Source organism: Rhipicephalus microplus, chromosome 3 (genome assembly GCF_043290135.1).
Source record: "Rhipicephalus microplus isolate Deutch F79 chromosome 3, USDA_Rmic, whole genome shotgun sequence".
NCBI lineage: Eukaryota > Metazoa > Arthropoda > Arachnida > Ixodida > Ixodidae > Rhipicephalus > Rhipicephalus microplus.
In genome coordinates, this window is record NC_134702.1 from 175869655 (window position 1) to 175941743 (window position 72089).

The window sequence follows — 72089 nt, forward strand, 5'->3', positions numbered from 1 at the left end:
CTCAGCATCACAGATAACAAAACTTGTCTACCTCTTGTCAATTTCGGCTACATGAATCATGTGCTTCCACAAGGCATTTCTGTGGCCCACCTGTGTCCGTTGCTCGATTCACAAATTGAAGTGCTTGCCTTAGACACACTTGCTTCACCGCAGCGCACATCACTCGCAACACATTCGGGCAGCCGTCAAATTGTAGACATGATCGCCACAGATCTTCCGCCTCCGCAAGTTGAAGCCCTACAACATCTTCTCGAGGCCTACCAGGATATTTTCGATTTTGGTGACCGACCTCTTGGACAGACGTCCTTTGTCCAGCATCGCATACACACAGGTGATGCCAACCCTGTTCACCGCCGTCCCTACAGAGTGTCTGCTTTTGAGCGGAGCATAATTCAGAAGGAGGTGAACAAGATGCTAGCGAAGGACATTATTGAACCATCCTCCAGTCCCTGGGCATCCCCGGTGGTATTAGTTAAAAAGAAGGACGGATCGTGGCGATTTTGTGTGGACTATCGCCACCTTAACAACATCACCAAGAAAGACGCATACCCTCTGCCCCGCATTGATGACGCCCTTGATTGCCTCCATGGTGCCGCCTACTTTTCTTCCATCGATCTTCGTTCTGGTTATTGGCAGATTGCCGTGGACCCCATGGACCGAGAGAAGACGGCTTTTGTAACACCCGATGGCCTCTATCAATTCAAAGTCATGCCTTTCGGCTTATGTAATGCCCCCGCCACCTTTGAACGAATGATGGACTCCCTGCTCCATGGATTCAAGTGGTCTACGTGTCTTTGTTATCTGGATGACGTGATTGTGTTTGCTCCCACTTTTGAAGCGCACCTTGAGAGACTGTCAAAAATTCTTGATGTATTCCGTCTCGCCGGCCTTCAGCTGAATTCATCTAAGTGCCGGTTTGGTCGCCGTCGCATTACAATACTTGGACATATTGTTGACGCTTACGGTGTACAGCCTGACTCAGAAAAAGTTCGAGCTGTGAAGGACTTTCCTGTGCCGAAAACCGCCAAAGATGTCCGCAGCTTTGTGGGGCTCTGCTCCTATTTTCGGCGGTTCATCAAGAACTTCGCGGAAATCGCTCGGCCCCTAACAGATTTACTCAAACCGGATGAGACGTTTACCTGGGGTCCCTCGCAAGCAGCAGCATTTTCCGACCTGACCACTTGGCTCACTTCTTCTCCTGTGCTGGCTCACTTCGACCATACGGCACCGACGGAAGTGCGCACCGATGCCAGCGGTTACGGAATAGGCGCTGTGTTGGCTCAGCGACAACGTGGGCAGCATCGCGTGATAGCTTATGCCAGCAGGCTGCTGTCCACCTCGGAGCGTAATTATTCCATCACAGAGCGCGAATGCCTAGCGCTGGTGTGGGCAGTCGCGAAATTTCGCCCTTACTTATACGGCCGACCATTTATAGTTCTTACCGACCACCACGCTCTCTGCTGGCTCGCCTCCCTCAAAGATCCCACAGGTCGTCTCGCCCGCTGGGCACTCCGCCTCCAGGAGTATTCTTACACCGTAGTGTACAAATCAGGAAAACTGCACAAAGATGTGGATTGTCTGTCACGCTACCCTGTGGCCGACTGCGATCCTACGAGCACTGATTCTGTGGGCTGCGTCCTTTCCACCTCCCAGCTGCTTCATCTCGGGGACGAGCAGCGTCGCGATCCGGATATCAGCCGCCTAATACAACAGCTCGAATCTTCACCGCAAGACGCTTCCGTTCGCATGTTTACCTTAAAGGACGACACCTTATATCGGCGTAATTTATCGCCCCATGGTCACGACCTACTTTTGGTCATACCAAAGCACCTGCGTTCTACAGTCCTACGCGAGCTCCATGACGCGCCAACCGCGGGTCACCTTGGTGTCTCTCGCACATATGACCGTGTACGCCGCCGCTTCTACTGGCCTGGCCTTTCACGTTCTGTACGTCGCTATGTCAACGCTTGTGAAATTTGCCAGCGTCGCAAAAAGCCGTCGAGACTACCTTCCGGATACCTTCAGCCCATCGACATCCCATCGGAGCCATTCTTCCGTGTTGGTTTGGACCTTCTCGGTCCCTTCCCAACATCCGCCTCCGGAAACAAGTGGGTCGCGGTGGCTACGGATTACGCGACCCGTTATGCAGTTACGCGAGCCATGCCAACAAGCTGCGCTACAGACGTCGCTGATTTTCTACTACGCGATCTCATTTTAGTGTATGGAGCCCCTCGTCAACTGCTGACAGACCAAGGCCGTACGTTCCTTTCGAAAGTGGTTGACGATATCCTGCGTTCCTGCTCTACCCAACATAAGCTCACGACATCGTACCACCCCCAGACAAACGGGCTTACAGAACGTTTAAACCGCACCTTGACAGACATGCTATCGAAACACGTCTCGGCCGACCATCGTGATTGGGACCTTGCACTACCCTACGTGACGTTCGCATACAATTCCTCCCGGCATGACACTGCCGGGTACTCGCCATTTTACCTTCTGTTTGGACGCGAACCAACATTGCCGTTGGATACCTTCCTGCCAGCCGCTGCGCAGTATACTTCTGAATATGCACGCGACGCTATTACCCGAGCTGACCATGCTCGTCAGCTTGCCCGCAGCAGATTAATGGCGTCCCAAGACTCGCAGAAGCATCGTTACGACGAGCGGCATCGCGACGAACACTTTCCAACAGGCTCCCTCGTTCTTCTTTGGTCCCCTACGCGACATGCAGGCCTGTCAGAAAAACTTCTCTCTCGTTTCACGGGCCCATACCGCGTGCTTAGACGAGTGACCGACACTACATATGAAATTGTCCCTGATAGTCCATCAACCTCTTCCGCTCTGCTGTCAAGGGACATCGTCCACGTATCAAGGCTCAAGCGTTACCACACTGCTCCTGCTGTGGCCCCGTAAACTCGCCGGGTCGGCGCTTTTGCCGCCGGGGGTCGTGTTACGTGATTTCGTCTGACTGAAAGAGGGCATAGTGGGGCATACCCAAGAAAGGTGCCTCGGACTGAGAGTAAAGAAGTGGACGTTGTGAGTGAGCTGCGTTGTGTCTGCGGACCGACAACTGTTATTTTCCACGTAACAATATATAGCTGTGTCAAGTCCATTCTGCATGCTCGAGGCCTGTGACAATGAGCACAACAAACATAGATCTTCAACAGCATGTCGACTACGAAATGTTTCCAGAGGCCGAGAATGGGAAATTATTCAGAGCTCAAAGGCAAATTGCTAACTAGCTTGAACAACTCTATGCACATCCAACTCATCTAGCCTTAGATATGCATGCAATTGATGAGTATTCAGATGTGATTTTAAAGCAGAGAAAACTGCACCCAGTATGAAACCTCGCTTCTTCGAAAAATGACGAAGAATGGCACAGTGAATGCCTGCCTACTACACAATTATTAATGGCGTAGTGGGTACCCTGCAAGTGCGCTTGCAGCGGCCACCCTAAGAGTGTCGAAAAAAGTCTCTTAAAGGCCACTATTCTAGCTTTCGCTGTGACAGTGCTGCGCGTTCAGTGCAGGCCTGGCGTTTTTTTTTCTTCCTGATCTTTGAAATAGGGGCACGCCAGTTTTATATTAAAAAGCTGGTACTTTTCATTCATATTGGCACATTTTTATTAGAACCTGAGAGTACTGAGTATGCATTAGATTTATTTAAGTTTTTTTTTTGTTTCTGACTATACTACGTAAGCATACAATGTGAGATTGGTGTTGAATTGCTGAACATTATTGAGGTTTTTGATACATCATTTCTATGAGAACTTCTCTGGGATGGAACTGATTTGTCATAAAATGTGGGCTGTCGCACAACTTGCAGCATTCAACTCGAGGTTCCCCAATAAGAGGTTCCCCAAGGCATCAAGAACACGTGCTTACGAATGCACCCCTGCAGGAACGGCGTCAGTGGTGTTCGCGATGTGCTGCAGACAACTAGGAATGATCGGCCTCATGTTGAAGCAAATGCTACCTGTCGCTAGAGATATTTGCGCATTTTCTGAGTGTACACACGCATCACAGGGGGCCGGACAAATATTTATCTCTTCTGCCAGACCCTTTACGTTCTGCGTCATCGTTCCCACACGTTCCATGCAAGAAAGCCACAATTCATTCCGCGCTTTTCTGGCATAGGCAGCACTCTTCATGTGACGCCAATTTGCAAATTTTTATTTTATTTATTTATTTAGTACATACTGCAGACCACGTCGTGATTCTTGCAGGACGGGCGTACATAATTGTAAACAAAACTAAAAACATACAAATATATATCTATATACATACATATATACACACACATACACACACATATACATTATATATACACATATATACATACATACATATATATACACATACATATATACATACAATATACACACACATATATATACACACTAATATATAAATGCCTGTACAAACATATTCAAAAGAACTTAACTAAATTGTGACTGAATGCACATAAAAAAAGGTACAGAATTGAACATGTCACCCATCGTCACAAGTTCTACGGTGTGGGCAGAGAATTCCATTCTGAAATGGTTCGTGGAAAAAAGGAAAACTTATACGTGTCTGTCTTAGCATAGATAAGTGTTAATGCATCAGAGCGATGGTGCCGTGTTTGCCTTGTGGAAAGAGGGCTTACATAAAGCGAAGAGTTAAGGGTGAATTTGTGGTCAATTATATTATGTAAAAAATCCAAGCGGTACTTCTGTCTTCTTGATTCAAGAGAAGGAACCTCATTAGCTAACATTAGCTGTGACGGTGAGTCCGAACGTTTGTATTTAGAATAAATAAAACGAACCGACTTTCTTTGTATTCTCTCAAGTTTGTTGATATTGAGCTTAGTATACGGGTCTCATGCTACGCAGGCATATTGTAGTTTTGGGCGGATATAGGTTAGGTAGGCGAGTAACTTAACGTTTGAAGGAGAATTTCTTAGTTTGTGTCGCAGGTAAGCTAGTTTGCGGAATGCAGCAGAGCATGTGTTCTTAACATGAAGTTTCCAAGATAAATTGGCAGTGAAGGTTACGCCAAGGTATTTATAGCCATCAACTTGTTTTAATGGGACAGACCCCATTTTGTACACGTGATCGAGAGGATTCTTTTTATGCGTTATGCGAAGAGAGACTGTTTTGTCGGTATTTGCAGCCATGCCCCATTTTTCGCACCACAAGGATATGTTATTCAAGCTGAAATCTAGTGCCTTCTGATCATCCACAGATTTAATTGTACGAAACACAACACAGTCGTCTGCAAATAGTCTTATTTGTGTTCTAGGTGTGACGACGGTGATGATGTCATTAATATATAAAAGAAAGAGTATTGGACCCAAGACACTACCCTGGGGTACACCTGAATTAACTGGTAGACAGCCCGAGTTGTGTCCATCAGCTGAAACATACTTTTTACGGTTATTCAGATAGTCTGCGATCCAGGAAATTAAGATATCAGGAAGCTTAATGTTTCTTAGCTTTAGAAATAATTTTTCAAGAATGACCCTATCGAAAGCTTTACTAAAATCTAAAAATACAGCATCGATTTGACCGTTAGCATCCAAAGCTTTAGCAAATGAATCGATTACTATAACTAATTGTGTGATAGTCGAGCAGCCTTTTCTAAAGCCATGTTGACAAGTGGTTAGTATCGACTTTTCTTCTAAGAATTCATTATTGCGACTTGCAATTATGTACTCGAAAATTTTGCAGCATTATTACGTCAGTGATATGGGGCTGTAATTCTGTATTAACGATCGATCGCCTTTCTTAAAGACTGGGACAACTCGAGCCATTCTCCAATCACTAGGTACTTTTGCACATAGCAAAGATTCTCTGAATAACACAACCAAGAATTTAGCAATAGTTTTGGCGTATCGCCTAAGGAACACATTTGGGATGTCGTCAGGGCCAGGAGTTGTTTTGATTTTTAAGTTTAACAACATAGACACAATTCCTTTGTATGAGATGAAGTTCGCCGCGTTTAAACACTACAGAGTCTAAAGATAACCCTGAACTACCACTTGTAAATACGCTATGAAAATAATCGTTAAAATGTTGTGCGATAACATTCAAGTTGTTAATAATGGTTCCACTAATTGCGATTTCCGTGACAGACCTCTTGCTTTCGCTTAGGTATTCCCAAAGCTTATCCGGCGCGTTCTTTATAAAGTTCGGCAATGTTGCAGTGAAATATAGGTCTTTCGAATCACGTACAGCGCATGCTAGCTTGTCTTGTAGTTCACTGATAACATTTGTACGCGCACTAATAATCCCCGTACGCGTATGTTTCTTCTTTATTCGTTTGATTTTGGGCTTCAATTGAACTATGCCACGCGTCATCCATGGCATACTTTTATTGACTTTTTTAGATTTCGTAGGTATGAATGTATCTATGTAATGCTTGCACATTGTAGTAAAGGTTTCGCACAGAGCACTCACTTCACCGCCACTATCAGCAAACCCATAAGACAGGCTTCCATGTAGTCAATGACGCCGGCGTCATCAGCTCTCGAATAATTTTCAATAGATATGGTTTTGGGAATTTGGCGAACAGCAATCTTGACAATGGGTACAGAAACTGCAACAAGGAAATGATCTGACAAACCATCCTCAATTCACACAATATGCTCAGTAAATGCACGGATTAAAAATAAACATCTAATACAGAACAGAATGACCCTTGCACACGCGTGGGTTCAATAACCACTTGGATTAGATCATGTGTCAGCATAATCTCGAAAATAATGTTAGCGTTTTCATCACTCTTATTGTTTGCTTGGAGGAGCTCCCAATTGACACCAGGCAGGTTAAGATCACCAATCAATAAAATTTTCTTATTCTGATAAGAAGACGTGTGCCCTTGAAGTTTAATCAAATAATCTGGAGTAGCGTTAGGTGGCCTGTAGCATGCGTACAACATGAAGCAATGGCCCCAGCATGATAACTTGACGCAAAAGCACTCCAGGTCGGGAGTGTCACCGATAAGCGTCGCATCTATCTGATCTTTCACTAGCACGGCCACACCCCCACGTCTGTGCATTCTATCTTTGCAAAACACTTTGCAATTGGGTGGAAAGACTAGTTCATTTGTAATATCACTATGTAGCCAAGTTTGCGTTATGATTGAAATGTGTGGATCATGCCGTAGCAGTTGAATTTCAAGTATATCTGTCTTGTTTACTACGCTACGAGCGTTAAAATTGACGATACGCAGGTGTTTTTCTTTGGCTGAAATTGAATTTCTGTAGGATAAACGGTTGATTTCTAAAAACGGAATCCTTAAAGCATTGCCTCTGCAGTTGGCGAAACTAGCGTCTACCTTAGCTTTTGCGCGTGACGACGGGTCATTAGCCGGCGTGAATTTTCTTCGTCGTTTTTTTGAGTAGCAACTCTATCATTTATTTCCTCATTCCAAACATAGGCCACTTTACTGATGTACAATCTGCCAAAAGCTAAGGAAGTTTTGTCCCGTCTCTCTTGGTTTTCCTTCGCACTTGCCCAAAGCTTCCGCCTAACTTCACGAACTTTCTGCGAATAGTCCTCACTTATTGATATAGGAGTGTTCTTCAGTTTGTGGCATTGTTTAAAAATTAATGTTTTATCTCTCATATCGAGCAGTCTCAAGATGACCGGTCGTTTCTTATTCGGAGACGGACGACCGAATCTGTGAATGCGTTCTATCGCTACTGGTTCCAGCTCGTGAAGGTCTTCATAGATACCTTTATTTACGGCTGTTTCCAGGGATCCACCGTTTTCCCCCTCTGGTTCTGGTAGCCCAAAAATAACCAAATTAGGTCTTCTACTGTGGTTCTCTAAATCGTCTGTCTTCCTTTGAAGCGTCAGAACAACTTGGTTCATATGGGTTAGCCGGTCCTAACATGAAGTGACTTTTTTTTCAAGGTTTGACAAAGCGTCCACCTTTTTTTAAATTTCTACCAGGCGGTTGTTCTTTATATCTTTAATATCAGCTGCGATTTCCCTAAGCTGCTTTAATATTAGTGCAGCGTCGGGACCGGGATTAGTTTCAATGTCCTCACCTAAAAGCAGTAATTTCCTGAGGCAGATAACAGCAATATCAAGCAAGCAACAGAGCCATGGGCACGGCAGCATTAGCAGAAAAGGATCGCTTGAACGGTAACACTTGCCGTAACATTTCCTCACCTGCACAGCAAAAAGCAAAAGATTGTCAGCGAACCGCATTATTTTGGTGCCGCCGTGCCCAGTGGTAGCGCATTCCAAAGGATGACCCTTTATACTGGTTCCACATGGTGTCGCTCCATGCGAAGGTTGCATGCTGGCTTCTGCACTTGGTGACGTAGAATGAAGTGGTGGTCTGATGGGCGGTGTCAAACGCTGATCCCCAGCGTCATGACAGTAGAAATCTCTGAACTGATGCCTAGCTGCCTCGACAACGGTATGCTCATTGCAGCACGCAGTGCGCAGGAGGCCGAGGAACTTCACAGCAAAAAGCAAAAGATTGTCAGCGAACCGCATTCTTTCGGTGCCACCGTGCCCAGTGGTAGCGCATTACAAAGGATGACCCTTTATACTGATTCCGCATGGCGTCGCTCCATGCGAAGGTTGCGTGCCGGCTTCTGCGCTTGGTGACGTAGAATGAAGTGTTGGTCTGATGGGCGGTGTCAAACGCTGATCCCCAGCGTCATGACAGTAGAAATCCCTGAATTAATGCCTAGCCGCCTCGACAACGGTATGCTCATTGCAGTACGCAGTGCGCAGGAGGCCGAGGAACTGCACAGCAAAAAAACAAAAGATTGTCAGCGAACCGCACTCTTTCGGTGCCACCGTGCCCAGTGGTAGCGCATTTCAAAGGATGACCCTTTATACTGGTTCCGCATGGTGTCGCTCCATGCGAAGGTTGCGTGCCGGCTTCTGCGCTTGGTGACGTAGAATGAAGTGGTGGTCTGATGGGCGGTGTCAAACGCTGATCCCCAACGTCATGACAGTAGAAATCCCTGAACTGATGCCTGGCCGCCTCAACAATGGTATGCTCATTGCAGTACGCAGTGCGCAGGTGGCCGAGGAACTGCACAGCAAAAAGCAAAGAATTGTCAGCGATCCGCATTCTTTCGGCGCTGCCGTGCATGAATGGCAGCAGGTCCTGAATGTATTTACGGGAGCCTGATAACCAAAATACTTGATAAGTGTACTGTGGGAGGCATTTTAGCTATTTCAGGTGTGGCTGTGGCGATCCGATTACCCTAGCAAAAGAAAATAATCACAGCATATCCACTGAGTGAAGATGATGAGTGGAGTGAAGCTTCGAAGGGCTTTATCGGCAAACCGTGAATCATCCGCTGGTCGCGTCAGTCTGTCGGTTTGTCCGTTTGTCTGTCTGTCTGTCTGTCTGTCTGTATGTATGTCCGTCCGCCTGTCTATCTATTCAGCTGTCCATCAGTCTCTATGTCCGTCCCTCGTTGAACACTCTAGGTACTACCACCTCGCCTCTTTTTATGATATATTCATCATATGCAAGTACAACCATCCAGCGGACATTCCAAGGTCTAAAACGAGAGGTGGCTACTCACACAGCAGACGTGCGACCCTCGGCTTAAGGCGCTTCGCCCCTAAAAGGAGTGAATCTTCGGACAATTTTGCGATCCCTAGGAAGTCCGAAAGATTGGGCATTAACTGCATCCCAACTATTCCAACAGTGTCATTTGGCCCAGTTTGGCTTGGCTCAGTGCCGTTTGCATCTTATGCACGTACACCGCCATGTCAGTTTCAATGGGGGACACTCAAGTAGTTTCATTTTGAAAGTCTGAGCACACCTCTTGGCACAGGTTAGGTGCAAACTCGCCAAAGTTTGAGGAAATGTAGCAGGTTGCAGTAGCCAGGGCGATTTGGCACAGTTTAGGCCTGCGGTAGATGTAGCGTATTCCTTTGTTATGACGTCAATCAGGGAAAGCACAGTTCGATAGAGTACACTGGATTAATTTTACAATATTTACAGGCACGAAAGCACTTCCGAACATAACAAGGAAAACATCTGAGCAACCATACATGCGTCTTTTCTTGACCACTCTTTCTTTAACACTGCTGCTCCGCCGCCTCCTGTCCCCCTCTCCCACATAAGTGCCTCTCTCTCCCCAAGTGGGCTGACTGGAGTGGCATACTTAACACAGGCAATGGCTTTCTCGCGGGGTCCTCCACCACGAAACGGGAAACACATGTGCCGTTCACAACAAGCATCACCGTTTAGATGGCCTGGGCATGACGCAGATGCATGCGTCTTATCATGTCAGCCAAGATCTGTGCATACTATCACAGACTAAAAATAAAGTAGTTTCAGGAACTGAGTCGGTGCAGTTACTTCGCCGTCCTGCAGCTCTTCAGCATAGTTCGGCGGGGCATGGCGGCGGATACCAAAACTTCAGCGTAGACATAGGCTAATTATAAGGTAACATATCGCTATTCTGGCGAAAATACCCTTTCGCATGAGTCGTGATAAGTTGAACTAGACTAAAATGTGCCTCGAAGTTGAGGCTTCTCAAGGAAACCTGGAACACAAAGGCACAAATCGAGCACTATTTGTCCCAACAAATTACCTGTATTAAAATTGTTTCTCGCAACAGCTAATATGGCGGGTTCCCAGATTCACTTTTGAGGCATATACTCCACTTCACCAATTTCCCAATTCTCCTTGATTCGCCTAAGACGACTGGCAGGTGAAATGAATTTATATTTGTATACATTGAAATACAATGGTTCAGCTGACGCTTTATTCAAGCAACAGCAAAATGGCGCCGATGAAGAAGAGGAACGGGCCGAAGACTGATAATGGTTATTGACAGATGAGGAAGACGGCGTCCAATGAATTCTTACACTAATTTTCCCCGTCGACAGAAGCAGCCAGCCTCGCCGCGAATTACACTGGGGAACGCATACGATAGGGCTTGAGACGCGAAACGTGCACAATCTCTGTCCCGCGGCAGCGTTGGTAAGTGGGGACATGAACAGGTGTGACAAGGTAGTTCACCGGAGAGGTCTGTTCGACAACTTTGTAGAAGCCAAGATAGCGTGACTCAAGCTTCTCGCATAAGCCAGGCGTTCGCGCAGGAGTCCACAAAAGTACATCGTCGCCAGGGCAGTAGAGAACGACGCGGTGAGTGGCATCGTAACGATGTTTGCGATCTTCTTGGCTAGCTTTGGTGTTTACACGGGCAAGACGACGGCATCGCGCAACACGGGAAAGAAACTGGTCGCAAACGAATAGTGAAGAGTTGACGGAGGCAGAAAAGAATGAAACGTCGAGCGGTGATGTCGGTTGGCGTCCGTATACTAGGAAAAATAGAGAATAGCCTGTGGTTTGTTGAATTGACGTATTATATGCATACGTGACAAAGGGAAGTATGGCATCCCAATTGCGATGGTCCGGTCAGATATACATGGACAGCATGTCACACAGCGTGCGATGAAATCTTTCCGTTAAGCCATTGGTTTGCGGGTGATAGCTAGATGTTGTTTTGTGAACAGTTTTTGATGCTTGAAGAACTTCACTGAGTGTGCTTGAAAGAAATGCCTTGCCCCGGTCGCTCAAAAGAACCCGAGGGGCTTCGCGACGTAGGTAAATAGCATTCAAGAAGAAAGTTGCTACTTCCGCAGCAGCTCCTAAAGTGATCGAGGCCGTCTCAGCGTACCGGGTCAAGTGATCAACGGCGGTGACGATCCATCTCTTGCCGTCTGATGTAGATGGGAGGGGCCCAAAGAGGTCAATTCCGACGACAAAGAACGGCTCTGATGGACAAGGAAGTGGTTGTAGGGTCCCGACTGGAGCAGTAGTGGGCCACTTGCCGTGTTGGGAAAGTGCGCACGAGGCAATATATTTAGCTACCGTCGTGGAAAGACCTGACCAGAAGAATCGACTGCGGATGCGCTCGTATGTTTTGTAGTAACGCAAGTGTCCTGACGTCGGGTCGTCGTGGGAAGCGCACAAAACTTCAGTGCGTAGTGCACGTGGTACGACGGGAACCCATCGGTGGCCTTCCGGGTGGAAAATGTATCGATATAGCACATCGTCTTCCAACTTGAATAGTCGGAGTTGTTTCCGGAGCCTGGCATTAGGGGAAGATGAAGCGCCTGTAAGCCGACCGATGATGTCAGTGCAATAAGAATCGGCTCGCTGGTGAGTAGTAAGTACTGACGGGCCCAGCACCTCCACAACTTGAAATACAACGCTTCAGCTGACGCTTTATTCAAGCAACAGCAAGATGGCGCCAATGAAGAAGAGGAACGGGCTGAAGACTGATGATGGTTATTGACAGATGAGGAAGATGACGTCCAATGAATTCTTACAATATACTTTTTGTCACTCAATTTGCCCTATACGAGGACACGCTCAGGTAACATGCGGTAACTCGTCATTACGATGCACAGAGCTTCGTCTACATGCCATGAATCACTTCATGGAGATACATGCATTTTAATGTTACATTTCTATGGCACAGTTCTATACAGAGAAGCACAACAATCCTAACTAAATACTTGAGATCTGAAAATTCATGCAAAGAGACATTTTACAAATTACAAAATAACAAAACTCCCTTTTTAATTCAGCCTGATCAGGCATGTAAAAACATGCTTTTTGCGCTAGCACCATGACAATGCATGTCTCATGAGTTGAGAGAACTGCAAGTGAACTTCAACTTCATTAGCTCCTTATCCTCCCCTGCATTCACTTTAAATAACCCAGAGAGCGATAAGAATTCAGAAAATCTCTTCTACACAGGGAGGCAAAAAGTATAATTCTCACTGGCTAAGGACACTTACCAGCTCTTGTGAAGGAGAGTTATGCCATCTTGGAACTTATTAGCACCAATACCAAGTAGCAGTGGTTTCGAATTGCAGTAAGACTTTGATCTAGGCGAGTTGATTCATAGCAATGGGAAAGCACAGCGCAATGGAGGCAATAGACAAATAACACATAATGAGCGCTTCTGTGTGTTGCATGTTCTTCAACCATTCTCTTGGTCGTTTGTGCCTTGGCACATACAACGTATATCTTCAACCAACAAGAGAGCATGGCTTAGCGTCCCAGACAAAATAGAAAACTGGTGTGAAAGAAGTTATGCGAAAAGAGCCACCTGCTCAGCAAATGAATACCCACGTTACTGAGTGCTAGGCTTCGTTACTTTCCCTACTCAATAAACAAAACTAGTGGGCACTTAGCAGTGCGGGTAATGAAACCAGAACCCTTGAAAAAGCTGGCCTTTGGTTTCCACTCATATACATTGCTCCTCTTCCCTACCATGCTTATAAGCATTCTCGCTAACGAGTAGCAAAAATTAAGCATCTATCCTCATCTTAAATCTAACTCACTGCCTCTATCAACCAACAAACTTTCATCTCTGCTAGACCAGCAATTCTTTAAGGGGTAGCATTTAGGCCCTAAACATATATGGCTTCTCCTTTCCTTGATGAAGAGGCATGTGGCCTCTGAGGTTGTATTTTCCCGAGAAAGATGCATTGCAGTGCACACAAGAGTATGGACGCTCTCCTGTGCGAGTACCATACATGCATGAGAAGACCATCTTCCCGCGAAAAGGATGCACTACAGTGAACACAGGACTGCTCTCATGCGTGAGTGCGCATGTGCTGAACGAGGTAGCGTTCGATCACAAACAATGCATTTCAGTGGACACATGTAAACAGATGCTTTTTTGAGTGAGTACGCATATGTCTTACGAGGTTGATTTTCCGGGCAAAGGACGCACCACACTGAAGACAGGAAAAAGGACGCTCAACAGTGTGAGTGCGCACATGGTCAACAAGGTGGGCTTTCAGCCTAAATGATACATTGCACTGCAAGCAAGAAAAGGGACGCTCACCAGTGTGCATACGAATGTGTCTCATAAGGTGGCTTTTCTGCAAAAACGATGCTTCGCAATGGGCACAGGAAAATGGACGCTTTCCCGTGTGAATGCGCATGTGGTCATTAAGAGAATCGTTACGCGAAAAGTGTGCATTGCAGTGGCCACAAGAAAAGGGACGCTCTCCTGAGTGGGTGCGCATGTGGCTGTTGAGGTTAGTTTTCCAAAAAAAGGATGCATTGCAATGCACACAAGAAAAGGGACGCTCACCTGTGTGCACAGGAATGTGTCCCATAAGGTGGGTTTTCTGCAAAAACGATGCATCGCTATGGGCACAGGAAAATGGACGCTTTCCCGTGTGAATGCGCATGTGGAGATTGAGAGAATCTTTACGTGAAAAGTGTGCATTGCAGTGGAAACAGGAAAAGGGGCGCTCCCCAGTGTGATTGCGCATGTGGTCTTTGAGTTTGCCTTTCCGTGAAAATGACGCATTACACTGAGCACAAGAGAAGGGGCGCTCCCCAGTGTGATTGCGCATGTGGTCTTTGAGTTTGTCTTTCCGTGAAAATGACGCATTGCACTGAGCACAAGAGAAGGGGCGCTCCCCAGTGTGATTGCGCATGTGGTCTTTGAGTTTGTCTTTTCGTGAAAATGACGCATTGCACTGAGCACAAGAGAAGGGACTCTCCCCTGCGTGAGTGCACATGTGGTCATAGAGGGAGTCTTTTTGAGAAAAGGATGCATGGCAGTGGAGACAAGAAAAAGGATGTTCTCCTGTGTGAGTGCGCATATGCTCCAGGGACGTGACAGAAGAAAACTGCTCCATGGACGTGACAGACAGGAAACCTGCAAAGCCAATGAAGAAAACACAAGTGTAATGCAAATTACGTACCATACACAACGTAGAATGGATTGCAGCAGCAGACAATACACACTGGTTGCTCCACATGTAAGTGAATGAATGATCACCTGGTCTCACCCAAACCAAAGCTAGTCTAATGGAACAGTGCAATGAGCCAATCAATTTCATGAAAACTATCTTTTCATGAAATAAAAGTAAAATGTCGCATTATGTGCCACAATAAACACTAAGTCATTGAACAATTTACTGCATTTTTCACATAACTATTGATAAAACATTGCATTGCACCAATTTACGGTCTAACATGTGAACCACGTAAAACAAACAAGCCCTGAAAGAAATTATAATGAGGCCAGATAGATAATAACAAACGAAAGAAAAAAAGACATTTGCAAGGATTGCAGTGACATAATTTTGGTGGTCAGAAATACAAGTATATTGTTGTGAATGACACAAACAATTTGCTTTTATATTACCATCGCACTTCACAGCTTTCTCCCCAATGTCTCTATACTGCATCACTGAAAGCACCATGATAACAGGGAATAAAGAGTCATTAATTCAGCTTACACATCATAATTGACATCTTGTAGTGTAAAATTAAAGTGCCTCTACTCATTATTGTGGTGACTTCTTTACAGAATTGTTTCTGTCAGCACAGATATAGTATACTTAAAAACAAAGCTACGCAGCAATAAACAGCTGATGTGAGACAAGCACAGTTTTTTCACTTGGGTGATGGAAATTTGAACATCATACTTGCCAACCTGGCAACAAAGAAATTCCTAAAACCCCGAACGGGGAAGGGGGGCACCACATTAATTTCGGGAGAGACACCCTTTTAAAATGACTATTTTTTTGCTCAGTGGTGTAGCCAGGATGTGCCGCCAACCCCTGGCCACACCCCTGTGAGGAGGGGGGGAGGGGGTGTTACCGACTTTTTCAAAAATTTTTAGCTGTGATATGTTAGCCTTTAGCGACAAGCATAATAATGTTTTGCCGCCACAAGTCAAATCAACGTGCTAAATTATTTTTCCCCATTCTTGGCACCAAACAAAAAAAATTGCAAAAACAAAACGAAGGAGGGGAGGGGGGTGGGCTTAAACGCAAGCGCAAACATCGGCGTTGCGGTCTCATAATGGCTTAGACTGGTCGAACACACAAGGGTATGGTTTCCCACTAAAGTGAGAGTTTCAAAGTGGGAGTGCGAATGCTCCCGAAATTTCCCGTCTATAAAATAACTAGCAAAAAAATTGATTTCCGCCAAAACAACTCGTGCATGTCTTCACATGTGAACGAACGGGACGGCGTAGCTAGCTGCTGCGAAAGCGTGGGTCATGGCTTTGGCTTTGATCGCTACTAGATTTTTTTAACATGAAAGCCAAAACACTTCCAGCTTTTTTTTATGTCTTTGCTGTCTTTAGTTAACCGTTTTGTCAGCCACGCATTCTCGGAGCTTGTAGATCGCTATTTCATTGCTGCGGTTTTGAGCGCGGAGGTCGCGGCAAACCGTAGTTTTGTTTTCAATCCACGTGCCTTCAAACTAAGTTGTTTTATGCTATCTATGATCGCAACTGTGGTGGTTTTGTCCCCAAAAATTGCTGAAAGCAGCTTTGCTTTGATTGGTCGAGCGTTGGCCGCGTGCTCACTTGCGGAGTTTTGTCAGCAACACCGTCGCATACATGATCACGTCGATGACCGCGGTTTCGTCCACAGTGGTTGTAGCAACGACAACCACAGGCACTGTAGAAGACAGTGCGTGCGCTGGTCACACACCTACTTCCGAGGCTTTCAGCACACTACTCTCGATCGGCCTTTGTTTGACGGTTTCAGTACTGAAGTTCATATCACAAGCTGCGATCAGAAAAAATGTTCTGAACATTCGAATTTTGGCTCAATGGACACATGAATTTGACTGGGGAATTGAACGAATCCTTATCTTCTGCAATTTTGCATCACTGAGATTTTACTGTATAGGTGAACACCTCTCAAATTCGTTTATTATAAAATGGGATGGGCTCACAAAATGCCTAGAATGGAATGACCTGCATTTTTGTCAATGCGGCCCGATCTAGCATACGAATTTGGATTTCTGAAAGATTTCATGGCAACCGTGCAAACGGAAGAAACGGTCGATATCTGGAAGTCTCCCAGACAATGCGGGCAGGTATGTGATATCAACACCAATACATATTGTTCTCTCCGGGTGGCGAAATATAACACAGCACCGATTTAGTGGCCTTCGCGACTAGCTACTGCAATGCGCCGTAACCAATCGCGAAGGCCACGCTAATTTACTCATTTTATTTTTTTAATCCAAAATGAAATATTTTTTTTTGTAAAATTTCAGGTAAGATTTGTAAATTGTAAGCGGGTCAAAATTCGCACATTTTACGAGAAAATCGGAAGAGTTGGCAGGTATGAAATCTTGTAGTGCAATCCATGATTCTCTTCCCAATTTTAAACACAAAACTGCAGAAAGCGAATGGGTTATTTAATATTTTCAGTATAATCAATCCGAAGAAGAAGTGCAGACCTGGTCACAACATCGTCACAATCTCATAATGGATTAGGTTGCCAAGTGTAAAACGACAAATGATGTTCAATAAAATAATGACTGTGGCAACGACCCTTCTGCTAACATCAAAAGCATGCAATTTTTTGGCTACGATTCGGAGCGATGGAAGCAACTGCGAGGGCGCACTGACCATTGTTAAAAGGACCCTGAAACACTTTTTCATGTAATCATGGATTCACTAAGAGAGCTTATTGCCTCACGAACTCAACGCTGCGAAAATTTCAAGAACTCATACAGTACGAGCGGAGTTACAAACAATTGTCGCATTCAATCATGTTCTTTCTTCTTTCGTCTTGGCGAAAACGCAAGAGGCTATACAGGGAGGATGCAAGGGGCAAATAAAATACGTCACGCGCCCCTAGTCACCTTGAGCCCTTTTTATTTAATTATTTTATCGACTACACACTTTTTTTTCCGTGTAATCACACGTGCACGCGTGGACAAGTCACGGCCTTTCATGGCAATCCTTGTAAAGCCCATGCACGCCTTGTTCAAATCAGCCAATGGCTGATATATGACATTCTACAGGTGATTTTCGAGCGTCTTCTGTCATTTCTCGAGAGAAGAGAAAGCAATTTTTAGATGACTGATAAACTATTGTGAACTCCAGGCCGCGTGCTGCGCTATAATATTTGGCTCGCGTGTTCTCGAAAGCCTCCAAGACGGATCGGCAGCGTTTTCTGACCAAGCTCAAAAAACGTTGCAGGGCCCTTTTAAATGAACAAAAGCAACAGAGTGCCCTCAAACATACTGTTATTTTATTTTTTATTTATTACATACTGCAGACTTTAAGTCCAAGCAGGTGGGCAGTTATAAGGGGACATAGTTGAAACAATAGGTGGCATTAAGATTGTTTGGGGTAAGGGTTTCATACACTCATAGTGAACACAAGCAACAACATAGCACATTATTTCATAATATTGCATGTACCGGACAAAAGAAGAAAAAACAAGACACCACAAATTCGTCCTTCATATGTTGCGCAATTAAAGTAAAAATAAATACACACTAAATACAAAACAATGAACACAATAATTTTCACCGGTCAAGCCAAGAACGTAATGAATACACAAGTATACAATAAGTTCAGCACATACATGATGAAAAAAAAACGAAAAGAAAAATGCTGTAATAAAAGATCGGAAACCTGAATTTTCAGGACAATGCTATTTAGAGCGAAGGAGAAATAGATTCTATGAGGATGCCCGAGTTGTTTCGTTCCAATCTGAGACCGTGCGTGGAAAATATGAGTACTTATAAGCGTCTGCCCTGCAGAAATAGGGTGTTAGAAATTTGGCGTGATGATGTCTTATGGGTCTGGTTGATAACGATCTCAGGTACGGCGATAGGTCAATTGCAAGTTTGGGATTCAGAAGAAGAGCAAGAAGGTCATTTTTTATCTGTTTTTGACGTGTGCTAGGAAGGGAAATGCCATTGGCCTTCATTATTTCAGAAGGAGAGTCGAATGGTGAGAAGTTGTTAAAAATGAACCGGACAGCTTTCCTTTGTATTCTTTCGAGGCACTTGATGTTAGTTTGAGTGTATGGGTCCCATACTACACTCGCTTATTCTAATTTAGGTCTTATTAAAGAATAATAGGCCTGTAATTTAACATTGCTAGGGGCATTATGAAGCTTATGTTTTACAATGCAAAGCTTTCTGAATGCAGAGGAGGAAGTATTATTTATATGTTTATTCCACGATAAGGTAGTTGTTATAGTAACACCCAAGTATTTATAGCTATCGACTTGCCTAAGTGGCGAAGAGCCAAGCTGATAAGTAAAAGACAGGGGTGCTTTTTTACGCGTTATAGGGAGCAGTACGGTTTTATTGGCATTCAAAACCATTCCCCGTTTTTCGCACCACTGCAATACGTCACTTAAATTGCTATTTAACTCAACTTGATCTTCAAGGTGGAAAATTACTTGGAATAATACACATTCATCTGCGAAAAATTGAATTTGAACACCTTGGCTTACTACGCTAACAATATCATTAATATAAACCAAGAAAAGCAGGGGGCCTAGGACACTGCCTTGTGGCACCCCTGAAATGACTGCCAAACTTTCAGATTGTTTGCCTTTAATGTCAATATATTGCTTCCTGTTAGTCAGGTAAGCAGAAATTCATCTGATGAAGTGTTGAGGGACGCCAAGAATTCTAAGCTTTATGATTAGTTTAATGTGCGAAACTTTGTCGAAAGCTTTGCTAAAATCAAGAAATATTACATCTATTTGGCCATTAGAATCAAGAGACGAAGCGAACGAGTGAAGTACTGTTATTAGTTGGGTTATCGTTGAATACCCTTTTCAAAAGCCATTCTGACGTTCTGTTTGTGCAGCACTATTATTTAGAAATTCACGAACACAGTTGGCTATAATATGTTCCACAAGTTTGCAGCATTGGAATGTCAGTGGAATAGGACGATAATTTTGTATAAGTGTCCAGTCACCTTTCTTGAACAAACGAACGATCCGGGCTCTCTTCCAGTAATAGGCAGTTGTGCAGTAATGACTAAGACACGGAACAAAATTACAAGGAAGCTTGCAAGAAGCTTAGCGTATCGCTCGAGAAATATGTTAGGGATTTCATCAGGACGAGAAGAACTCTTAGTTTTCAAGTAAAGAAGCATAATAAATACCCCAGCATACGATACGAAACTCGTATCGAATAGTTTGAAGAATCTGCCGTCACACGCACATACAGTTGCACTGGAGAATACACTTTGAAAGTAGTTGTTGAAGTGTTGAGCAATGTCACACTTATCTGTCACCGGCTTCCCGTCAACTGATATTTGAGTAACTGGTTTCTTGCTATCTTTTATGTTTATAAAATTGAAATTGCTCCAGCCACAGTTCAAATAGAGTCCGACGTTTCGAGACTGACTCGGTCCCTTCCTCAGGGGGTGACTGTCTTGGTCATTTAAGTGTCGTCGCGTCGTGTTCTCTCACCACGGCTCCGGCTTTCCCTTTCCACCACGTTTCGGAGACCGTGAACGTACACCGAAGGCATTGATCCCAGCGAGCGGTTCACGTTGGCAGGCGTATGCTGAATGTGCCAAGACTCGAGCAAGAGCCTCTTTCCCAAATTCCTTTTCTAAACCTTTCTACCCAGCCAGACAGATTGCTGTCAAAATGTTTACATCTTTTATGTTGTGTCATAATTTATCCGACTGATTTTTTATGAAGTTAGGAAGCGATATCTTGAAATAAAAATCTTTTGCTGTGCGAAGTGTACGAGTGAGGTCATCTTGCATCTGCCTTATTTTGTCATTCTGCACATGTTTCTTTTTATATTTCTTTATCCTGCGTTTTAGTTGAATAATTTTCCGATTCATCGAAGGCGTTTCCTTTTTAATTTTCTTTAGATTATAAGGGACGAAATTATCCAGGCAATAGTGACACGTATCTTTGAAGTTGTTCCAAAGTAATTGAGCATTGTTGCCCTCAAAATCAATCAAATAGTTTTGCAAGTAATCGATAATGCTTGGGTCATTGGCATGAGAAAAGTGCTTAAAAGAACGTGCACAGACGTGCTTATACTTTTTAAGTGGTTGAAGCCGTAATGATATGCTTACAAGATGGTGATTATAGAGCCCTGGCTCCACTTCTACAGTGCAATCAGAAAAATCGCGACTGATGAACGCCAGGTCCAACACAGAGCTAAGCGAATTCTGTACACGAGTTGGTTCATGGACTACCTGCATTAAATTATACCTTAACATATTATCGAACATAGTGCTAACTAGTTTATTATATGAGCTACTGGCAACAATGCCTTGCAAATCTACTCCCGGCAGGTTAAAATCATTGAGAAGAACAATTTTCTTATTTTCGTGCATTGACATTTCATTATTCAGCATCTCTAATACATCCATTGTGGCACCTGGAGGTCTATAAAGTGTGTACAACATGAAACTCTGGCCCCTTCTAGAGATTTTAACACGCACGCTTTTGATACCTACTACCTCATCTAATAAAACCGCCTGAACACTATCTTTAAATAAGATAGCCACGCCTCCGCCCCTAGCCTGCCTATCTTTACGAAATACTGTGTAAGAAGGGGGGAATATGTCATTGTAACATATCTCTTCATTCAGCCACGTTTCTGTAAAGACAGCTACATGAGGATCATACAGTAGCAACAAAATTTCTAAGGATTAAGTTTTGTTTTTCACACTGCGGGCGTTTACATTCAATATTCAAACTTGTTTAGGGCTTTTAAAGGCATCATGTCAGTCGCAAGATAATGTCGATGTATTATCGCGCTAACCTTTTACGTGCGTGTAATGTGCGGTTTTTGTTGCTTTAATCCATTTGTTCAGCGTTTCATTCCAATAAAAGTCTGTCGTGAATAAGCGAGACCTTCTTCCCGAGTTGCTTTTCACTTTTAGCACTTCCCCAGAGCAGTTTTCGTTTTCTTAATGTTAATGCGGAGTAGTCATTCTGGACGAGTATTAGGCTGCTTTTTATCTTTTTTACACTAGCAAAGATTTACTTTTTTTCGTTGAAATCTTGGAGGTATATGATCACTGGGCGCTTGCCTTTGTGATGTCCAAGTCGATGAATGCGACCAATGAATCTACATTTCACGCCAAGTTTAACTTCGAAGAGGTCTTTCACAACCTTATCCTTAAGCGACGTTTCTGTTTCATCGGATGATTCGGGTATTCCATGAAATATCAAATTAGATCATCTGCATCGGTCCTCCAGATCTGTAAGTTTTTTGGCCTGAAAGTTTATGACATGCTCCACTGACTGTAGCACTGCCTGTACTTTATCAGCTTGTCCTGAAGGAAGGAAGGGTTCAGAACTACTTTCGAATACTTTATCGGTAAGTCTTTTTATCGTGTTTTTTATGTCTGCTATTTCTGTCTTCATTTCATTTAGGCCTCATTGCAAGGCCTTCTAGCCCTGAAGCAGCTCTTCAACAATTTCTTTTTGTGTAGGTCCAGGATTCACTTCCACGTCACCGCACAACAGCAACTTCAGCATAAACACACATTTATAAGCAATGCTATAGCACCGTTTTGGGCACGGCAGGACCACTAGGCCAGGACAGTCACTTCGAAACGTACAGTAATGAGAATTAACCTGCAGTACGAAGAACAGTTTCCTGCTTAGCGTCATGGCATTGCTGGGTCCGCTGTGCCCAATGAAGTAGTAGTCGTGAAGCATCTGCTTTACATCCTCCGCTGTTGATGACGTCACACCTCGTTGGTTGATAGGTGTCGCCAGAAGTTGCACACTATCATGCGATGGCGCTAGTTGATTTGATGACGAGATCGAAATTGAAAAGCTGGTATACATCGTTGGCTTGGCACACCTCATGGCACACCTGACAAGTCATTGGTAAACCGGGGGCGATTCCCAGCAAATCCTACAGTATGAAAAACAGTTTCCTGTTTAGCGTCATGGCATTGCCGGGTCCGCTGTGCCCAATGACTCCTCCATCTCCTTAACTTCTCAATCATGCTGCAATGTTGGGAAGTCCTTCATCAATTACATTATCTATTGTTGTCACTGAGAGGCTATTTCTTGAGTAATCAATTTGACAAAATTAATGTTTTTAGACCAACTCTATCCATACACAAGGCAGTCGAAACAGTGGTATTTCATTTGACAAGAGCTATATATGTAATTTACACCCTTGCAGTGGTACTTTGATGCAGCATGTGGGATATAAGTGTCCAGCCAATAAAGCCAATGTGTTTAGTACTTTTGTACTCACTTGAGCACACCATATGTCGGAACACTGCAGTACAATCTTGAAGCTATGAATCTTGTGCGTTCACAAAAACATTCGTGTCAGAAGAAATTCAGGTCGCCAAAACATGTAGAACTACAGGTTTTCCCGCTCACTTTAATCCAAGTGCCAGCTTAAGTAACCTGCACACCATTAAAATATTCTGAGCACCAACCTATTTAATCTATGACCCCAAACATTTAATCCAAGCGCAAACATACTTAATCCAAGTGCTAACTCAATCAGGCCGCGTGCACATAAAATTTAATCCAAGTACCACTATGTTTAATCTAATTGCCAACAGCTTTTATTCAGGCGTCAGTCATTTTATTGTCACCTTATTGCGCACTGCTTAAAAGACGAATAAAGGACTAGACGGATACAAGAATAAAGTTTCAACTGAGTTGATTGGACAGACACATGATGTTTTTATGCAATCGCATTTCATGGTTAAAAAAGATTTGCAAAAATGAATAACAATAAATTTCACACACAGCACAATAGAAATGACCAGTCATGCCGAGGTCACACACACCTATCACACATCTTGCATTGCGGGTGAAGATGCATCATTTCTTTCTGCGTCAGTGCCGAAAAGCCATACTGATGCAGTCATCTTCCAGGTAGATAATGTCGGATGCGTCAATTATTTCTCGCGTCATCTGATCAATGTGCCTAACTATCACCTTAGTTTTGCAGAAATCCCACACTTTTGCACTACAGCATTAATAATAATAATTTCTGAGTAGTAGGCTAGCATTCGCTATGCTATCCTTGATCATCCTTCTGAGAAGCGTGGTATCCACGGAACACTTGCAAAGAATTCAGTGCCAATTGTTCATGCAGACACTGACGACAATGAGGAATTCTGCCTGAAATGAGTATGCGCTACAGTTAAAACGTGATCAAGAACAAGCTTTTGTAGTGAGTTGGAGCATTGGGCGACCCGCTCATTACGCCCTTCGCATTGTGCGACAGCTGGTTGTTTTTTTGTTGTTCTAAATTGCTTTATAAGTCGTATTAACACGACAGCTTTCCCGACATAAAACCTGACTAAGGCAAGTTTGCCAACAAGTCCCAAGCGCCGACGTGGCTCAATAGTAGAATACTGGGCTGGCACACAGCGGACCCAAGTTAGAGCCCCACTTTGTCATTGGTATTAGGTTTTTCTGATGATTTCCCGCAACGTGATTACCGAAAAGGTGGCGACAGACAACTACGGCGCTGCGCGAGACCCAAGTTGTGATCTCATAACAGCTGTCACAGTAAAATTATTTTAGAGCTTTCTGTAGGTGACGCCGATTCTGTCTCTACAACCCAATAGAAAGCACATGAATGGTGGTTATTTCACAATTTTTTAACAGTTTTTGAAGTTCTCCAGGTTCCCTTTGATGTTGCTGTTCATTGCTGCCAACTCTTTGCAATATCCAACTTATTCGGTAACCTTCGCTCCTTCAAACACGAATGTTTAACATGAGCATGCACAGCTGAAGGCTTCTCAATTCGTTTCTCATGCACCATCGCTGCTGAAACAAAGAGCCCTGTGGACTAGAAATCGCTCAGCGGCATTTGCAGTCCCTGCAACACCAAGCACACCTAGAGCACATCACCTGAGACTGCCGCTTGACTCCGACTACAAACAATGGGCCATTGCCTCAATCGCTTCAATCATGAGCGTCTGCTTTCCAGGACTGGTTACTGCTTAGCACACCATTGCCATGGCCACTGGTGATCTGATTGATTCGTAGGGTTTAACGCCCCCAAACCACCATATGAGTATGAGAGACGCTGTATAAGAGGGCTCCGGAAATTTCTACCACCTGCGGTTCTTTAACGTGGATCTAAATCTGAGTACATGGGCCTACAACATTTCCGCCTCCATTGGAAATGCAGCCGCCATAGCCAAGATTTGATCCCGCGACCTAAGGGTCAGCAGCCGAGTACCTTAGCCACTAGACCATCTTGGCAGGGCAGCCACTACTGATCTACAAAAATCACTGCAGAAATACCCGAACGACCACCAAGGCTTCAGCCACTAGCATGAGGCTTCATATTGGGTGCGATGACCAGAGCAAATGTTGGTAAAAGGTTATCCTGTCTCCCAATTTTACTGTGCACCCTCCCCCCTCTTTTTTCTCTCCCATCCCCCTCTTGATCTTTTACAGCAGTTTTTTGAGAGCAAAGACATGACTAAAGACAAGCCAACAACTTCCCCTTGTGCAAATATTTTGCAGAGTGATGCCAAATCCAATACTAAAAAAAGTTGGCTGCTAGGTTGATAAAAGCACTTGCTTGGGTGAGTTGGTAGCAATTCATTGTTGCGTTATTGCGCAGTGCTTAAATGACGAATATTTCAGATGAAGGACTAGACAGACACAAGTGTAATGCGCTTATGTTTGTCTAATCCTTCTTCTGAAGCGTTCGTCTTTTAAGCAGTGCTCAATAACGAAACAATGCTAAGTTAACTTGGCATACCATTTCAATTCGTACCTGTAGCATTCACTGCTTTAACCATAATGTGAAACGGACTCTTTTTCATTTATGAAACGGCAAATGCAGAGACATACCTGGAGAAGCACCTTGTGGCTCTGTTTGTGTAGCAATCGTTGACAAAAGCTTCTTTTCATCTGCTTCTGATGCTTCTTCACAATGGGTCGGTAGCCGCACTTGAATGGATATACCGATGATATGGCCCAGCTCACATGCTGGCTCTGTTGATGTTGCTACGGGTTTCCCCGACTCAGGAGCCAGATTCGATGCTTCATGATGTACAGGCTCTGTTTCAACGTCGTGCTGAAATAAATTGACCAGTGTTGTTACGAGTGAACAAGCCATCGATTATTGCCAAGTAAAGTAATGAAAGCCATATCCTCCACTATCTGTTTCCAAACAATGACTTGGTCTTAATGTGTGCCCGATGCTTGTGTTTACAGATAGCAACTGTTCAGGAAGCTGCGACGGTGCATAAAAATATAAATTACGAATACATAAACGACCAAACTGGAAGTTAAGATAATTACTAAAATAAACATTTTTCACTAATGTTTAAACAATTTAGTGAAACCACCTATACCATTGTAGAAGTGCATGGTTAACATGTTTCAGAAGCTTTGTCTTTTGTAAATGCCGTCAATTCTGCACAGTCAAGCTAATACCAAAGGCGTCTGTGCCAAAAACCAAAGGCGTCTCTGCATCAAAGCTAATAAGGTACGAAACAAGCCTAATGATTTTGAACCTCAACACGTGTGTAGCATCCCAGAAAAAACAAAAAAAAACACACCTTCCTACTTGCCAAAAACATATGCAACAGTCCCTGCAGCCCCTGTCAGGGACTGTTGCGTATGTTTTCGGCAAGTAGAAAGGTGTGTTTTTTTTTCTGGGTTGTTACACACGTGTTGATGTTCAATATCATTAGGCTTGTTTCGTGCCTTATTTGCTTTGATGCACAGATGCCTTTGGTTTTCCACGTGACCGGGACGAATGCTTGATATATGTGCGTGTATTTTCCAATAAAGGTTAGTTGCGAGTTCAGCGTGGCGTCGTCTCTTTTTCTGTCCTTGTCTATATTTGTGCGCTGTTTTTACTTCCCAAGTATGAAGAACCAACTACCCCAACTTTCACTATTATTGCTCTATTCTTTCTTGCTCCTTTTTCTGACGTCAAGCCTTTGTCTAGTGTTTCAAGCTGTTGCGTTCATTTCCTTACATATGCACATTTCTGTCGCTGGTTTTATGTCAAAAACTTGCAACGTCTGGTTGCTCTGCTCGATCAGGCCCAGCGAGTCGCAAAGGCCAGAGGGGCTCTGGACTAGGGGAACCACCCACCTTCTTCCTAATTCCCTCTAGTGCAATAAAGTCTCTACTACTGCTACCACTACTGGTTAAAATATTGAAAAATGAAGAAAACGACAAAAATACGCATCCTGCTCAAATAGTTCTTCAAAACCATGCATTAGACGCCAAGTGCATACAGCAAGCGAGATAAGAAGACACATGCCATGGCGAAAAGCCTAGAAAATTATTGGTCTTTGTATTCAAAGCTAAAAGATGACAGCCCAATGATGCCCTGTGTGCACTGCCTTCTCAATTGCTAGCCTGGCTTCGTTTCTTGGCGAATGCCTCAACTATTCCACAATGAAGTAAGCGTCTTCTTTTTCACATTGGTAATTTAAAACTAACTTAAAGTGCCTCCTGCAAGTACAGCTGCACAGTGTCCTCTGCCTTAGAATCACTCCTTTTGTGAATCAGTCAGTGGCCCCTACTCATTTATAAGGCAACCAAAGAGCTTACACAGCTGCCCACTTTGTTAACAGTGATGATTATATATGTCTGAGCACTTAGTAATGAGTGAGCCTTTAATACACACACTTGTTGCAAACTTCATAGGTTTTAATGCCTGGCAAGATTCCACGCTTCTACTACCCAATATACCATGCGTTAAAAAGATTCCTCCTCCTACAAGACATTCATAGTTTCTTTTTTTTTACTGTGCAGTTTTACCGGCAGGCATCCATTCAGTTTTCCTGTGGTTTTTTTCCTCGTTAAGAAGCTATGTCATCCATTCCCAGTCAGCATCATTGCTCTGGCCGTCATTCGATGCTGACGTTTCTGATTTCGTAGTGTTTGAATTGAACCGAAGTGGCAAATCTTCATCACGTTACGTCGTTTTGGCAGCGTGAAGCAGAACCACAGCATCTGTTTTTGCGTCGTTCGGATGCACCAAGCATTTCTCCTGAGATTGACCACCCTCGATCATTGTCGTCGCGGTCAATCGTGTACAGTATGAAGATGAAGTCTGAATGTGCACGTCTGTGTTTTGTAGAATGTGCGCGTCTGTGACCTACCAGCCTTTCTATATGTGCGTGTGTGTTACTTCAGTATCGCAACGATATGAGTATCTTGGTGACCTTTTGCGAAATGCACTGCGCTGTGTGCCTATACCACGGAGGAAGATGAGTGACGTACGCATGGACGAGGCGTGAGAAAAAAGCAACCAACAGAACCCGCTGGCATGGCACGGTGCGAAAGTAAACAAACCAGGTGGGGGGAATACACAGTGGTGTAGGCATTATAAAATGGATTGTGGTCATCCGGTGTGTGTAATTATTTCGACGCGGGTATATTGATGTAGTTGCGTCATCTGAACGGAATTAATTTACACCGTCTCATAAATATGTTCCAAGTTGAAGTGCCCGTTGCATAGACGCTTCTCACGCTCGATGTACAAACACTTTTTATGAAAAACACCGTGCGAGGTTTTTCGAAACACGAAATGATGCGCACTATGTAATATCACTGTATTAATCGTGATCGACACGGCGATCACAATCTATCTTGATCAGCTGATTGTGATCGTTGCCAAAGTTATGTCATTAAAATATTAAGCAAAATAAAAAAGAAAAATTTTGTTCTTGAAGGTATTGTACTACATTAAACGATATCATATTATGAAGTCTTACTTTTGTCTAACATTATTATAATAATTTAGAGCGCCGTGATAGAAAACATGAAGGATACATTGCACTGCCCTGTGAAAGCAAAACCTGGCATGCAATTCAGCTGTATTCACTGGAGGGAAAACTGTTTCGCCTGCTCAGACAAACCTTCGCACAGACCACGTATCTTACACCTAGGCACAGACACATTCATAGAAGCTAGTGGCCCCTGTTGCAGCAAAGCTCAGTCCCACTTTGAAAAAGTTGAATATTGAAGAGCTGACGAGGTCATGCGAACACCATGGAGTGCAAGTAGCCGAAGCAAGAAAAGAATTCACCTAAAACCTTTAGTAATGGCACACTTTAGCCGCATACATTGCTTTAGCATTAACTTAACCATAATGTATGCAATGACCCCCACTGTTAAACACAATGTGTAATACACACTCTTATTGCGATGAAACAAGACGTAAATGAATCATTGGCGTTAACTCAAACACCAAGACAAGCACGGCGATGCGTGACGCACATTCAGTATTTATGACCACAGATGACTGAAAATTCACGAAGTCAATCTCAAATCACTTCTCCATTATTTGCTTGCTTTCAGTCATAGTTGCCATAGTTATAGCAACTAGAGAACAAACCTGGCAGCGAAAGTTTTGTAAAACAAAAGATAACAAAGAACCTTATCAAAAGGGATTAATGGCCCTGTTTAATGTTGTGAAACCGTAAAAGAATGATTTCTTTATTTTAAGCATTACTTCATATGTGACATTGCTTCTTTTAGTACCACCTTAGGTACCGCGCAGAAGTGTCGCCTTCGAGAGATATACATTGCTTTTTCATGGACTCCGAGATGAGCACGGTGGAGGTTGCAATTTCAGCAACATATATAATGCAAAGCTGATGCTGAACTACGTGCCTTCTCAAGTTTCTTAGCGAGGTTTGAATTCCTAATTTCAATATCAATTAATTATTGGGAAGATAATGGTTGTATGCATGAAAATTGTTGCCATTGATAGAGAACTACTCAGGGTGTCTACCATTTTGCTTTTTCATAATTCTCTGACTTTTTCAGGTCCTCCACGATGATTTAAAGCAAATTCTCCACCCCCACCTCCCAACGTTACATCTGCTTCCTCGAGACCTTCGAGTGGTAAAAAATCAGGCGCTCTTATAAAATAAGTAAATAAATGTATCAGAAGTGCTCAGAATGTTCCGAGAATGTGCAGTAAATGTGAAAAAATATGTATATCTGGCCCAAATGCAACCTCCAAGTCAGACAGTAAGCAAGTTGGCTGTTTATTGTTTGGAAGAAAACCAAAAAGCAAACAAATAAGTTATATTTCGTCGCAGCTAAAAGTTCGAAAGATTCAATGACTGTTCTACAATGCAGCCAAAGCTGCTACAAAACGCAAAAGTCGCGCTATCTCGTGGCATCTGTGTAAAAGCAGGATGCCGGAGCCCGACCGGTCCTGCCACTGGAATTTATTCTAGTTCACTATAATGGCTACAGCCCAGGCCGCTTTGGATAATGTTATTGATTTCACTGCTTAGAATGTGAATTGGATCTGATGCGACCTGGATTACTTTATTTACTAGTGATTTGGATCCCCACCTAAATTACACGCCTCTAGTATATACTTTTCAGCGAAAAAAGAAGACAAAATGAAAAAAAAATTCTATTGGTCGCGTATTCTGCGCACCTTGCAATGAACAATAACAATATCGCAAGAACGGAGCTCTACTACACAATTTTCTTTCTTTCTATCTTTCATTGTTTTTTTTACGTTGAGCACATGCATGTTGATGTTTCATTTCTCTGGGCTCTGTTGCTTAGAGTTTGACAAAGTCCTAAAATGCCTGCAATAAAAGCTAGGGGTAGCGTTTAAAGCGATGTTGTTTGAACATGTGATGGCAAGAAGGAATTGATCAGGGTGCAACAGCTCTCCCCATTCCATAGATTTATCACAGATGCCGGCGGGTTACCTTATTTGTGTACTCTTCTATGGACATAACACTAAAATAATAAAATCCGCTTGTTGATGGAACTGCATTAAGAGGCCTGGGGTGCGGCCTCACCGGTAACCACTGCCGGGAACGCACTCCCTCACCAGAGAAGGATTGGCCACCCTGGTGCAGTATCTGGCCACTACCTCCCACATGCTTACGTCAAATAACTCACGGCCCTCAGTGCCCAGCAGCTGCGAAGCAACTGACCACGGCGGCGGTCAGATCTGCAACGCAGCAGAGGGTGTTAAGAATCTCTGGATCCGGACAGGCCGCCATTGGAACCTGAACTTGGCAACGTTTAACGCTAGAACCTTATCTAGTGAGGGAAGTCTAGCTGTACTATTCGAGAAGCTAGAGGGAGTTAAATGGGATATAATTGGGCTCAGTGAGGTTAGGAGGACAGATGAGGCCTATACGGTGCTACCGAATGGGCACGTCTTTTGCTATCGGGGCTTGGCAGACAGAAGAGAACTGGCAGCGGGGTTCCTAATTCACAGAAATATAGCAGGAAACATAGAGGAATACTATAGCATTAATGAAAGGGTGGTAGGTATCGTAATTAAACTGAATAAATGATACAAGATGAAGGTAGTACAGGCTTACGCGCCTACATCCAGCCATGATGACGCTTCAGTTGAAAGCTTCTATGAAGACGTGGAATCGCCAATGAATAAGGTAAAAACACAGTATACTATAATGATGGGCGACTTTAATGCAAAGGTAGGGAAGAAGCAGGCTGGAGACCAGGCAGTAGGAGATTATGGCATCGGTACTAGAAACGCCAGAGGAGAGCTACTAGTAGAAATCGCAGAACACAATAATTTACGGATTTTAAATACCTTCTACCGAAAACTAGAAAACCGCAAGTGGACATGGAGGAGCCCTAATGGCGAAAATAAGAACGAAATAGACTTTATAATGAGGGTACACCCAGGAATCGTGCAAGTGTGGAAGTGGTTGGCAAAGAACGATGCAGTGACCATAGAACGGTACGGTCTCGAATTCGCCTACACTTGAAGAAAGAACGACAGAAACTGATACACAAGAAGCCAATCAATGAGCTAGCACTGAGAGGGAAAGTACAGGAATTCAGAGTGTCGCTGCAGAACAGGTACTCGGCTCTTAGTGAGGAAACCAATCTTAGCGTAGATACATTGATACACAAGAAGCCAATCAATGAGCTAGCACTGAGAGGGAAAGTACAGGAATTCAGAGTGTCGCTGCAGAACAGGTACTCGGCTCTTAGTGAGGAAACCAATCTTAGCGTAGATACATTGAATGATCTGACGAGTATCATCACGGAGTGTGCTGTGGAAGTTGGAGGCAGGGTAGCTAGACAGGACACCGGCAAGCTTTCCCAGGAAACGAAGAACCTAATTAAGAAGCGTCAAATCCTGAAAGTGTCAAGTACAACAGACAAAATATAACTGGCAGAGCTTTCGAAGTTGATTAATAGACGTAAGGTATGCGATGTAAGAAGGTATAACATGGAGAGAATCGAACACGCTTTGAAAAACGGAGGAAGCGTCAAAGCAGTGAAGAGGAAACTTGGGATAGGCAAAAGTCGGATGTATGCACTAAGGGACAAAGAAGGCAAAATAACTACCAATATGGATAGGATAGTTAAAATAGCGGAAGAGTTTTACAGAGATCTGTACAGTAGCGGAGACAGCCACGACCTTAATACTATAAGAACTAGCAGTAACCCAGATGACACGCCACCAGTAATGATAGAAGAAGTCAGAAAAGCTTTGGAGAGCATGCAAAGAGGCAAAGCTGCTGGTGAGGATTAGGTAACATCAGATCTGCTGAAAGATGAAGGACAGATTGTGTTAGAAAAACTAGCCACCCTGTTTACGAGGGGTCTCCTGATGGGAAGAGTACCAGAGTCTTGGAAGAACGCTAACATCATCTTAATACATAAGAAAGGAGATGACAAGGACTTGAAGAATTACAGGCCGATCAGCTTGCTCTCTGTAGTATACAAGCTATTTACAGAGGTAATTGCTAAAAGTGTAAAGAAAACATTAGAATTCAATCAACCAAAGGAACAAGCAGGATTTCGAACAGGCTACTCCACAATCAACCACATTCATACTATCAATCAGGTAATAGAGAAATGCTCAGGATATAACCAACTACTATACATAGCCTTCATAGATTACGAGAAGGCATTTGATTCAGTAAAAATATCAGCCGTCATGCAGACACTGCGGAATCAGGGCGTCGATGAAGCATATATAAACATCCTGGAAGAAATCTACAGGATTCAACTGCTACCATAGTGCTTCATATAGAAAGCAACAGAATACCAATCAAGAAGGGTGTAAGGCAGGGGGACACTATCTCCCCAATGCTATTTACCGCGTGCTTACAGGAGGTTTTTAGAAGCCTAGAATGGGAGCAGTTAGGGATAAGAGTTGATGGAGAATACCTTAGTAACCTGCGCTTCGCCGATGACATTGCATTGCTGAGTAACTCAGGGGACGAATTGCAACTCATGATTACGGAGTTTAACAGGGAGAGCAGAAAGGTGGGTCTTAAAATTAATCTGCAGAAAACGAAAGTAATGTACAACAACCTCGGAAAAGAGCAGCGCTTCGAGATAGGTAATAGTGCACTTGAAGTTGTAAAAGACTATGTCTACTTAGGGCAGGTAATAACCGCAGAGCCGGACCACGAGATTGAAGTAACTAGAAGAATAAGAATGGGGTGGAGCACATTCGGCAAGCACTTTCAAATTATGACAGGTAGATTGCCACTATCCCTCAAGAGGAAGGTATATAACAACTGTATCTTGCCAGTACTTAGCTACGGAGCAGGAACCTGGAGACTTACAAAGAGGGTTCAGCTTAAATTGAGGACGACACAGCGAGCAATGGAAAGCAAAATGGTAGGTGTAACCTTGAGAGACAAGAAGAGAGCAGAGTGGATTAGGGGACAAACGGGGGTTAAGGATATCATAGTTGAAATAAAGAAGAGGAAATGGGCGTGGGCCGGGCATGTAGCGCGTAGACAGGATAACCGCTGGTCATTAAGGGTAACTAACTGGATTCCCAGAGAAGGCAAGCGAGTTAGGGGGAGACAGAAGGTTAGGTGGGCAGATGAGATTAATAAGTTTGCGGGTGTAAATTGGCAGCAGCAAGCACAAGACCGGGTTAACTGGCGGAACATAGGAGAGGCCTTTGTCCTGCAGTGGACGTAGTCAGGCTGCTGCAGCTGCTGCTGATATATATGTGTGTGTGTGTGTGCAGGCATGGTGGCTGGGTGGTTGTAGCGTTGCAAGGATTCCCAGAGAAGGCAAGCGAGTTAGGGGGAGACAGAAGGTTAGGTGGGCAGATGAGATTAAGAAGTTTGCCGGTGTAAATTGGCAGCAGCAAGCACAGGACTGGGTTAACTGGCGGAACATGGGAGAGGCCTTTGTCTTGCAGTAGACATAGTCAGGCTGCTGCTGCTGCTGATAATATGTGTGTGTGTGTGTGTGTGCAGGCATGGTGGTTGCGTGGTTGTAGCGTTGCAAGTAGTCAATTAGATCCTCTCTGAGCAGTCACAACGTATATATATATATATATATATATATATATATAAATATATAGGCAGGCATGGTGGTTGAGTGGCCGTAGCGTTGCAAGTAGTCAAATATATCCTCCGTGAGCGGTCTGAACGTGGTTTATTTCGACGTTTCGGCCTAGAGTCTGGCCTTCATCAGGATTGAGTCCCAATTCTGATGAAGGCCAGACTCTAGGCCCAAACGTCGAAATAAACCGCATTGGGACCACTCACGGAGGACCTACCTAAATATATATACATATATATATATATATATATATATATATATATATATATATATATATATATATATATATATATATATACGGGCGGGTCAAGTGACAACCACGTTATTATTATGTTTAGACATCGCGAAACTCGGCTGCTGTAGGGCAATCGAGTGCACATGACGTGCCTTCATTTGAGCGAGCACCGGTGCCAATTTGTCGACGATACATAGTTGAACAAATAAACAGTAATGGATTACAGAAGCGTATGACGGAGACTGCTATAAGACAAGCGCGTCGGAGTGCTATCGGGATTCGCCAGTGCCTGTGGAGAGGCTAACATAAAAAAACCAAAGGGATGGTTTTATTGTCGATAGAAACAGAAGCTAAAAGTTGGGCGCACAAGCTGAAGTAATTGTGAAGTCGTTTTATTGGGCAAGGATGTGAAGTAAAAAACAAATTAAAAATGCCAGGTTCAGCCCTAAATTGAGAATACTTAAAATACTTTGACGCATTTTGTTCGAATTATGTGTTGACCATTGAATTAGTTGCATTGTCATAAGAACGTCGGGATGGAAAGGGAAGAAAAGATTTTAAAAGTGCAGGAACGCAAGCAGTTGTGCAAGCATTTGGCAGCATTTCATTGCAAGTTTTGTCTCACAGTTTTAATATTATTCACTTCATAACTACTCACCTAATTGCCAGCATTGAAGTTACAGTCACTGAAATTTCAAAGAGGCTCGAGTCCACCGTTTGGAGATCGCACAGATGCTAAGTATACTTCTTGGCTGTTGCATCTGATATTGTATTGTACGAATATTATAGACGTGTTCGGAGAAAGTGAAAAGTCTATCTTATTTTGGGTTAAAAGAACAGTGGCAGCTGCAATTGCTGAGGTTTCTTAGTCTAAATGAAATGATTAAATCTGAACATGAGCGGCGTTTTCTGAAGCAACATACTCACAGTTACTATATTGAACATAAATGCATTATAAAGGTGTAGCTCTTCCAGATCTGTTAGTTGTGGTCTTGTAGGATCCGAGTAAAATGTGCTCATAATTCTTACTTACGCGAAAACTGATCATTGTGCAAGGCTCGATCTCAGGTCAGACAATACCAAATTTGCAAAGGCTGCATGTATCTAAAAGCAAAGTCGGTAATTAGCTGGTGGTTACACACCAGACAATTAATAAAAGAAGATTTGGCAGGTGACACAAAGATGCACGCCCTCAATCGTAACTACAAGAGCGCCGCGCATGAGATTCTATGGTCGCTCAAAAAAACTTCTCCCCCCCCCAGGTGGCGCCGCAGCGGTGGTTCAGCATTACTGAGTTCGGGCTGTCACGGTGGATGGACGTGTTTTTTGAGCGCTCCGGGTCGACTGCGAAGATAAGTGTTTTTGCATGTTTTGAGCTTGTCTTTATAATTATAAGGCAGCGGTTGAAATCTTCGTAGCACTTATTTTATGGTACGGCTTTTCGGGGGCCAGTCACCAAGTATTTATTAGTTAGTGCGGGTGTGTGTGTTTAAATTTTTTGTTTTTTTTCTTTTGCCACCCCGTGGGGGAGGTGCGCGTACATTGGACACGCAAATTTTTGTAGTAGAGCTCAGACTTTCCTTTTTTTTCGTAGTGCAGGGCTCGAGTTTAGTAATTATCGAGTATAGGGACAATTGGTGTCAGAAAGACATGGCTAAAAAGACTGTAAAGTGTTCAGGATGTGCAATGGAGTTGAAAGTGGACCCAAACGTAGAAGCGGATGAAGAAGAGGCTGACGCGAAGTGTAGGCAATGTGAGGTTGAGGAAAAATGAAGAAAATGATGGTTGCCCAGAGTGAACTGCTGATGAGATTTGCCGAGCTCGAGACTGCGTTGGCGACAGAGCAAGAGAAAACAAGGGCAATGGGAGAAAGACTGAAGTCCGCCGAGGAAGCACTAGCGAAGCTGAACAAAGAAGCGGCCTACGGAGAGAACAGTAGGGAACCGGCAACCAGAACAGTGGAGAAGGAAGAGCAAGCAAGTTTGGAAAAACAGGTTTAGCCGGTTCAACTGTCGCAAGGCCCAGCTTCAGCGAAGTAGTGGTCGGGCTGGGAGGGAACAAAGCAGTCGGCGTCACAGGTGCAAATAGCCCCCAGGTGCAGGACGCTCTAGCTGAAAAGTCACAGCATGTGATAATCGCCGGGGACTCGAATTTAAATCGATGCACAGAAGCCATCAAAGAGAGGGTAAGAGGTGACAAGACGGTTGCAGTAGGGGCGTTCCCAGGACGCAAGCTTGAAGCAGTCATGAGGCAAGCGAGCGCAAAACTCAAAACAACAGCTGATAGACGAAACCTCGGGATGATTTCAGGTGGTTTAAACGATGTCTTGAATGAAGATACAGCAGGACTAGCAGCCACACTGGCTAAAGGCGTCGATGACATGCGTGCCACTTCTCCTATAGTACAGGTAGTGATATGCATGATACCGGAGGTACCGGGGCGTGATAGCAACCTACAAAGAGCGGTTGTCAACGCAAACGAAGAGCTATGGCGGATGAGTTGAGAGAAAGGCTTTGAGATGGTGGAAATAAAGAAAGAGGTGCATAGGTGGGGTGGTTTTCAACGAGGCAGAGTTCACTTCGATGGGCGGCTAGGTCATGAAGTGGGTTGGCGACTTGCAGTACGCGCAGTAGCTTTTTTTGAGGGTAAGCGAGCCCTTCGGGGTGCAGGATAGCTAGTAACGAGGAAAACAGCCAGAGAGACTCTTCGACAGGTGGTATGGACAGATGCAATTCCAAAGTGGCACCAATATCTAAGATAGGTAGGGTCCGGGACATAAATAGACGTAGCCACGAGCGCCGAGCCAATTCAGACATAGCGTATATTGACATGCAGGGTGGTAGGAAAAGGCTGAAGTGGAAAGAGATAGAAGAATAGCTAAGAGAAGAGAGGCCGATGGTATACGGTTTTGTAGAAACACATAGCAACATTCAGCACAGAGTGCCGCTCATATATGCTTGCTCCAATCTAGTCTGTTGTGACTGTGATCACTGATATGGAAAAGGGTGTTTCTGTTGCATATTTCATGTGCCATTTAGAGAAAATGCAGCATTTTGACATTGCCACCTTGCTTCATATTGAAGCACGAGTAAGTACTTTGTGTATTAAAATTTGGCAAACACAGCCCTGTCATGTCTAGATGCACTAGAATCAGTGTAAATAAATTATGTGTGGGATATGAAAACATGAAAACTCACCGTTCCTGTGTACTTCAAAAAATGGTCCAAGACAGCGCAGCACTGCTGCCGTCTCTGAGCAGCACGTTGCGTGGTGTGAGCATATGGCTCCCCCTTGGCTCCCCATCGTCATCCCCAGCTGGTGGCATGTCCACGACATACTCGTCCAAAGTCCAATCGCCTGCATGTAACGCAATGTTGTGGAGAGCAAAGCATGCATATATGATTTGTGCTGCCCGATCGGGGTTGTAGAGCATCGTTCGAAAGTGCTGCAAGCAGCGGTACTTGCCCTTCAACACGGCGATACATCTTTACACAACATTGTGCATGGATGCATGCTCCTGGTATCGGCCTTCGGAAGTGTTGCACGGTTGACTGCCACGGACTGGAATTAGCAGCCATGGCTTGAGGGGATAGCCTGCGTCTCCTGCAATATAAGCATAAAAGCTGAGTGCTCTGCCCAGATAGTACACATTATTACTTACCAAGCAGATATTCGCCAGGCTGCAGATGTGCAGCTAGGCGTGCACGCAGTGGGTTGTGTTCCCACACCCAGGAGTCGTGGCACGAATCTGGGAATCATGGGTCCATGACAAGGATGCGCAGCCACGCTTTGCACACCTGCGATGAGGAGCGATATAAAATAGTACTGCACTTATACTCAGAATAAATCCTTTTTTTGCGCATATGCAGAAAACAATGCGTACTAGTACATTCATTGGTATAAGAAGCTTCACTTATAAAAAAACACATGGTGTAGCACACTGAGGAGGCGAAAGGGGGCAATGACCCCTCCTTTGCTGTACATATGGCTACGACTTCCTCTGAATGATCGATAAGTCAAAACCTATGCATTGCTCTAGGGAAAGAACACTCGTAAATGCCAAAGCCAGCTCGTGCAATTGTGATTGTAAGCACTTTCGTGTTGGGAATACTTCCCTGTCGTGTATATATTTGTGCTATGTTTGCGGCCCATATTACTGATTACCTCCAAAATGCACAACTCAATTGCGCATGCACGCCAGTACAAAAACGGCAACTGGCTCACGCACAAAACACGTGCCACTTATTATTACCGAGGCCTTGCGAGCCACCAACTAGCTCGCACCCAGTTCCCTGCAGGTTCTTTTTTATTCGTTTGATTATTCATTTTTCCGGCTTGGGCGTCACACCTGAACAATTGCTCCGATGGGCGAGTAAGAAAGGATCCTAACGGTACTTACGATCATGACGTTCAGGACATAATAGCCCTTTCTGAACATGAAGCTCGCCGTGTCGGCCAGGCTGTATCCCTCTGGCTTGCGAATGGCGACCAACGTGCCGTCGACACACGCCAGCACGCCTGGGATGCAACCACGTCGTGCAAACTCAGCCTTAGCCTCATCCTTGGCAACTGTGGTCAGTGGGAAGTCCGCCACCCTTTTTCTAGCAGCCACGGTAATGATCGCCTCCGTCACCTCATGGATGGTGTTGCTCACCGCCGGCTGAGACATGCCGATGTGTTCCTCGCGACCAATGCTCAGCTGGAAGCTACCGGTGGCGAAAAATCGCAGCGCGCACAACACATTGCTCTCTGTGGAAAGACCACTGGCTCGCTGGCATCCGACGATAGGGTCAAGTTCGTCGCACAAGCTCCGCACTGTTCGTTTGGACAGACGAAAACATTGCCGGAACTCTTCTTCGCTGAACTCTTCAAATGCATCTTTTACCTAGCGTCGTCGCCTCTGCTCGGTTAAAGCTACCGCACAGGCAAGACGAAGTACCGTGTCAGTGGGAAACGACATGTTGTCTAAGTGCCCCGATGCCGAAAAGTTGCGAATCTCTTCTATTTCAATCTAATCCAGGCCACCTTGCAGCCATTTCAATCCATCCGGTTGCTTCCGGACAGTCTCTCCGACCGTTCCTTCGCCTTTCTCCGAAAAACAAAAAAAAAAAAACAGTCACCTGACACTTCAGCTCACGTCCCTCAAAACGTCACAACCCTCATCACAACTTGTATGGGCCAATCGCGTGCGACTCAATAGAACGCCTTTGTCCGGATTTAGAACTTGTATATAATTGGACCACTGGGCGCTGCCATCTCCACAAATTTTCTCAATCCGATGGTCTGTTCGATCGCATGCACCACGTGAACAAGTTCACAAGGTGCTGCACCTTGCCATTCGTTTCCAAAGGTGCAGAGAAGGTGCAGCGCTGGTTCACGATTCTCCTGCACCTCCTAAATTGAGAATAAAGTTCGGTGGCTAAATAAAGTTCTTCGTCTCAATAATGTTCTGCTTCTCAATAAAGTTTTGCATCTATACGGAGGAAGGAAAGGAAGGAGAGGGCATGCCAGCCGGTGCACTATGTGAGAAGTGTGGAGGAAATGACATCATCACTAGGCACAATGGCGGCGTTGTTGTGCCTAGCTTCCGGGGGTGACGGGTCAACGCCTCCTAGTTTTCCTGTGTCTGCCGGATTATCGGTGGTCAGTTGGGAAGCGGTGGTCGTTGGAACTACAATAGTGCCGCCACTCAAGTAGGGGGTTGTCTTCAAATAAGTTTTTACGTTTTTGGAGCTCACATGCAACAAATATAACGTAAAAATTTTGAAAATGCGTAAAAAGAACTTTAGTTAACGCTACGCAAGTGACGCCGTCATTCAGCAACTTTTTCATGCAAGGCATCCTCTGAAATTAGTAGCAAACGACAAATTTGCCGATCTTAAAGGCCATATACAAAGACTCTTACCTCCACGTAGGCAGCGCCGCCGTAGATGACCGGTGTTTCGCACTCATCCAGCAGGCACGAGAAATCTAGGAGGTGGTGTTGTGGTTCACGACCTTTCAGACATAGGGTATATTTCAGACATAGGGTATATTAACATGCAGGGTGGTAGGAACAGGCTGAAGTGGGAAGAGATAGAAGAACAGCTAAGGGAAGAGAGGCCGATGGTATACGGTTTTGTAGAAGCCTATATCAGGGACATGGAACAACCTCCGAAAAATCCGGAGTACGCGTGAGAATATTGTAATAGAACAGAAGGCAGCAGAAAGGGGGGTGGTATTGGGGCATTCATTCATAAAAGTACAGACTGGCTAAGGGTCAAGCAGGAGTGCAAGGAACATTTATGGCTAAAAGGGAAAGTGGCAGGTCAAATGACACTCCTTGGTTTCGTGTACTTGTGGACGGGAGCAAAGGCCAGAGAGGAAAACCAGGCAATGGTAGAGTGTATATCAAAAGACATTCAGGAGTTAGGAAGTTAGGAGAGTGCGACACAATTATAATAGGAGACATGAATGCGCACATAGAAGATATAGACGGGTATACCGATCCGACAGGCAAAACGATCATGGATATGTGTGAAAGGCTTGATTTGATCGTTTGCAACAGTACCGAGAAGTGTGAAGGGCAAAAAACATGGGAGGTAGGAAGGCTGCAGTCGACGATAGAATATGCACTGATGTCACATAGGATGTATGATAAGCTCAGGGGAATGAAAAGAGATGAAGGTGGCTCCAGAAGTCTGGGTAGTGATCACAAACGTATCAAGCTAAGCTTTGGAAGAGCAGTGAAAGTGGGAACGAGACAAGATGAGCAACTACAGGAAAATTTTTATCCAGAAAGGCAAATTGAAATAGCCACTAAACAAATTGAGAAAGTAATCACGGAGGATAATAAGACAGTGTGGACATACACGAATCTAATTAGACTCTTTGAGCTAGAGCTTGCTAAGACGCGTGACAAGTCACCCCGGAAAAGAAGACACAAACCCAAAAGTTCGTGGGATAAGGAAGTTAAGAGAGCCATAGCAAAATGTCAGGAAGCCTCTAGGGAACACAAACATGCTAAGCAGCGGGGTGAACCGACACATGATGTTGAAAGAGAATGGGAAACCTTTCTAAGCTGTAGAAGGGATGCATCCTTTCTGATCAATGAAAAGAATGACGAAAGGGAGCTCAGTGGCTGGCAGAAGTACATAATAAAGATAGAAAGGCAGCTGCGAAATTTTGGAACCATTTAAACACCCTAAGAAATGAGACGAGCCTAGAGCATATTTTTAAAACTACAGCCCAAGGTGCTAGGCTAGAAGGGGACGAAGCTATTTAATGTATAATAACAAAGGATACAGAAAAATTTCAACAAAGATGTACTTTATGCACCACAATAAACAAGGACAAATCAAGTGGTGCAATGGCTCCATTTTCACAACGAGAGTGGGAAAGAGCTGAGAAAAGGGTTCCTAGTAGTACATCAACAGGCCCAGGTGGCATTCCAATTCGGCTGATAAAGACATTAGGTCCGAAGTCTAAGCAGGCTTTGAGAGAGGCAGTGAGCACAATAATAATCGATGGTGAAGTTCTCGATGGATGGAAACTTAGCAGGATGAGCATGATCTATAAAGGAAAGGGGGACAAAGCTGACATAAACAACTACCGTCCTATAACAGTGACATCAGTGGTCTACAGGCTGGCAATGCAGATTATAAAAGAAAAACTGCAGGCATGGATAGAGGATGAGGGGGTGCTGGGGGAACTGCAGAATGGGTTTCGGAAACACAGGAGATTGGAAGACAATCTGTTTTCATTGACGCAGTGCATCAAAATAGCAGAAAAGGAACACGGCCCCCTGTGGCTAGCATTTTGTATATCAAGGGAGCGTACGATATTGTGGTTCAAGAGGAATTGTGGGGAATACTGGACACACTAGGCGTGGAACATGTAGTCACTAATCTTTTAAAGGATATCTATAAAGGTAGTAAGGTAGTTATAAAGCGGGAAAAACAGGTATCCAAGCCTGCAGAGGTAAAACAGGGGCTTAGGCAGGGGTGTCCCCTGTCACCCTTATTATTCATGATGTACCTACAAGGATTAGAGGCCAAATTAGAGGGAAGTGGACTGGGCTTCAACCTCTCTTTAGTCAAACAAGGAAAACTCATTCATCAGGCACTACCAGCAATAATGTACGCAGATGATATAGTGCTAATGGCCAACAACAAGGAAGATTTGCAGAGATTGATGGACATCTGCGGTAATGAGGGAGATAGGTTAGATTTTAGATTCAGTAAGGAAAAATCAGCAGTCATAATTTTCAATGACAACGAAGGTAGTGAGCTTAGAATACAGGAGATCACGCTCGAGATAACAGATAAATACAAATATCTGGGCGTATGGATAAGCAATGGGACCGAGTATCTCAGGGAACACGAAATATACGTGACGACTAAAGGTAACAGGAATGCAGCAGTCATGAAAAATAGGACACTGTGGAATTACAATAGGTATGATGTTGTGAGAGGATTATGGAAAGGGGTCATGGTTCCTGGGCTGACGTTCGGCAATGCCGTCTAGTGCATGAGATCAGAAGTTCAAGCAAGATAAAAAGTTAAGCAACGTGGAATAGGTAGGCTTGCTTTAGGAGCTCACGGGAATACACCAAATCAGGGAGTACTAGGTGATATGGGATGGACATCATTTGAGGGCAGGGAAGCTAGCAGCAAGATAAAATTTGAGAAGCGATTCAGAGAAATGGGGGAGGAGCGTTGGGCTAGGAAGGTTTTCAGCTAATTGTACATGAAGAATGTCGATACAAAATTGAGGAAGCGAAGCAGGAAGTTGACAGGTAAATACTTAGAAAACAGCAGGTGGCCAAACCAAAAAGAACTTTCGGTTAAGAAGAAAGTGAAGGAAACGGAGACTGACATGTGGAGAATGGGCATGATTAAGAAGTCCGCATTTGAGATCTATCGAACTTTTAAGCAGGAAATTTCCAAGCAAAGGATCTATGACAATACTCGGGGTAGTTTATTTATTTTATTTATTTATTTAATACATACTGCGGACACTAAGTGGTCCAAGCAGGAAGGGCACGTCACGCATACCACAGACGTAATTACGTACATCATACGAAAAACACACTTTGTTTTACACGCTACAATACACTTCGTTATGTAACAACATCACGCTTCGCTCTATACACTACAATAAACTTCAATATGCAAAGCAACAACACACCCGGCTCTACAATACTACATTACACTATGTTCCACAACACAAGTAGTAACTTACGCCAAACAACGACAATACATTGCATACCTCATACTTTACAATACGTTACACATACGTTACAATGAATGAGGTTCGCATAACTTGTTCCAGTCCGACACTGTTCGCGGAAAAAAAAGAATACATAAAGACATCGGTTCTCGCAAAAAATGGGGTTAGCGAATTGGGATGATGATTTCGTGTGTTCCTTGTTGACAGAAAGGATAAGTAGGGCGATGAATCGATTGCGAGTTTTTGATTAAGTAATAATTGAAGGAAATCCAGCCGTTGTTCGCGTCTGCGGAATTCAAGGGTCTGAATGTCGTTTGCAGACATCAGCGCGGAAGGTGAATCTGACGGTAAGTATTTTGAATATATAAACCGAACAGCTTTCCTTTGAACTCGCTCAAGTTTGTTAATAATAAGCTTAGTGTAAGGGTCCCATACAGTGCTGGCGTATTCCAGTTTAGGTCGTATGAAAGAATAATAACTAAGAAGCTTTACATTGGCAGGACAGGTACGCAGTTTATGTCTTAGAAAACGAAGTTTCCGAAAGGCAGCTGAACATATGTTGTCTACATGCATGTTCCAAGACAAATTACTAGTTATAGTTAGGCCCAAATATTTGTAGCTTGTAACTTCTCTAAGAGTTGAAGACCCAAGCTGTTACGTATTATTTAGTGGAACTTTCTTACGTGTCAAACGCATGCAGACACTCTTTTCTGCATTAAGGATCATTCCCCACTCATTGCACCACTGATGAATATTATGAAGGTTTGAGTTAAGTTCATTTTGATCCTATAAAGAGTTAATATCCCGGAACAAAACACAATCGTCTGCAAATAATCTAATTTGTACAGAAGAGGTGATGACATTTACAATATCATTAATGTATAAAAGAAAAAGCAAAGGCCCTAGGACGCTTCCTTGGGGTACACCTGATGTGACCTGTAGTGACTGCGAACGCTGGTCATTAATAGCAACAAACTGTTCACGGTTATTTAGATAGTCAGCAATCCAGTTTACAAGGATTTGGGGAAGGCCAATACGTTTAAGTTTCAAGATCAATTTGTCGTGTGGAACCCTGTCGAATGCCTTACTGAAATCCAAAAATATTATGTCAGTTTGCCTATTGTTATCCAGGTTAAGTGCAAATGAGTGGATTATTGTAACTAGTTGCGTCACTGTCGAATATCCCTTTCTAAAGCCGTGTTGAAAATTGGTCAGGGTTGAATGTTGAGTCAAAAAATTTCCAATTTGTGTAGCAATTATGTGTTCTATTAATTTGCAGCAGGGTGAGGTCAAGGATATGGGTCGGTAATTTTGAGGCGACAGGCGATCACCTTCCTTAAATACAGGACTTACGCGTGTGGTTTTCCAGTCACATGGTAGCTTTGATGACAACAATGAAACACGGAAGATTTCATGCAGGAATTGAACATGTTCGGCATATCTTCTTAGGAACACATTTGGGAGATTATCAGGTCCACAGGACTTTTTAGAATTAGGATTCAGAAGCACCGAAAAAATACCAGAATAAGACACGAAAGAGACTTCGCATGGGTCGAACACTCTACCGTTTGGAACATAAACACTAGAGCTGAAAAACACACTTTGAAAATACGCATTAAGATGATCAGCAATCTTTCTTTGATCGGTTACAATCACGCTATCAATTGCCATTTCGGTGAGAGGTTTCTTTCTGTCACCAATTTAGTTCCAGAATTTAGTCGGGTCAGTTTTTATGAAGTTGGGCAGCAGCGTCTTAAAATAGTGATCTCTGGATGAGCGTATAGCCCGTGCAAGGCTGTCTTTGAGGACTGAGAGGGAACGAGACTGCGCATGCTTCTGCCTTAAGCGTTTTATCTTTCGTTTTAAGTGAATTATATCTCGCGGTATTCAGGGAGTTGTTTTGTGCCCTTTTTTCTGTTTATTCGGTATAAAATGATTGATGCAATGATGACACATTTCTTTAAATTGATTCCACATTGTCTCGACATCGCCCACCTCAAAGACAGCAAAACACGACTCCATGTATTTTATTACAGATACGTCATCTGCTCGCGAGTAATCTTTAAAGGTACGCACTGAAGATTTTTAGTACTTAAAAATTTGTTAAGAGGAAAAGAAACTGTAACCAATTTATGATCGGACAGGCCCTGTTCTACTGAAACAGAGTGCAGCTCGAGTTCACGGCTTATAAATACTAAATTCAAAATCGAACTAGAGGATCCATGCACACGAGTTGGCTCCCTCACAACTTGCATCAAGTTATGGGTTAGCATGATGTTAAACACAATCTCAGTCTCTTTTTTGTACAACGGTCCTGTCGTATAACGTTCCCAGTCAACAGAAGGTAGGTTAAAATCACCTGCTAACAAAATTTTGTTGCTGCAAAATTGAGACATATGTTCAGCTAACTTTTTCATGGTTTCAAACGCAGCCTCGGGGGGTCTGTAAAGTGTATACAAGATGAAAATGTGGCTCCAACAAGACAGCCTAATGCATACACATTCTAAGTCGTCAATGTAACCAATTAATGAGGCCTGCAGTGTTTCTTTCACAAGTATGGCTATTCCACCTCCCCTTGTAGTTTGGTCTTTCCTAAACACCTTATACGAGGGCGGAAATACATCGTCATCAGCTATTTCGGGAAGCAACCCCGAAAAAGTTCTCTACTGTTTTAGGCCAGGACGGGAGTACTGCGAACCAACACATATCGGACCAAATACGAAGGGGTAGACACAGTATGCAGTGCGTGTGGAAAGGAAGAAGAAACTGCCGAACACTTGATAATTTTCTGTAAAGGGCTTCACCCTATAGTTCAGGATGATGGCGCAGAGTTTTTCAAAGCACTGGGGTTTAGGGACAGCGAGGGCAAAATAGACTTCAAGCGGGTGGACCTAACTAGAAGGAGGTTATCTAATTGGTGGCTAAAGTCAAGGTACGAGTGAAAATTAAACCCTTCACTGCGAAGTACGAATTCTCCGCTTCATTATTTAAAGGAAAAAAAGATAAAGGCAATGGTTAGTTCACTAAATATTACGGCTAGGTGGCGTTAGCCGCCGCCCGATCTAAAGGGTACAGCCACATCCATCCATTCATCCATCCAGGAACTGGATCAGTCACGCCGGTTTCGGAGCACGCGCCGGGCCGTACCCCTGCACTCTTTCATCCAGCGGCCGTGACTATGTACACTACTACAAAACCGGAAGTTGAAACAAACAAAAAGACACATGCTAAGTGTTCCTGCGTGTGTTCAAAAAGCAATAGCGTTGTGGTTTCACAAGAACAAAACAAATGAAAAAATAATAAACATTATATTAAGTGTTCGCAAAATGATTGATGAACTGGTTTTTGAAAGAAAAGTCGTTTCGTTATACACTCTTGCAGAGCCTTAGACCATGAAATTGTATTACCTCGCAAGCACATTTTCAAAGAAAAGAATGAAAATGAAGAGGTACAGGGCAAAATAGTTGTACACTAGGAAAAAGGAGCAGCTCCTAGAGAGCTTCCGGTTTCATGTTTGAGTGTTGAAGTCTTCTGCTTTATTTTGACAAGTGAGCTAATACCAGCTGCCGAAATTTTGAACTGTCACGTTGATGGACGATTGATTCGGGAAGTGAGTTCCACTCTTCTATGATCAAGGGTAAGAAAGACTTACTAAAGTCGGTAGTAGAGCCAGTTATACGCTGCACACTCGTGGAATTAAAAAGTCGACGTGATGTTCCCAAATGTGGTATCAAAATAGATGTTCAAGTGTCTGAATAATAATGATACAGGTTATGAAACAGTGCTAGACGCGTTTTCCTTCGTTGGGCTAAGGAGTTGAGACCGAAGGATGATTTGATAGCACTAACGCTGATCCAACTACTATATTCAAAACTGATGAGACGGGTGGCTCTATTCTGGACGCTAACTAACAATTCAGTCAAGTAATTTTGATGTGGGCTCTATATAGCGAAAGCATATTCCAGGTTAGGTGCGACATACTGTACCTCAAAAACAAGTTTATTAATGGAACTTGGAGATAAAAAAAGAGAGCGTTCATTGAAACCTAGTGTTTTCGATGTATCTGCTACTGATTTCATCATGTGTTTGGAGCAGTTGAGCTGGTCAGTGATATGGACTCCTATATAACGGTACGAATTGAAGCATGAAAGGGTAGTATAATATAAAGTGTATGAATAATCTAGGGTGGAATGCTTTTGCGACACTTGCATGCTTTTGCATTTTGAAACGTTGAGCTTTATAAGCCATTGGGTGCACCAAGATTCTATTACATCTAGGTCTCTCTGCAGCAACTTCTGGTCAGTGGTCGAGGTTATGGAGCGATAAAGAATGCAGTCGTCTGCACATTCGCGAATCGTGGATGAAATACCAGTAAGAAGGTCGTCCATGAAGATTAAAAATAAAGTGGTCCGAGGGCAGAGCCTTAAGGTATGCCTAAAACAACTTGAGATAAACTGGAGCGATGGTTGCCAATAACATTTCATTGAGTGCGGTCTGAAAGGAAAGAAAAAACCCAGGACAGTATTAAAGGGTCTAAGGATAGAAAGGAAAGTGTAGCCATCATACGTCAAACCGCATTAGTGTAAAACTAGCAACACGCAACAGCTATTTTTGAGATCGGAAATGATAATGTGGGAGTGACAATATTGGCCGGGTAATTTGATTGGTTTGAAGCAACCAGCCATATAAATATTCATATGGTCCCAGGTAGGTCCTGCTATTGTGCTCTAAAATAGTAAAAGTACCCCTATAAATATACTTCCACAAATGTAAAAGGATTGTTGTTTTTAAATAAGAATTCTCGGTAACAATTCCAAAACAATGCCAGGGGCACTGCACAAGTGCCACCACCGAGACAACACAAATACAACATCAGGACGTCCTCAGTATGCTTCCGAGAGGATGATATGGCGCCCTCAGATCGCCCTTTTATGGCACTACAATGGCTTCAATTCAGTCCTCTTGTCCGTACACATAGCTTCAGCACATCCTCAAAACAACACACTTTCAGATTTTTTTTAGTATATCTTCAGAATAAGGACTGTGCGGTCGGTTAGGTACTGTAGGCTGTGACACTACTTAGGATTCACTTCTTTTACTTATATTTGCATGCATTCAAGGAAAAACATCTCTGTTTTTCATCACAGAAAACATCACAGAAAGGTGACAATGCTCGACTATTGTAATGAAACAAACAAACCTTGACTGAAATTCATTTATTTAACATTAATTAGTTAAAACTGACAGATATGTCAGGCATTCGAGTTTGCATATAGCCGGGAAAAAGAAAAGCAGCATTAAGGCAGTCAACATAACTCATCACCCATTTTGTGAAGTTCCTCGAAAGTTTGACACAGTGTCCTCACCACAGCGTATATCGTGACCAATGCACTCGTGAGTGTAAGAGGTTCTGCTCTTACAGCCTATCAGTATACTCGACGTGGGCCTTGAGTAGACTTGCCCGAGGTCGGGCCATGTATCAACCGCAGAAGGCGATTCCTTCATGTTGGAACCAAACTGCTTGGAAGCACAACTCGCCCCGGTCGGCTGATGCTGATACATTATCAGTCAGAACGTTGAGCAACCTGGCGCACCCATCAGCTTAGCAATTCACCTCCTGTTGTCTTCTACGATTTACAGTCTCGCACATATTGCTGTGTCGTGTCTTAGCGGCCCCGGCACGGACGAAAAGAGAAAGAAATGTTGAACCGAAGCCCGCTGATGCTGTCGGGGGGCGCGCTGGGGAGCCACAACACAACGGGGCGCAGAGCACTGAAGAGAACGTGTGCATGGTTACAGTGCTCGTCACAAACTTTTTATTTACACGTATATACACATACATAACACTGCCATGCGAGGCACCACATGACAAACGAGCTGAAACGAAAACCAACATAACGCGACACCACCACTTCAAGCCCCCCTGGAAAGAAATAACATTTGAAGCTTTAACATTTTGATACAAACAAAAGACAATAAGAAAATTTACAACATATTAGCATACCAAGCTATAGAATATAAACGTTACACAATAAATACACAACATACACATAATTACACGCTTCAACATGCGAGTAAGAAAAGAAGAATTTAGGACACGAAGTCCTTACCTGAACGGTTTTTTACGCAAACGTTTAAAACACCGAAGCATACAGCACTTTAAAGTGCTGTTTTGTGGAGCAGCAATTTTTGTTTGCGAAGATGAGCCTACCGGCTTCCTTAAGCTCTGCTCGTGCAGGAACAGCTGAGAGCGCAGGGGATTAACTTGGGTCTCACGACTCACTTGCAATAGCTGTGTTAGTTGCAGCATGACTTTCAGGAGCCAAATCCAGTTCAATAGACTGAGCCGCTGGTGAAAACTCATTGTGAACTGATTCACCTCGATCTACACTTACTAAAAGGTCCTCCCCCTAGCAAAAAAAGTATTTGAGCAGGGAGGCCACATACAATGATATCCTGGTGAGTAACGCAAAGAAGCCGAAGATTGTTAGGCAGAGGTTTGAGGTGTTGAAGTCGAATCGGTATGAGAAATAACAATACGGGAGGTATTCCAAATGTTGCCATCACTTAAGCGAAAAGAAGTGGGACTAACTTGTTTTGTATTAATCCCGATATTTGGGGCCTTTTCATGGGACTCTAACTTTTTGTGTCTCCAACCGGAACTTTGGAAGGTTCAACTCCTCGACAATTCACATACTGCTTCATTGCTTGCTGACGGTAAAAGACTCTGGTACGAAGTTGCTTGCTATGTAAGGAAACTATGTCGAGAGCAACTCAAGGTTGCCTACCAAGAAGTTGAGCAGGAAACTCTCTTGTGGTGACCTATGGAGAAAATCTGTACGAAGTCAAGCAGTCCGTCAAGACTTGATTGAGGGGACGATGTTCCAATTGTGGAATCTGAATGTGTTCCTTCAGAACGATTAGAATCGCTCACTTTGTCCATTTGATTGGGGGTAGAAAACAGATGAATTCAAATGCTGAATGAGACATTGCGAAAGAAAAGTCTCGAGCTGGAGAGCCTGAAACTGCGGACCATCGTTCGTCATTAATGCATCAGAGAAACCTTCTCTACTGAGAATGGAAGACAGGAACTCTATGATAATTTTAGAAGTAAGACTATCCGTATAACAAATGTCAAGCCACTTGGAGTGATAGTCAATGAGGGAAATAATAAAGTGAGCATTTTGTGGCACATTGTGCAAATGACCAACGATGTCCATATTGAGCTTTTGCCACAGCCGATCAGGCCACAGAACTGGCTGCAATGGAGCGAATGAAGGTTTGGCTGACTTATCTGCCACCTGACATATGTGCCAGTTGTACACAGCATGTTCAAGCTGTTTGTCTCAGGCGGGCCTCCAGGAACTGTCATGAAGGTTTTATTTAGTTGGAACGATGCCTGGGTGCGGTGTGTGGTCAAGCTGAATGGGCTTGTGTCGAAAAGAAACCGGGGGAATCACTCGGTTATCACGGAAAAGCAAGTCCTCGAAGCAGTTCCTGTCTGACATTGAAATAAGGCAAAAAATCAGCTGAAACTCAGCTCATCTTTCATTTACATATGTAAGAACTTGAGACAATATCCGATCTGCAGCAGTGACAGTCTAAAGCTCAGCTTTGGTAGTACAAGAAGTAATAAAAAATAATTTTTTCATCACGTTCTTCAGTAACCAATGGCTAAAGAGGGAGATGAGACAAAGCATCTGAAGGACACCGTGCATTCACAATAGCCTGAACGTTTGACTCAACAGGTGTTATGCACCTACAACTGATCTTTTGATCCATAAACTGCAATTCACTCACAGTAAAAACATACTTGTAATTTGTTTTCATACTGTCACGAGGCTAGTCAACCCACAAGCTCTCATGTAGGTTCTTGTGCATACAAACCGATGAGAAAACCCACATCGGTAAAGAGAACACGAGACCGTTTATGCACAAAAGAAAAACAACTAAATATATTTTCAATAAACTAGATAAAGAGAAAGGAATAAGAGGAAAACAAACAAAGCACACAAATTCGAGGAGAAGTTAACCTAATGACCGCGAAACGCTAAGAATGCGTAAGTTCCGCAATAGCAAAAGCGACTGTCACCGTTCGGTCGCGGCACTCTTGTAGACGGCGAAGGTTGATGCGATGGGGTGCAGACAAGGTAGATCAGAGGTCCAAGCGTTGCTCGTGGTCGAAGGTAACTCCGGGCGCACCAAGGTCAGTGACCTCTCAGCGTTCGTCCTTCGACGCTGGGACGTAGCCCTGGAAACGGGACGAGCCTGGCCAAAGCCAGATGGTGAGAAGCCTGGCCAACGCCAAACGACGAGCAGCCTGGCCAACGCCAGACGACGAGCGGCCTGGCCAACGCCAGACGATAGATGATGCTCGGGTGCCCGACCAGGGGGGAGCCTGCAGCAGCCTTGCCTCAGGAACTCGGCCGCCACCCCCGCGCCCTGGTAGCCTGCTTGCCTCCGTCGCGTCCCGGCCACGTCTGCCACGTTCTTCGTTCGGGCTTCTTCCAAACCAGCGTGGGGGCCTCTCATTGGTCCGAACTTCACGCGCCTCGTCTGCCCATCGTCTTTCTCACCGAATACATCGCGAAAGCGCGCGTCCACACCATCGGTCGTCGTCGTCTTCTTTCCTATGCCGGTGCACTCGCGCACATTTTAAACCTAACACTGGTTGCACTCGCGCACTTCACGAAACGTGCAATTAACTTATTACACATACCACATTTGCTGATGCAAGAAAGAACAGAATGTATTTTTGCATCATGTCCTTCGCAATTTCGGCCCCATACCAATATGTCGTCTAAATAGCACAGTGAACCTTTGCAATCTTCAAGTATTACAAACATCATTTTCTGAAACACAACAAGGACAGACACAAGTCAAAAGCATACAGAGCTAAACTGAAACAGCCCATCATGCGAAACAAATATGGTTTAGTCTCTACTGCACTTGGAAAGTTCAACTCGATAATAAGCGGATGCAGGGTCCAACTTGGAAAAGCATACCGCCCCGGACAGCTGTTGAAAAAGCTTTTCGATGTGTGGTAGAGCAAACTCTTCAATGACGATTGTCTTGTTTGGTTCACATAAATCCATGCACAGGCAGAGGGAACAATCTTTCTTTTTCACAATGATGAGTGGAGACACCCAGTCAAAAGCGTAGAGGGGCTTGATGATTTCACTGGCTTGATAATGGGACAGTTCTGCAGAAACTTGCTCACGGAGCAAAAGAGGAAGGCGTCGAATCTTGGCATGAATGGGACACGCATCAGGACGATGCACAACTTTCTGCACAAAGCCACGCACACAATCGAGATTACCGGTGAAAAGTTGACGATATTCACTGGGCCCGTTGACCGGAAGATCCAGTTCCACATCGATTAGAACACAAGTCATGGAAGCACCGAGAATGTTTATGGATAATGCACTGATAACATCACGACCCAGAAGAGAGCTGCCATTTGCAGTGACGTAGAAAGTGATACAAGCAGTACGACTGCAATACCCGACTGGTGCTGTGAAAGATCCGAATAGGTCAATTGTTCCTTTAGAATACATCTGCAGAACTATGTGCGAAGGAGAAAGCCTAACGCCTGGAAAATGTCTATAAAAGTCAGCAGCACCAATTAACGAGACGGATGCAGCAGTGTCAACGAGAAAACTCAGGGAATATTGCCCACTATTGCAACAATGGAAGGCGCAGATGTTGTGTGGCAATCCGCCACATTAAAAACGGTGACCGTAGTTACTTGACGGCTACCTGAAGTAGACGAAGAGACTACATCTTGAAGGGTAGCGGAAACGCGAGCAGACCCGATAATGACTGCGTTTTCCGCATGCGAGACAAGTGCAGTTCCGGGCAGAACATTGCGCAAAATTCGCTAAGTGGCGAACTGATCCACAACAGAACAATGCGACTGTTGCTTGGAGTTCATCGGACGACGCAGGCGTCCCTGACACGTTGGTGTCGGGGACGCCTGCGTCGTCTGATGAAGTTTCAGATCTGATAAAAAATCTGATAAAAATCTGATAAAGTTTCAGGCCGGATGGGGTAACGCATTAAGCAGCAGGGATGCAGGCGTCTTTCCTGACAGTATCCCTGTATGCTACGAAAATAAACTTCCGTTCAGCCAAAGGGATCGGCAGATCTCCGGGTGTGCAGAGAAAAGTGGTAGAGGCATGGGAGACGCTATCACAACCAAAAAAACTCCACACCAAACGAAAATAAAGTCTGCAGCATTCACTAACAGACGTGGAGCTGCTTAAGGAGGTAGAGGCAGAAAAAACTTGATGCAGCGGCCACTACGGGGAACAAAGAAGGAATGCAGCAAAACGCAGAAGTAGCATTGCAACAGAATGAAACCACAGACGAAAAAAAAGATGAAAAGAGAAACTGTTTGTTCTTACTTCACCTCGATGTCATTTTTGTGCCATGGTGGAAGTGGCCACAACGTCATCGAAAAAAAAAGAGCGAAGCGCCACAGCACATCAACGCTGCTGGCAACAGCCACCAACGACTTGGGCGCAGAGCACCACGTGAAAGAAACGTCTGCCGCGAACAAGTGCTCGTCACCAGCTGATTTATTAACAACTATCTACATATATTCCTCATAGGGTGGTGCGTGTCACAATACATCGCTGCTGTGCAAGGCGCCACTTCACTACTAGAACTGAAAACGAAACTGAACAGAACAGCACAACAGAACAGTTACTACGTATATTGTTCTCAATTTTACATGATGAAAAACCCACCCGTTTCTTCCTTCTGCACATTTTTGTGCGTTATGTCAATAGCTGTAGAAACCGCTCGATGGGCCTGTCTAGTCATATCAATGTAAAAAGACGAACAGATGAAACGAATCTATGTATACATTTTTAATTTGTCATATACTTTTTCAGCTTTATGTTCCATATTGTAGCGCTGTTTGTCACACTGTTGAAAAATAAAACATGCTCACTATAGCTGCCCACACTACATCTCTTATTACACTGCTTTAGGTTTATGACTGTTATGAAGAGCACATATGTTTCTCGTTTCGTGGAAAAAGCCATTTCATGTTTTTAAGCACGCTGCTCCAGTCCGCCCACTTGGGGAGAGAGAGGCGTTTAAGGGGGGGGGAAAGGGTACGCCAGGAGGGGGACAGGAGGCGGCAGAGCAGCAGTGTAAAAGAAAGAGCGGGTCGAGGAAAGACGCATGGACGGCCGCTCAGATGTTTTCCTGGTTATGTTTCGAAGTGCTTTCGAGCCTCTAAATACTGCAATATAAACCCAGTGCACTCTATAGAACTGTGCCTTTCGTGATCGACGTCATAACGAAGGAATTCACTACAATTTAGTGCCAAAACCAGGAAACAAATTATTCATAGACATCAACCACATCGACCAGACCCAAACCATACAGCATCAACAAGAGCCATGAAGACGCTGAAGAAAAAACGTCGGGTGCTTCGCACTCAAGTGTCCTGCATCACCAGTGAGGCTGAAGAAATCCTGGGAAATGAACAAGCCTCCAACATGGTAGCGGTGAGTGCACTGATCGAGCGTTTAAAGCAGCTCAGTGAGATTAACGCCGCTATCGAACCGCACTTATCAGACGATGACGGAGATGCGGAGTTCGAACAGCTGCTGGGATACGACGATAAGACTTCAAGCTATCTCGTCTCATTAAAAGCAATAAATAGAAGTTTCACTGAGGGAGCACAAGCAAGAAATCTCCCTCCGAATCAGCCAGCCATAGAAGTCCGGATTCCACATCAAGAGACCAGGCTTCCCAATTTAGAGTTGAATAAATTTGACGGCAAATTAAAAAAAATGGCTACCGTTCTGGAAGCAATTTGAGGCAGCCATTCACTAGAATCCTGAACTGTTCGATACAACTGGTCCAAATACCTCAAGGCACTCTTGTCAGAAGCCAATGGAGCCATAGCAGGACTGGAGGCAATGGCTGAATGTTATGCGGATGCCATCGGCTTCTTGAACCAGCAGTTAGAAAACCCAACGGCGCTGATCCGGGATCACATGCAAGAACTCATAGACCTCAAGCACGTGACATCATTCTGAAATGTTTGCGACTTGCGACGACTGTTTGATGACCTGAAAGTGCACATGCGTGGATTGAAGGCACTTGGCATTGGGGAGGACAGCTACAACACCATTCTTTACACTGTACTGCTGCGGGTGCTTCCGCGAGAAATTTTCCCCAACTATCACCTGTTTCAGGCGGAGGCACAGCAGGAGCCGAGTGTTTCATTCACGAAAGGTAGCACTTCATCAGCCACATCGGCACCGAAAATCTAATGGCGCTCGCCACCTTACTCCCCTATTTCCGATTGGAGTTGGATAGGCGCGAAAGGACACAAGATCATCGACCCGACCATTCACTAGGTAAGCCTGCATTTCCTTTTAAGCGTCAGAATGAAAGGCCCCAGCGATTGAATTGTCCAACATCGTCTGCTGCAGCTCTGCATGGATCAACCGTTAACGTCACTTTGGGCTATTCTTTCCTCAAAAAAAAGTGTGCTTCTGCTGCACGAAAAAGGGGCACATTGCAAAACAGTGCAAAGTCATGGCCGCATGCAAAAAGTGCAGCCGCCGACATGCTGAGTCAATGTGCGATCCCACCTTTGCCAGCTTACAAAAGAACACAAAAACCGAAATTGCAGCAAATGAACAAGTGAGCTTGCATGCAACTGAAGTCGGCATTGTTGGCACCACGCAGACAGTATTAATGCCAACTGCCACAGCATGGAATAAGAGAGAAAAACAAAAAAAACTGTCTCGAATCCTTTATGACAGTGGCAGTCAAAGAACGTTTACTACTGAAAAGTGCTTGTGACAGCTTATTTGTAAGCTCCTTGAAACCAAAGTTCTCACAGTTGATGTTTTTTGGGGACAGCAAAAACTGATTAGTTTCCGCAGAGCAGGGATACGTCTCTTTCTAATGGATGCCTCTTAGGAAGTGTTCATATTTGATGCTTAAGACGTGCCATCTATATGTGAGCAAGCCATTCCTTGTCCCGACAAGCAAACAAGAGAGACTCTGCGGGGGCTGTCACTGCCCCTTGGTGATGATCCAACCGCGCAAGACACCTGCAGTTGACTCGCTCATTGGTTCTGATAACTTTTGAGAATACCTGACCAGTAGAACAAAGAAACTGAGTAGCAAATTAACAACTATCCAAGCTATCTTCGGTTCGGCGGTGCAAGGGCCAACCGTATCGAGGTGCAAGGCAGTTAATTGTGCCCAAGCAGTTGTGTTAAGAGCTTCGGTGATTGACCAGAGAACGGAACTCATTGTTCGGCTCTTCTGGGAGCTTAAGGGTGTCGGCGTGTCTGACACAGCGACAGAGTCCCCAAACAAGCACTTGCTGGAAGGGTTAAGCTTCATTGGAGAGAGAGTATAAACTTCTCAAACAATCGCTCTGTGGTAGAAAGACGGTTCTGTCTTTTCAGCAAGAGGCTAGCCCCCATGAACGAGTATGAGGCTGAAATGCGACGGTTGTTGACCGAGGAAATAGCAGAGCCAGAGGTAGCAAGCGATGTTTATCCCATTTATTACATGCCCCATCAGCCAGTTGTTCGACAGCAGAACAGTACGAATTTGAGGATCGTGTTTCATGCCTCATCACACAGTGTCGAGGCAAAATCACTGAATGAAAACTTGGAAAGTGGACCAAATCTGAACTCATGACTCCAGAGCACAGGGATGCCTTGCATTTCTTGTTTCAACCTTCTCCCACAGGTTGAAACATTTAGAATGGCCAGAGTTCCAATCGGAATAACACTGAGCCCATTCCTCTTGACGGCTACTCTACAGCATCACTTGGAAAAAATGAAGCGAGATTTCCCCAGAACGGCCGAGCTTTTGAAGAACAGCATTTATGTAGATGACCTGATCTGCAGAGCTGAGATTGTCAAGAAGGCAGCAAAGATGTTTAACGAAGTGAGAGGAATTTTCCATGCTGCATCGATGAAGTTACACAAATGGGGATCAAAGAAAAGCGAAATAGTGAAGCTATTCGATAATGATGACATTGCCGAAAAACCCCTTGGGCAACCAGGTTATCTACTAAAGGTTCTTCGCCTCACTTGGCAGGCGAACAAGGATGTTCTCACTTTTGCTCCCGACTTTGTCAGACTTTGTGAAAGCAAGGACTAACACTAAACGTTTTGTCTTGCAAAACAACAGTGAGATTGTACGATCCACTTGGATTCTTTTCGCAGTACAGAATAGGGGCAAAAGCTATGTTTTAGGAGATTTAGAAGCAGAACATTAAATGGGATCTGTGTTTACCTGATGATATTCTACAAAATTGTACAAATGGAGCGAGGAGCTTTCCGTATTTCAAGCAATCAAGATCAACAGAGCTTATGCTACTGAAAGTGAGGCAACTCCAGTGCGCAGGACGCTGCATGTGTTTGCTGACGCAAGCACAAAGGCCTACAGAGCTGTAGTGTACTTGTGCAGTGAGAGCCCAACTGGACAACGCACATCCAACCTCGTCCTTTCAAAATCCAGGGTGGCTCCAGTGAAAACTGTCGCATTGGCTTGACTGAAATAAATGGCCGCCTCGCTCGCCTCAAGGCTTTTTCAGTTTGTGAACACTAATCTGAATATCGGATTTCACAAAGCTCTTCTTCGAACAGACTCCATGATAACAATGAGCTGGATCCGAGAGGAGGCATATCAATGGTAAGAATTCATCCAATACCGCGTCACCGAGATTCAACAGAGTACCAAGAGAGAAGCGTGGCGGCATCACTCTTGAAAATTGAATCCGGCGGACCTCATGACCCATAGAATGTCAGCTAGCCATCTGAAGTCAAGCCACTTGTGGTGAAACGAACCACTGTGGATGACGCAAGGAGACGAGATGTCACCTATCGAGCGACGATCAGGCGGATTCATGCCCGAGGAGCTGCAGCAGGGAAAAGGGATAAAGGTGCTGAATGTAGCTCTGAACGACGAAGGTGAACTGTTCGACCTCGCCAGATTCAGTTCTGCTATAAAGGTAGATCTGGCGAGCGCGTGGGTTCTGCAGTTTGTGAAGAACCTACATTAGAGATTTAAGACGTCCGGTCCATTGACGGCCGAGAAGATCGAGCGAACTCACAACCTTTGGCTAAAGAAAGTGCAAAACTATGTCTTCTCTAGCAAACTTCGGAGCACGGCAAATGAATCAGCGCTTCCACACAACTCTCCTCTCAAAAATTTCACTCTGTGGAGAGACAGTGACGGCTTGCTTCTGATACGAGCAACAACCTGGTTTACTGCCTTTACAATATCGATACACAGTGCTTCTTGTGCAGCGCACCCAACAGCAACTTCTGCATGCAGCTGTCTAGTATAACCTTGTACAGTCACGTGGAAGCTATTGGGTTTTTCGTGGACGTCAAAATGTGAAAGGTGTTGTGTGTGCATGTGTGGTGTGTGGTCGATACAGTGCTACTAACATTCAGCTATCGACAGGACTTCTCCCACCTGATTGGACCAAGTGGGCAGACCCTATCAATGTGGTCGCGTTGACTTTGCCGAACATCTGTTCGTGAAGAACGACTATAAAAAGTGAAATCGTATATTTTGCTCTTTACCTATGCAGTAACGAGGGCTGTGCATCTTGAACTGGTGGCTGACATGAGTGCCGCCAGTGTTGTTAAAGCAATTTACCACTTTGTATTGTGCAGAGGGTTGTGGAAAGTGGTGTATTCAGACAACACTCAGACGTTTAGGTGTGCTTCAAGGCAGCTTGCTCTTCTTTCGAAAGCTCTCCGGCACCCTGAGACTGTAGGCATTTTTTTGCTAATGCCAACATAGAGTGTAAATTCATCGTTGAACATGCACTGTGGTGGGGGGCTTTCTATGAACGCCCTGTTTTCAGCGTAAAAACTGCTTTGAGGAAGCTTGTAGGCGGCCAGAGCCTTATTTTGTTGAAGTATGGACAGTATTGGCGGAAGAAGAGGCTGTCATTAATTCTCACCCCCTAACGCAGGTGCAGGACGACCCTAATGACAGTGCCCAATTAACTCCAGCCAGTTTTCATACTGGCAGGTGCCTTACAAGCCTTCCGGCAACAGAAACAGCAAAGTGGAAGTCTAATGCACACTCCCTACGTACGCTTCGGAAGAAGAGAAAGCAGATTTTCCACGCGTTTTGGCAAGCCTGGTGGCAGGAACATCTTTTACAGCTGCGCTCGGCCTTTGTATAAAAGCAAACAGAGATGGCAGGGCCGAAAGTTGGAGAAATTGTGTTAGTGCAAAAAAACGTCCCAAGCTTGCTGTGGTGCCACATTCAACCTGTAGAGAAGAGCTCACGCAGCAAGAAAGAAAGACGAAGTTCTTGCCCGGTCCTCTTTACGACTGCCTTGCATTTAATTAAAGTGAGCTCTTCCGTATCCGACTTCTGCTGTGTCTGCGTCGTGACACTGGTGGAGGCACTGAGTACATGTCCAGGACACCTTACAACAGCCCGGGATTTAGTCCACAAAGTCTTCTACTAGTCGAAACACCCGCTCAACGGGCCAGCCGCCTGTTAGGCCTGAGCCCAGAGTTCGGTCCTTGGATGGAAAACATGACCGCTCCTGGAAGCAGTTGCCCAGCCTTGACCAGCCCAAGCACGACACAGGTGACTGTTTTCACCCCTAAAATTCCTGTAGACTTCCACGGCGACACATATGAATACGCAAATGACTGGCTTAAGGAGTTAGAGCGCACAGCCGTTAACGGGTGGAACGCCGCACAGAAGTTGGGGTACGTGTATTTCCCTTTTAAGGACGAAGCTAGCACATGGTTCATGAATAATGTGTGGTCAACATGGGACGAGTTCCGGCGGAAGTTCCTGGACATCTTCGCAAACACCAAAAGGGAGAAGCATGTACAACGACTCCTCCAATCACGGATTCAAAAGCCAACCGATTCTGTAGCTATGTTTGTTGAGGACATGGCTCGTCCCTTCCATCGAACTGATCCCGATATGTCCGAGAGCAAGTGATCAGCCAACTCATGCGCGGTGTTAAAGAGCAGCTCTTTACTGATCTTGTGCGGAACCCACTATCAAGCGTCGACGAATTTGCGAAGGAGGTGACTGCCATCGAACGTACACTACAGACACGCTACCGCAAGTACGACCGCCCAAACAACAGTGGACAAATCAGCGCAACCGCCATGACCACTGCGACACCTGACGAGCGTTCTTCGCGTGACCTGATATGCGAAATTGTGCAAGAAGAGGTGAAGAAGTTCGCAGCCACACCGAATGACTGCGCAATTGCATCGGTCGCAGAAGTTGTGCGCCAAAAAATAAGGCAAGCGCTTTCGCTTCCCGAGCCGAACACTGACACGGTTAGGCCAACCTATACAAATATTCTCCGTCGACAGCCATCTAACATGCCGCTACCTCAGTAGTACCACCAGCAACAGCCGCCGACAGTGCCTTAAAGGGAAGCGTTGACGCCATTGCAACCTCCACGCCACAAAACCGACATCTGGCGTACCCTTGACTACAGGCCCTTGGGCTTTTATTGTGGGGAAGCAGGCCACATCGTGTGGTATTGTCTTCATCGCGTCGCCAGGTACCAAGGAGTTCTGTCCACTACCCCTCGACGCTATTTCGACGGAAGACGCAACGTTGATACGAGCACGACGATCCCATGGGACGTTTCTCCTGGGTTCCAGTCACGCTCGCCCTCTCCTGGTCATTTTCCCCAATCTAATAGAGGTAGCACCATGAACATGGTGTGAGGAAAATCTTCCGGTCCACGGCAGGGAAACTAAAAGTAGCGACCTTAGGGGAAAAGGTTGCGAATTGCCGAAGAGTTGAAAATGACCCATTACCGCCGCACGAAGTGCCGCGCATTTCGAATGAATCGACGAAAGATGAGATTGTCACTGCCGACATTACACTTTCAATGGACGGTCACGCCGTGACAGCACTGGTTGACACTGGGGCGGACTTTTCAATAATGAGTGCGAATTTGGCCCACAAACTGGCCCACAAGAACAAGTCCAGAAAATGCTCAATGCTGCCATCAATCAGCCGTCAAAAAGCCCATGGGCATCACCGGTAGTGATAGTTAAGAAGAAAGACGGCACCTCACGCTTTTGTGTGGACTACAGCATGCGGAACCGCGTGACAAACAAAGACGTATACCCATTACTGCACACTAATGATTCGCTTGACAGGCTGAGGCACGCATGCTTCTTCTCGTCGATGGACATGAAAAGTGGATATTGGCAAATCGAGGTCGATGAGCGAGACAGAGAAATGACTACTTTTGTTACGCCTGATGGGCTTAACGAGTATAAAGTCTTGCCCTTTGGATTGTGCTCAGCTCCAGCAACATTTTAGAGACTGATGGACACAGTCCTATCAGGCCGTAAGTGGCAGACTGTCTGGTATACCTCGACGACGTCATTGTTTTCTCAGCAACATTCGAGGAACATCTGAGACGGCTGCAATTAGTATTTCGAGCAATACGGTCCGCTGGCCTAACTCTGAAACCTGAAAAATGTCATTACGGTTTCAAGAAACTTGGGACATGTGGTAAGCCATGATGGTGTTTGTCCGGACCTGACAAGATTGATGCTATCCGAAAATTTCCGGCGCCAACGGATAAGAAAACCGTGAGACGTTTCCTGGCCTCTATACCTCCTACCGCAGATTTATCGCCAATTTCTCGCACATAGCGTCGCCCTTAACACACATAACGAGAGACGATGTTCCATTTTTATGGGGCGAAGAGGAACAAGCAGCATTTGACGATCTATGACAGCGCCTGCAGACACCACCTGTGCTTGCTCATATTCACGAGGACGCTCCTACCATGATCTACACCGATGCCAGCAACGTAGGTTTAGGCGCTGTACTTGTCCAGTGGCAAGACTCAGCCGAGAGAGTGATTGCATATGCAAGTAGGAGGCTTTCCCGTGCTGATCTCATTATTCTACAACGGAAAAGGAATGTGTTGCTGTAGTAAGGGCAGTTATGAAGTTTTGCCCATATTTAATTATGCACCTGGCATTTAATTAAAGTGAGCTCTTCTACATCCGACTTCAGCTGTGTCTGCGTCGTGACAGTGGAAACATGGTGTTATCGTTTCAGTACTTTTCGGACAAGATGAGAAGGTCCACTCGTGTCTGGTCAGGATGCCGGAGGGCAAACTGGTGAGGCGCACTGTTCAGCGATCGTTCCCTCTCGAGGCTTCGTAACGTAGGAATGAGCGAGCTCATTTGGTGGGGCAGTGTTGTGAACGGCTCATATTTTTTTTTTCGTTTCGTGGATGGGAACCCTGCGAAAAAGCCATTTTCTGTCTTTAGGTACGCCGTTCCAGTCAGCCCACTCGGGGAGAGAGGAGTGCCTATGAAGGAAAAAAAGGTACTCCGAGAGGGGGGACAGGAGGCGGCGGAGCAGCAGTGTATATGAAAGAGCAGTCAAGGAAAGACGCATGTATGGCCGCTCAGATGTTTTCTTTGTTATGTCCAAAAGTGCTTTCGTGCCTATATATATTGTAAAATAAACCCAGTGTACTCTATTGAACTGCGCCTTCTCTGACCAACGTCGTAACAAAGGAATTCACTACAATGACTATGATCTTTTTATTTACATATCTGCCTAAATTACTTGATGAGTATGGTGTTGGCTTTTCTAAGGTTGTCAATGGACTACACGTTTACTTGTGTTGCAACTTCTTCACGAGACAACACTTCACAGTGCATTTAGCCGTTAAAGCATAGTAAAGTTATGTATCAATAAACTGTACGGCCCCCCTTGCCCCCCCCCCCTTTGGCTATGCCACTGCCGTACACACTGCCTTTCTGTGCTAGTCAAGTATGGGCACCGCACAGACACAGTGCCTTCACTAACAGAAGCAGCTTGCCATGCATAGCCGCGCCCGTGTGCGATAAGGAACGAGGGGCATCAAGAACACGTGCCCGTAAAAGCAGTGTCAGCTGTGTTCACGATGTACTACAGACAACCAGCAATGATCGGCCTCGTGTGGAAACAAATGCTACATGTCCCCAAAGATTTTTACTGTGGTGCATTTTCTGTGTACACACGCATTTCAAAGGTCCAGACAAGTTTTTTCTCTTCTGCCACACCCTTTGTGTTCTGCGTCATCGTTATCACATGCACCATGCGAGAAAGCCGCGATTCACTACATGCTTTGCTGGTATTGGCAGCACTCTTCATGTGACACAAATTCGCAAATGGACGTCGATGGGTCCTGAATGTACATAAGAGAGCATGATAACAGGAAGGTATATAACAGCTGCATCTTGCCAGTACTTAGCTACGAAGCATAGACCTGAAGACTTACAAAGGGGGCTCAACTTAGATTGAGGATGACGCAGGGAGCAATGGAAAGGAAAATGGTAGGTGTATTCTTGAGAGACAAGAAGAGAGCACAGTGGATCAGGGAACAAACCGGGGTTAAAGATATCATAGTTGAAACCAAGAAGGAATGGACAAGGGCCGGGCATGTAGCACGTAGACAAGACAACTACTGATCATTAAGGGTAACTAACTGGATTCCCAGAGAAGGCAAGCTGGTTAGGGGGAGAAAGAAAGTTAGGTGGGCAGATGAGATTAAGAAATTTGCGTGTATAAAATGGCAGTAGCAAGCTAAGGACCAAGTTGACTGGAAGAACATATGGGAGAGGCCTTTGTCTTGCAGTGGACATAGACAGGCTGATGATGATGATAAGACCAAAATGCCTGATAAGTGTATGCTCTAGGAGGCATTGAAGCTATTTCAAACACTGCTGTGGCGACTTGTATACTTGAGCAGAAGAAAAAAGCGTGAATCTTTTTTCTGTCGATTTCCCGGTCCCTAGAAAATCCAAAAAATTGGGCATTAACTGCATCCCAACAGTGATAAATGGCCCAGATTGGTTTGGTTAGATTTGCTTATATCGCAGGTGCACCACTATGTTTGTTTCAACGAGAGAACCTAAAGTCATTTCATTTCTGAAAGTCTGAGCGCACCCTTTGGCAGAGTTTGGGCACATACTCGCCAAATTTTGAGGAAATGTAGCAGGCTGCGGCAGCGAGGGTTGAGGATATGTAGGGTTTAATGTCCCAAAACCACCATATGATATTGAGATGCCATAGAGAACGGTACCGGAAATTTAGACTACCTGGGGTTCTTTAACGTGCACCCAAATCTAAGCACACGGGCCTACAACATTTCCGCCTCCATCGGAAATGCAGCTACCGCAGCTGGTATTCGATCCCCCGACCTGTGAGTCAGCAGCTGAGTACTTTAGCCACTAAACCTCCCGGGGGGGGGGGTCAGCAGTCAGGGTTATTTAGCATAGGATGGGCAGCGGTAGTATCACACTATGAATTGCCCTTGACATGCGCAGTGCATGTGCACACACTTTATCATGTGAGCTGACATTTGCGCATATAACAACCGCAGACTACTGATAAACAGAGTTGTTTAAGGTACTAAGTCAATGTAGTTACTTTTCCGTCCTGCGCCGATACCAGATCTTCAGCGTAGACATAGGCTAATAAGGTAATTGATCGTAAATGCTGGCAAAAATAACCTATCGAGAGGCGTCGTGATGAGTTTACCTCAACTAAAATCTGCCTAGATGCTGAGGCTTCTCAAAGAAACCTGTAACACAAAGGCACAAATGGAGCACTATGTGTCTCAATATATTACCCGTGGTTTGTCACCACAGCGAAGATGTCGGATTGTCGGTTTCACTTTCGATGCATATACTCCATTTCACCAATTTTCTAAATTCTCCTTAAATCACCGAAGATGACTAAAAGATGAAATAAATTTACTTTTGTGTATTTTCACGAGCAAAACAAGACCGACAGCCAGCAGTTGACCGAAACCAGATCAACAAAGCCGCTCTCTTCTTCTTCACACCAAACCGTGTATGAGCTTATTCGAACTTGTATTGCATGTTCTACAATGGTGGCATGCGTCATTATACACTTCATGTAACTCAATTTACACCATAGGAAGGAACGCTCGGGTAATGTACGGCCACGTACGCACGGTATGATGCACAGAGCTTAGCCTACTTGTTACGATTCACTTCATGGAGATACGTGAATTTTCGTGCGAGATTTATATGGCGCAGATCTATACAGAGGAACACAGCAATCCGACCTGAATGCTTAAAGATATAAAAGTTCATGCAACAGCGACATTCTACAAATGGAAAAGAAAAAGGTCAGCTTTTAATTCAGCCTAGCCAGGCATTTAAAAACAACCATGAAAATGCATGTGTCATGTGTTGTAAGAACTGCAAAAAAACTCACCTCACCATTTTCTGCTACATTCACTTCAAATAATCCTGAAACTGTTAACTCTTTTTGTTACCATGCCTATTCAAATCGATCACTGGTGATCGACCCTTTGGATGTACATCGTCTTCCTGTGTATGTACGGACTACCATATCGATCAGAAGGTACAGCGAGATTAAGGCATTGGACAAAAAAAACGCAAGAGTTCTAGTGTGCGCTGCATGTTCTTTGACCATTGTCTTGGTCGTATTATGCCTTGGCATTTATAACGTATTTCTTCAACCAACAAAAGAGCATGGCTTAGCATCCTAGACATATTGGAAAACTGGCATGGAAGAAGTTAAGAGGAAAGAGCCACCTGCTTAAAAAATGAGTACCCACGTTGCTGAGTGCCAGGCTTTGCTCTGTTCCCTGCTCATTAAAAAATACTTGTGGGCACTTAGCAGTGCTGGCAATAAAACCAGAAACATAAAAAAACTGGCCTCTGGTTTCTATTTTTAATGATACTTTGCTTCCCTACCATGCCTATGTGCATTGTCACTAATGAGTTGCAAAAATCAAGCATCTATCCTAACCTTAAACATAACTCACCATTTCTATTTACCAACAAACTTACATCCCTGATAGACCAGCAATTCTATAGGAGGGTAGCCTTTAGGCCACAAACATTTATGGCTTCTCTTTTCTATGATAAAGGGGCATGTGGTCTCTGAGTCTGTATTTTCGAGGAAAAGATGCACTGCAGTGCACACAGGAGTATGGTAGCTCTCCTGTGTGAGTGCGCATATGCATGAGTAGACTGTTCCTCCGCGAAAAGGATCCACTACAGTGAACACAAAAGAAAGACCGCTCTCGTGTGTGAGTGCTCATGTGCTGAACGAGGTAGCGTTCCATCACAAACGCTGCATTGCAGTGGACACATATAAAGGGACGCTCTTTTGAGTGTGTACAAATATGTCTCATGAGGTAGAATTTCTGCGCAAAGGATGAACCACACTGAAGACAGGAAAAAGGCCGCTCACAAGTGTGAGTGCACACGTGGTCAACAAGGTGGACTTTCAGCATAAATGATGCATTGCAGTGCAAACAGCAAAAGGGACGCTCACCTGTGTGCATACGAATGTGTCTCACACGGTGGCATTTCTGCAAAAACGATGCGTCGCAATGGACACACAAAAATGGACGCTCTCCTGTGTGAGTGCGCATGTGGTCATCAAGTTTATCTTTCCGTGTAAAGAATGAATTGCAGTGGACACATGAAAATGGACGCTCTCCTGCGTGAGTGCGCAAGTGGCCATTAAGAGAATCTTTGCGCGAAAAGTATGCACTGCATTGGACACAAGAAAAAATTCCGCCATATCCACGAAGTGAATAATGATGAGTGGGCGAAGCTCCGGAGGTAAACCTGGTAAACCATGAATCCTCTATACATTTTGCCTACTCGATTTTATTACATCGCTCCCCCTAGCGTACGTCGCCGCACTAAATCGAACGATTGCCTTTAACCAATGACACGCGCCATATGTGACATCATTCCTATTTTATAAGATCTCGCGCCTTTCATCAACTACAAGTACCGCTTTCTAGTTTATAACATCTTGCATCTTTTCATCATCAGCTACAAGTACCAACATCTAGTAAATACAAGAACTAAATGAGAGGTGGCTACATACAGGAGACGGTACCGCCATCTAGTGAACACTGCAAGAACTAAACTAGAGGTGGCTACATACAGGGGACGGTACCGTCATCTAGTGAACACTGCATAAACTAAACTAGAGGTGGCTACATACAGCCTACAGGGGACGCACAGCCCACGCCCTAAGGAGCTTCGCCCCTAAAATGACGCTCGCCTGTGTGGGTGCGCATGTGGTCATTGAGAGTGCCTTTCTGAGGAAAGGATGTGTTGCAGTGCACACAAGGAAAGGGTTGCTGTCCTGTGTGATTGCGCAAATGTTCCTTGAGTTTGTCTTTCCGCGAAAAGGATGCATTGCAGTGGACAAAGGAAAAGGGGCGCTCTCCTGTGTGAATGCGCATGTGCGCAACAAGGCTAGCTTTTGTCACAAACGATGTATTGCAGTGGACACATGAAAACGGGCGCTCCCCAGTGTGAGTGCGCATGTGGTTTTTGAGTTTGTCTTTTCGTGAAAATGATGCATTTCACTGAGCACAAGAGAAGGGACGCTCCCCTGTGTGAGTGTGCATGTGGTCATTGAGGGACTCTTTTCGCGAAAAGGATGCATGGCAGTGGAGACAAGAAAAGGGACTTTCTCCTGTGTGAGTGCGCATATGCTCTATCAGGCCGGCTTTGATAGGAAACGTTGTATTGCATTGGACACAGGAAAAAGGACGTTCTCCTGTGTGCGTACGGATGTGTCTCACAAGGTGGCATTTTCGTGAAGAAGATGCATTGCAGTGGACACAGGAAAAGGGATGTTTGCCAGTATGAGTGCGCATATGGTCACTGAGGGTGACTTTTCGCAAAAACGATGCATTGCAGAGCACACAGGAGAAGGGGAGTTTTCTAGTTTGAATGCGGATGTGCTCTACGAGATGGCTTTTCATCACAAATGATGCACTGCAGTGGGCACAGGAAAAGGGGCGCTCTTCTGTGTGAATGCGCACATGAGCTTCAAGCTTGGAGTTGTGAATGAATGCTGCTGGGCACAAGTGGCACTATAAAGGGCGCTTTCCCATGTGTTTCTGAAGGATTATGTTCGTAGCTGACTTGTCCAGGGTCCTGCCCTTCTGGCAGCAATGTTGTTGCCCTCGTCCAGACGTCAATGAAGAAGACTGCTCCAGGGACGCGACAGACAGGAAACCTGCAAAACCATTAAGAAAACAGAAGTGCCATGAAAATTACGTACTATACACTACAGGGAATGGGTTGCAATAGCAGACAATACACACTGGTTACTCCACATGTAAGTAAAATGAAAGATCACTTGGCCTCACCCAAACCAAAGGTACTCCAATGGCAACAGTGCAATGACCCAACCCATTTCATGAAAACCATGTTTTCATGAAATGATAAAAGTAAAATTTCTGTCTAAGCACGACAATAAAGACCAAGCCATTGGACCATTTACTGCATTTTTTTCCTCACAAAACTATTGATAAAACATTGCACAGCAATAGATTCAATTTATGGTCCAACACGTAAACAACGTGAAACAAACAAGCAGTGGAAGAAATTATGATAAGGCTGACTAGATAATAACAAAGGAAAGACAAAGACATTTCCGAGGGTTGCAGTTGCATCATTTTGGCGATCGGAAATACAAGTTTCATTTCATTTCATTTATTTACTCTCAAGGCACTGGGCATTACAGAGAGGTGGGACAACAAATATCAATAAGAAGTAAAACAAAACAGCAGGATTAGAATAAATGATAATGCACTCAGAAATGATTGATTTGATCTCGTTGGCGTCTGTGTTTGGAGCGATCGATGCGGGAAAGTGGTTCCAGTCAGTACATGTTCTAGGGATGAAAAAGTTGAAGTGCTGGTTCGTATGGCAGAAGGGAACCCCAACCTTGTATTGATGGTCATTGCGTGCTGATATGTAGGCTGGTGGAAAAAACAGGGAATCAGAGAGGGTTCTGTTGGTGTGATAGTTCTGAAAGAAACAGAGACGTGAATTTTTGCGTCGTATTGAGAGGTTATACAAACTTAGTTATACAAATTTAAAGCAGACTGTTGTGCATGACACAAACAATTTGCTTTTATATTACTATTGCACTTTACAGTTTTCTCACTAATGTCACTATACGTCATTGAAAGCACCATGATAAAAGGGAGTAAGGAGTAATTAATTCAGCTTACACATAATAATTGATATCATGTAGTGTGAAATTAAAGTGCCTTCACCCATTATTGTGTTAACCTGTATACAGAACTGTTTCTGCCAGCACAAAGTATAAGTAAAGATAAAGCTACGTAGCAATCAAAAGGTGACAAGAGACAAGAACAGTTTTTTCACTTGGGACAATCGATGATTTTTGTCCCATTTTAAACACACAAGGGTGCAGAAAGTGAATGGGCTATTCAATTTTTTCGATATAGCCACTCTGAAGGAGGAGTCCAGACATGATCACAACATCAACATCTCATGATGGATTAGATTGCAAGTGTAAAATGACAAATGATGTTTAATAAAGGCTGTGGCAATGTTCTTTCTGCTAACATCAAAAGTATGCAATTTTTTGGTTGCTAATTTGGGGCGATGGAAGCAACTGCGAGGGCACACTGACGACAAGCAACAGAGTGCACTCAAACATACTTTTACTCGTCAATCATGCTATACTGATACGAAGTCCATCAATTATTCTATCTGTTGTTTTCAACGAGTGCTTATATCTTCAGTAACTAATTTTACAAAACTATTTACTGCTTATAGACCAGTTTTATCTATATACAGGGCAATAGAAACAGTGGCATTTCAGTTGTCAAGACATATATAAATGATCAAAGCCCTTGCAGTCGCACTTCGCCGCAGCATGTGGGATATGAATGTCAAGTGAACCAAACCAATGTGCTCAGTACTTTTATTACTCACTAGAGCAAACCATGTGTGGGAACAATAGAATCTTAAAGCTATAAATCTTGTGTGGTCACAAAAATATTTCTATCAGAAGAAATTCAGTTTGGCAGAACATGTAAAACTAGTGTACCTAGTGGCCTTGGCACTACGCAGTACGCCTAGGTAGTGGTACTAGTATGCTCAATATGTGACTAAACAAAAACAAAGAGCTCGTTCTTTTTTTATTTTTTGTTCGTCAAGGCTGCAGAAGCGTTACACCGTAAAACATTTAGTTAGAAACCAGCATCTGCAAATTAACTACTTGAATTTTCGACATGTTCATACAATAGCTATTTCAACCTAAATATAAAGAAACATACTCTTGATTTCTATTGATCCCATATTTCCAAGTGGTGACTAATTAAATAAGCAAATGTTATGGCAGGCATCCATGGTGAAAAGGTTGAACAATTGTGCATGCAGGTATTAGCTGATAGACACACCTTTCCAATCGTGTGCTGTATGGCAGAGTGCAATGACAAGCAGGGACAATCATGGGAGTAAATTATGCAATGCACTCAGTGTTATCTTGCAAGCACCATAAGTGAGAAATGGGGTATTGGTGCTGGTTTTAATTAGCACAAAATAGAAAGAAGCTATCCTCAACAACAAGAAAGGAGTAACTTAATGTTTTCACCCCAAATAAATATGCTTGTTCGGTGAATGTACTGATCGCTCAACAACAATATTCGATGAGTAATTTTTCAATGCTTGGTGCAGCACCACTACTAACTCCATATAACTATGCGCGGGTGATTTCCAACAAAACAAGCTCCCAAGACTTCTGCTTAGCCAATTCATACTAGTGATAGCTGTAACAGCTAGGTGGTGCTAGTATTTCAGACTTACTACATGCAAGATGGTGCTAGACACAAAATGTGCAAGAACTACGAACATTGCGGCCGCAATACTAGTGCATGTGGCATTCATATTATTGTAGGAAAGAAATATATACCTGAGGGCCAATTTTTTAGAGCCACAGTAATATTGAGATCTAACAGACGATCATGTCATGCAAATATTATGCTGTATAAAAATATTGTTATCAAAGTGTGAAGAAAGAACAGTGGATTGCCATGGGCAGGGACCGAACCCACAGCCTTCAAATAATGCGTCGCATGCTCTACCAACTCAGCAGCCACCACAGCAATTCGCTCATCCACTTTATTAGGTATATATGTGAATTAAACGTGGGGGTGTCAGTCATCGCCGCCTGTAGCTATGACGGCAAGTGGGGAACACTTTTTCTGCATAAGTCATAGGGCCACTCTAAGTGCACCTCAGGCAACGGCCAACTGCCCAGTGAAACATACACTATATCGACCATTGTGCCACGCTAAAATCCTTATGGAATATCACTTTTTAATGCCAATATTGATGATATTTCGGCCACTTTCAAAACCGTTTCAATCTGATTTGTGTGCCCTAGTTGGGGAAAGGCAGTGTCGTTGCAATGCAATGCCTTGGTTGCGAGTGTACCTGTTTGTTATAGCTCAGGATACCAAATTGAGATGAATTAATGATTCAGCAGCCTCACCGCAATGTTTGTCATCCCATGCTCATTTTTTTCCACACGATGACACACAGAACCTAAAAGCTTGGCTTTTTAAACCTTCAACTTGTTCACTTAGTTCAGTTTACCAACACAGCTCTCAAGAGGGAATTCTTTTCCTTGCTTTCTGCAGCAGCTGCTGCTACGATGCCACAAGGACCATTGTGAAGATTCGACCAATGCAATGGTGAAGATTTCATC

At 44.3% G+C, this 72089-nt stretch overlaps 1 protein-coding gene and 1 long non-coding RNA gene across 2 annotated transcripts; both read right to left on the minus strand.

Annotated features, from left to right (window-relative positions):
• Positions 1-12048: 12048 nt before the first annotated feature.
• On the minus strand, positions 12049-25804 carry LOC142804051 (uncharacterized). The gene is made up of 2 exons (XM_075890567.1): positions 25586-25804; positions 12049-14679 (listed from the first exon to the last, which is right to left on the minus strand). Exon 2 carries the CDS (start codon positions 14657-14659, stop codon positions 13655-13657), a length of 1005 nt encoding a protein of 334 aa, XP_075746682.1. The 5' UTR covers positions 14660-14679; positions 25586-25804; the 3' UTR covers positions 12049-13654.
• Positions 25805-37746: 11942 nt separating this feature from the next.
• LOC142803438 (uncharacterized) lies at positions 37747-38713 on the minus strand. The gene is made up of 3 exons (XR_012894117.1): positions 38680-38713; positions 37942-38077; positions 37747-37883 (listed from the first exon to the last, which is right to left on the minus strand). It is a non-coding gene; the product is annotated as an uncharacterized LOC142803438 (long non-coding RNA).
• Positions 38714-72089: the final 33376 nt, after the last annotated feature.

What these genes read in the sequence shown, in the direction of transcription:
- LOC142804051 (XM_075890567.1), bottom strand. Translation starts at nt 14,659, where the DNA reads ATGGAGCAGTTTTCTTCTGTCACGTCCCTGGAGCATATGCGCACTCAC.